This window comes from Leptosomus discolor, chromosome 1, assembly GCF_034619465.1.
Source record: "Leptosomus discolor isolate bLepDis1 chromosome 1, bLepDis1.hap2, whole genome shotgun sequence".
In the NCBI taxonomy this organism is placed as follows: domain Eukaryota; kingdom Metazoa; phylum Chordata; class Aves; order Leptosomiformes; family Leptosomidae; genus Leptosomus; species Leptosomus discolor.
In genome coordinates, this window is record NC_141391.1 from 133,615,753 (window position 1) to 133,686,021 (window position 70,269).

Below are 70,269 nucleotides of genomic sequence, written 5' to 3' on the forward strand. Positions count from 1 at the left end.
ATGGTATTTGTTGAAACAAGAACAGTGGTCTCCGAACATTTTTGATCGCACCCCCCCATCAGTAAAATATTTTTGAGCACACACCAACAGTATATGTATATTTAGTAATTGATAATTATATACATATAATACTGAAGTTCTAATGTTTTCTTCCCACACCCCAGAGGATTGTCTTGCACAGGAACACCATAAGCAAGGAGCCTGTCTCTGACTGTCGATTATAGGTACAAAGAGCAGAAGATGCAAAGAGCAGAAGATGCAAACCCCTTCCCCAGACACTCTCCTTGCCACCAGCAACTGGGCACTTGATGTTCCTAGCTCAGATGGGACATCTCTCAACCAGCTGCTCCCAGGCAGGAGAGACTTGGGCAGAGAGAATCCATAGTGCCTTCCACCACCAAGCTCTGTGAGATATACAAGGACTAGCCTCAGAAACTCCTCTGCTTTGTGCTCCCGGGAAGGTTTATCTCTGTCAGCCCACGGTCTCGCCAGGTTCCCCTTTCCCACGATCTCGCATCAGCCTGGACAAATGTATATTATCTCAGTCCAGTCATATTACAGTTGACTGAAAGACTTGAACTAGGAACATGGATTTCTAGAAATGCAAGCTGCCATTGCTTCTCCATTGATAATAACCAACACAGCTGCCCTCCAGTCACCAATCCTCCTCCTTTCCGTGCCCCTGGAGCCACCAGCATTCTGCTACAGCATCACTGCATTAAATGAGAGACTTGTTTGCAGCTGGAGATATATCCTCTGGAGTGTACTTGTTGAAAGACCCTGACAAAAAACCTTACAATGGGTCTGTGGAACATTCAGCAGCATTGAGAAGAAAGTAGGGATGTGTGTTCTTAAAGAAAGAAAGGAGGGGTGGGAAGAGGTGTTCCAATTTCACCCCGAATGCAAAGCAGTCTGTTCATCCTTCACAGCTCTCACTGAAAGGCCTGAACGGCTATTCTGAAGCAGCGCATCTGCTGGACGTACTCTGAGTTGTGCATCACAAACACCCCATTTGCCTTCATTTGAGATCAGTTTGCTCCATGAGCTGCCCTGCTGGCATGCACCCTGGAGTTCTGGGATTCATGGGAGCCTCTGGAACCATCAAGGCCTTAGGAACACAGGAACTATGACCCAGGACTTTTGCCATGAGCTCTGGCAGCAGCCTGGGAAGAGGTCAGTCGTGTTCTCTTGTTGACTTAAGCAAGTAGCATAGAGAGTCTCAGAGAGAGCTTTTTCTTCGAGGAGATTACCAGTCGTCCCCGTATGATGCCTTTCCTGCTGTTGAGAATAACTGATCAGTTAAAGATCAGAGTAGATTAAGTAAAACAAAAAAAGTCCCAAGATAAAGGCAGGTATGGTCGAGCTTCCCAACTCCGATGCCAAATTACTGGATTTTCCTGAAATTTGGGCAGATACTAAGCCAAATATTAAACCCTGTGAAAAGAAGGAAAACAAAGCTGTCCTTCATAGCCTAGGTGTTACCTAACAGGTTATTAGAGCTGTATCTCAGGAAAAATGTTGTTTTATAATACCTGATGGCAGCCTGCCTCTATGCCAATGGCATGTTTTGGACAAAGAAATTATACATCCACAGGGAGATCAAATTATACACTATCGTAGACTGGGAATTGTTCTTGCTCTGCTTGGTTAGATAGCTTTGGTAAATTTTGCCGTGCTTAGTCCTGCTACGGCTCTTTCCACAGGAAGCTTCTACTCCTTATTTGTTTCTCAGGAAAAAAACACGTTTCTAAGAAAACTGTGCACTGATACCAGTTTAAAGCCCAAGACAATTCATGCAGCTCCTTGGAGGGGTCCCTGGCTTTTAACTTGAAGGAAAATTTCCATCTGGATAGTGCCACTCTGTGTAGCAGCCCTCCAGGGCTCTCAAAAAATTGATCAAGAAATGGTGTAGAAAGATTATTCTTTGGTCTCTCATGCCACTTCAGCATCTCAAAGAGACATGACTTGTCTTTACAATCACTTGAGGTTATCCCATGTCTTTCAGGAGCTAGCATGATGAAGTTGGCAGCTGCTTGGAAAATGATTGTTCATCAAACACATTATGCTGTGGCAGACTCAGCATCATGACAGAAATTATCACTCTTTCGGAGAAGGATTTCAGAAGATCTCATTTTTTGTGTTCACGGTATTTTTGTTCACATACATTACATCCATAAACATCAAGGATGTTATGCTGAAATTCTTCTGTGGCAAAAATGAATCTCTATAGAACATTCCAAAGCTAAATGAAAGGCGTGGTTTGGCACTTAGGCTGATATTGTCATATACAACAGGTGAGAGAAATTAGGAAAGAGAAGTCTTTCAAAGAGGTGTGCTGCACATTTCCACATTTGAACTTTGAACTTGGGAGGTGCTGGAGGGCACAGAATAGTTTTTTCATATGCACTTATTGACATTACTTTTGAATAATTTTGTTTATGAAAACACTGTGTTCTATACGATAAAAAAAGCACACACGCCCATTACTCAAGAAAAGGAATTTGCTAAAATAAGCTTAACAAACTTAGCACTGAGAGGTTTTGGTTTTGCTTTTTCAAATAAATGCATAGTATCTTACAGTCCATTACCTGCAATATTCAGCTTCCGATAAAAACATGCATTTAAAAAAATGACACCACCAGCACAGAGGAATCTCAAAGGGGTTTGAGGGTTGCCCTCAAGAGGTGCTGCGTATAAGAATGAAACAGGTGAACAACTACACATCTTCCAAAGCCCAAGTGTATTTTTAAATTGAAGGCTGCCCTCTGAAATAATTTAAAATAGCTCTCTATCTTAGGAAACGATTATGATTAACTGATCTGTTATTTGTAGTTTCTACCAGTGGCTGTTAATGACCACATTTGGGTCTTCAAATTTTCCACTGTGTACCTTTTGTCTGGAGAAAACCTTGGATGAGAGATAAGGTCATTTTGAAAAATGTATTTCTAGCAGCTCACACTTCCAGTCCACCAGTCTGGGCCTGAGGCTGTGTCAAGATCATGAAATACATACTGTTTGTCACCTTTGTTGGTGTGGCTGGTGAGTATATTTTTTAATTCGATTTTTGTAATTTATAAGGAAGCTCATTTTCTGAGCAGATTTGCAAGGTAGTCTATTGCGGGAAAGTGAAGTCCAGTTTATACTTGCAAAAGTGTTAAGGCAGAGCACTGCAACTTCTCTTGACTGCTGTCTGTTCATAATCGCTTATGTCACAAAATGGGGAACGAATGCCTTTCTAGAGGTTTGTGACCCAGGAATACAGAAATGTGTCCATAGCTTTGAAAAAACCCACTGTCTCTCTCTTAAGGACTATGAGGTATAAAGGTAACACCTCTGGCCCAGGAGGTCCTAAAGCTGCTGTGAATTTTTGGACTGTGGGTGAGTGCTTGCCAACCACTGTTGCTGTGAGCTTTTATAGAAGTAGAGCCTACAAGTGGGATGTTTTGGCGTGAGATGTGTCACAGGGGCACAAGATTCCTTATGCCAGATGCTGACATATGCCTCTTCTTACCTCCCAGTTGCCTTCCCCATCAACGCTGACGATGATGATGACAAGATTGTGGGCGGCTACACCTGTGCAGCGAACTCTGTCCCCTATCAGGTGTTCCTGAATTCTGGGTTTTACTCTTGCGGAGGTTCCCTCATCAACAGCCAGTGGGTCCTGTCAGCAGCTCACTGCTACAAGCCGTGAGTGGATTCTTCCGCAACCTACTTCTTTCTTTCAGTTGTCTTTTAGCAGGAATTCTGAGCTGTGGGGTCCAAATATGCAAATGACTCCATGCTGACAGGAGACAACCAGGGAATGGGTGGCTCACTCAGGAAGCTGGGCTGAGGCAACATAAGGGGTTTTCCACTTCTGCAAATGTTTCTGTGATGCAGAGCACTTTCTGAAATGAGAATGTGATAATCTAGAAACAAGTTATGGCCTGTGAGTTCTTATAAATTACAGTAATCTTGCAAAAACTTAGTCACTGGAGGACAGGAAGAGGAATGAGGTCATGGTGATAGCAGTTTGCCTTTTTCCAGAATGTTTGTGTAAAGCACTGTTACATATTCAGTTTGTCCCAGCTCAACAGCATAAACCTGCAGGAATTCACCACCTGTACTGGAAGGGGGTAAGATCTCAGTGTGGATCCCCCGGACTTATTGCAGGACAGGGAAGATAACCTGCATGAAAACAGCTACTACAATAGCGATGTTTAAGCGAGTGTATACAGTAACGGGGGGGTTCCTCATAACCTGTCGGTGGCAGTAAAGTATACACCGTTCTTTCTCTTTTCCAGTCGATTCCAAGTGCAGCTTGGGAAGCATAACCTGGCAGTCACAGAATTGACAGAGCAGCTGATTAGTTCAGCTAAAGTCATCCGCTACCCTGGCTTCAGCTCCGCAACACTGAACAATGACATTATGCTCATCAAGCTTGCTGAACCAGCCCAGCTCAACCAAGCTGTCCAAACAGTTCCTCTGCCTACCAGTTGTGTGGCCACGGGCACCACGTGTCTAATCTCTGGCTGGGGCAACACACTCAGCAACGGCAGTGAGTACTCTGTGGGAATGTCCCCATCATGAGGACGTGGGAGCCACTCTAAGACCTCACAATTAACTCCAAACAGCACAGGCTAAAGCACAGGGAAGTGCTGTGGGACAGGCACTTTTTGAGTGATCACTCTGTGTGGGACAGGAACCATTTAACTGCTTTAAAGGCAAGCCTTTATAAAGTTCTTTCTCTGCTTCTGTGTTAAGAACATGGAATCACTTAAGTCATCCGTGTGCCATTCACCAGCATGTTCAGACTGCCATAAATTTTGTGGCCTGGCGCTATCAGCTGCACAGTGCCAAGCACTAGCAACTTAACTAATGTCAATAGAGTGGTCAGTTCTCTCAGAACAAGGCCAAAACCTGTGACTGTGGATCTAAAATTACTACAAGGGAGCTCCGTTCTCTTACAGCAACGGTCAGAGGTGTGGATGGTGACTGGTATCTAATCCACTGACGACAACTAAAGAGGAGAGGATGGTTTTCCTGAGACTCAGGTTTCCTCCATCATATGTGCTACAAGAGTAGCTCTTGGCTCCATGCTTGCCAGTTGATGATTTTCTAGGTATCAGAAACATTAATATGGCTGTAGTGTAGAACGGCGGACCCATGGGTAGAATCTGGTCCATCTAAACAAAAGGAATCCATGCCGTGATTACTGTTCAGAGGAAAAAATGACGACTGCTAAACCGGGATGTCCAGTGATACTTTTCTGCTAAGAAAAGATCTTTTCTAGGCTCTGAAATGAACAGAGATCTATCAACCATCTCTCCCTATTTTCTTGTAGAACTGTATTCAGATACCTTGCAGTGCCTGAAGGCTCCTGTACTCTCCTCAAGCGAGTGCACCAAAGCCTACCCTGGGCGAATTACCAAGAACATGATATGTGTAGGATTCATGGAGGGAGGGAAAGACTCTTGCCAGGTAAAACGTCTGCCTCTCCTTTCTCATGTGTTTCTGTCCTGCCTTTTGCCAGTAGAAGAGGCCTTTATATTGGAGAACTGGCTATAGTCAATGCACTGGCATGTCTGAATGTTGTTTTTGTGAACAACAGTGGAGACTTAGGGTGAAAGATGCTTATTGAGTGAGGCTAGTTTTTTTCCCACTCAGTTAGTCATTGTCCCTTTTTTGAGACAGCAAATACCTCTGCCATAAACCTCCACAAGCAGACTATGCTGCCTCCTGCACCTTAGGCTACTGAAAAAGGAGCAGTGCTGCACCAGAGAGTCAATAGTACTCACGGTGACTTTAGAGCTTAGGACGCAAATGTTAGGTTTGGACTCACCAAAAATGAAATAGCCAGTATGGCAAGATCCAGGCAATCTGGAAAACGAACACACCTGCCAATTGCTCTGTGTTTTACATGTGCCTAGCTCTGTGGAAATATTTGACAGAAAAATGTTTAAGACACACATATGCAAAGCGTCTGCCAAGGACTGCATCTGTCAAAAATAGGCAGCTTACTCATCCTTAGCTGTGATGCCCTTAGAGCTAAAGTAAGGCACAGTACACATCAGGTGTAGCACAGTAATCAGAAATGACCTTTGTAGAACTTCTGTGTAGAAAAAGCCCAGTGGAGCTCCCTCAAATGTCAGTGATTTCTGGCTCGTCACTTTCACTGATATCATTTCCTAAATATCGATATCCTTTATGTGCACAGGGGGATTCCGGAGGTCCAGTAGTCTGCAACGGGCAGCTCCAGGGCATTGTTTCCTGGGGTAGGGGATGCGCACAGAAAGGCTACCCTGGAGTTTACACTAAGGTTTGCAATTATGTCTCCTGGATTGAAGAAACTATATCTGCCAACTGAGACACTGGGGTTCTATGTGAGCTGCTTTTTCTCCTCGTCAATTTCCTCTGTTTTGGGACTGGATGTACAAAAATTATCAAAAAATAAAGCGTTTTAGGCACCTGTTCTTTGTGCAGCATTTCTCTCGGTACCTCCGTAGGCTATGATACGGGGGACAGACGCAGGGAATGTTACTCTGGGGAAAATAGTTAATATTTGTAGTACCTCAACTAGCAGGATTGTGGAACATTTTGCAGACTCATCTTCAGGAGTCTTTCACCCATTTCTGGAGCAGAACATCTTTTCTGCTTATCAGTCCATGCTCAGGTGCTACAAAACCGTCTGAAACAGCTGAGAGAGTGTGCTGAGTAACACAAGCAGCATACTCTTACTGCAGAAATCAGCAGGCAGCAGCAGAATCACTCCCCATCTCCCCCACTCCCACCCTCAACAATATGACTTAATGTTCCCTAGTGGATGCTCCCTGAAAGCTCTACTTGGGAAATGAAACCACCTCTTGCTAGGGCTTGTTCTCTTCATGTACCACTGTGCCACTGGGGCTGCTGTCTGTACCTTTTTGCTCAGCTAACTGATCATGATGGACTTGCTTAGTTTTCTCGGAAGAGTCAAAAGGACAGAGATGTTCCTGGGTTCTGGTTTTAACACCTCCTAACCCCAGCTGGCACTGGAATTGAAAGTCCGTGAAAAAGCTGCCAAAGTTGCCAGTGGGCTGTGTACCTATCTCCTGAAAGTGAAAAGGGAAATAGAGAGTTTGAGTAAAATATAAGGATAGAAACAAGCAGAGAATAGGTCAAATGGGGAGAAATTGAAAAGAAATTCAACACTGGAGGAAAGAGAGGGAGAGGACAAGAGCAGGGCACGAAGTAGCAAGAGCCATTTGCCTACAGACAGGTTTGTGCCTGGCTCTCTCAGATGCATTGTCACTGAGATAGAATCATAGAATAACAGTTTCAGTTGGAAGACACCTTCAAGATCATCAAGTCCAACCTTTGTCCTAGCTCTATCCACACCACTAAACAATGTCCCTAAGTACAACATCTACCTGTCTCTCAAACACTTCCAGGGATGGTGACTCCACCACCTCCCTGAGCAGGCTGTTCCAATGCCTGACAACCCTTTCAGTAATGACATTCTTCCTAATATCCAGCCTGAACCTCCCCTGGTGCAGCTTAAGGCCGTTTCCCCTTGTTCTATCACTAGTTACTAGGGAGAACAGATCGACGCCCGCCTCGCTACAACTTCCTTTCAGGTAGTTGTAGAGAGCAATAAGGTCTCCTCTCAGCCTTCTCTTCTCCAGGCTAAAGAGCCCCAGATCCCTCAGCCGTTCCCACATGAGACACGCTCCAAATCCTTTACTAGCTTGGCAGACCGCCTCTGTACCCTCTCCAGCACTTCAATGTCCTTCCTGTAGAGAGAGGCCCAAAACTGGACACAGTACTCGAGGTGCGGCCTGACCAAAGCTTAGTACAGGGGAATGATCACCTCCCTGCTCCTGCTGACAACACTATTCCTGATACAGGTCAGGATGGCATTGGCCTTCTTGGCCACCTGAGCACACTGATGGCTCCTGTTCAGCCATCTGGCAATCAGCACTCCCAGGTCCCTCTCTGCCTGGCAGCTCTCCAGCCTCTCCTCCCCAAGCCTGTAGCGCTGCTGGGGGTTGTTGTGGCCAAAGTGCAGGACCTGGCACTTGGCCTTATTGAAACTCATGGAACTGGCCTTGGCCCAGCGATTGATCCAGCCTATCTAGATCCCTCTGTAGAGCTTCCCTACCCTCAGGCGGATCGACACTTCCACCCAGCTTGGTGTCATCTGCAGACTTACTGAGGGTGCTCTCCATTCCCTCATCCAAATCACTGACAAAGACGTTAAACAGAAGTGGCCCCAGTACTGAGCCCTGGGGGACACCAGTCGTAACCGGCCGCCAACTGGATTTAACTCCATTGACCACAACTCTCTGGACTCGGCCATCCAACCATTTCTTCACCCAGCAAAGTGTGTGCCCATCCAAGCCAAGAGCGGTCAATTTCTCTAGGAGAACGCCGTGGGAAACAGTGTCAAATGCCTTACTGAAGTCGAGGTAGATGACATCCACAGCCTTTCCCTCATCCAACAAGCGGGTCACCCTGTCATAGAAGGAGATCAGGTTTGTTAGACAGGACCTGCCCTTCATAAACCCATGCTGACTGGGCCTGACCAGCCCGTTGTGCAGCATATGCAGCACAACGGAACTCAGGATGATCTGCTCCATCAGCTTCCCTGGCACTGATGTCAAACTGACAGGCCTGTAATTTCCCGGATCACCCTTCTGTCCCTCCTTATATATGGGTGTTATACTGGCTGACTTCCAATCTGCTGGGACCTCCCCAGTCAGCCAGGACTGCTGATAAATGATGGACAGTGTCTTGGTGAGCACCCCCGTCAGTTCTCCCAGCACTCTAGGATGTACCCCATCTGGCCCCATAGATTTATGCACATCGATGTGGAGCAGCAGGTCACTGACCATCTCCTCCTGGGTTGTGTGTGGGGACATTTTGCTCCTGGCCCCTGTCTCTTGGCTTGGGGAGGCTGACTTTCCCTGTTACAAGTGTTCCTACTACTAAAGACTGAGGCTAAGAAGGCATTAAGCACCGCAGCCTTATCCTCGTCTTTTATTACCGTATTTCCTCCTGGACCAAGTAGGGGACAGAGGGTCTCCCTGGTCTTTCTTTTATTGTTAATGTATTTATAGAAACTTTTCTTGTTGCCCTTTACCTCCAAAGCCAGATTAACTTCTAGCTGGCCTTTGGACCTTCTAATTATCTCCCTGCATAACCTAACAACATTCTTGTACTCATTATGAGGGATCTGTCCCTTCTTCCAGAGGCCGTAAACTCTCCTTTTTTCCCCGATTTTAAGCCAAATCTCCCTATTCAGCCGGGCTGGCCTTCTTTGCTGCTGGCTCGTTTACGGTACGTGGGGATGGCCTGTTCCTGTGCCTTTAAGATTTCCTTCTTAAAACGTGTCCAGCCTTCCTGGACTCCTATACCTGTCGAAACTGACTCCCAAGGGGTTCTATCAAGTAACCTCCTAAACAAGTCAAAGTCTGCCCTTCGAAAGTCCAAAGTGGACGTTTGCTGCGCCCCCTCCTAACATCTAGAGAACTTAATAATTTCATGATCACTGTTCCCTAGACTGCCTCCAAATGCTATATCCTCCACAAGACCTTCTCCGTTCACAAACAGGAGGTTCAGCAGGGTGTCTTCCCTGGTCGGTCCACTTACCAGCTGTGTGAGGAAGTGATCCTCCACAAATTCCTAGAACCTCCTGGATTGTTCCCTCTCTGCTGTGTTGTATTTCCAGCAGCTATGTGGGAAGTTGAAGTCCCCGACAAGAACAACGGCAAGTGACCGTGAGATTTCTCCCAAGAGCTTATAGAAAGTTTCGTCTTCCTCACTGCTCTGATTGGGAGGTCTATAGCAGACTCCCACAGCAATATCAGCGTTATTGGCCTTGCAACTTCACCTAATCCAAACACTCTCAACCCCATTGTCACTGTACTTAAATTCTGAGCATTCGTAACAGTCCCTAACACACAAGGCCACCCCACCACCTCTCCTTCCCTGTCTCTCCCTCCTGAAGAGCTTGTAGCCACCGATTGTGGCACTCCAGTTGAGACATCCCACCACGTTTCTGTGATAGCCACTACGTCACAGTTTTCCTGTTGCATCATGGCTTCAAGCTCCCCCTGTATGCTGTTGCTCATACAGTATAGAGGCACTTCAGATGAGCTAATGATCCCAACACCTTTTTGTGGGTGTGGGCCCCATTTCCTACCAGACCCTTCTCAGGTTTTTCCGTGACTTTTAAAACATCAACAACAGCCCTTGCCTCTTCATTCCTGATTATATGTTTATCCCTTGTCTCCACTGAGAAGGCAGAGCTAGGTGTCCTTGCTAGCACACCATCCTACGGGCCCTGCCATGCTTCCCATGGGCTTATTCATAACAGGCCTGGTTTATAACCCCTCCCCCCTTCAAAAGTAGTTATCTCCCTCTCACATTCCCTGATGCTCCTCAGCCTCTCTACCTCCTCCTTCAGCTCTGCTACCAGGCTGAACAGATCATTCACCTGATCTCATCGATCACAAGTGTTGTCTCCACCACCCTCTGGTACAAGTGACAGGCCAAAGCACCCCCTGCAGCCTTTGACCTGCACAGCTGCAAGCTTGCGTGGAACTCTGTCTGGGTCACCACATACCTCCTAGGAGAGTAATAGGTGCGTGCATTGAGATAGGCGCAACATATGAACAGGACCAGACCGTAGCTTCGTGTCCAATTGCTCTGGAAGCACTTGCTGAATTCCTTCTCAGCATCTGCCCTTTTCCAGAAAAAGCCCTGAGCTGTAACCTGGCATGCTTTCCTTCATTCTGCATTCACCAGGAGACAGAGTTCTTATCTAGGAGCAGCTGAAAGTCACAGCTCCGTGACCTGTGACTCCCTGATCCTGGTTCCCTCGCTAACCGCTGTGAGTCGAGGGTGGTTGATATCTTTGCTTGGTATGTTAGGGGAAAGGAGAAGCAAAAACTTGGAGGACAGAGGAGAGAACGCATTGAAAATATGATGAGATGAAAATGGGGGGGCGGGGGGGGAGGGAGAAATACTTCTATTATCAGGCAGAATGCATTCTCAAATATGACAGACAGGGATGTTGAGAAGTCCGGAAACAGTCCCAGTCCTCTGTTACTATCCCTCCCAATGTGTCAAGGTCTCCAGTGTCTAAAGAAGAAATTCCACTTTCCAGATGATAGGTCATTCTTGATTTTCAAATTGCTGGAATATCTTCATGGGACCTCCTCTCTTACATGGCTGGAGCATCACTAATGTCTGTGGTGGACAGTGCCACGAAGAGGTCACTGACAAAGTTGTTCCCTCCTTTATGCTGCCCAATAAGAGCAACAGATGTCTGCAAAGCACTGAGATGGGAGGACACTTTTTCTTTTTCTCTCTCTCTCTCTCTGCTGACATTTCCACATACTGCTTTCATCACACAGGTCTGCACAGCAGGAGTGAGAGGATTACAGAGCTGGGAGCCCTGATTGGAGCCTGAGGGTCGACAGCACGAAGTGCCCTGTACTCTCTCTATTCTTCTCAGGAAAAAGTCCACTGGGATCAAGTGCAATGTATTTGAGTGCATGTACAAAGGCATAAAAACCTTGCACCAACCTGGCAGGACAGGAGGAAAAGTAACCAAGTGGCAGCAGCACTTAACTAAAAGGCTCCAAAGGCCAGGCAGAGCTAAAACTCTCCGTCAGTCCAGCTTCTCTAAAGAGGCTCAATACTCGGAAGAAGCGTTAAGGATAGAACTGGGCAACAAATTATGCTGGTTTGTGTACAAGTCAACATGTCTCTTGGGGAAGGGTGGAGGGGAGGATCTGCGACTCAGCAGTGACACAGTAGAGTCTGAGATCCCACACAGATCTATTTATTCTGTGGACATATGTCTGTAGCTGGGAGACTTTACCCTGACAAAATAGCTTTGATATAATAGACTCACAAGACACCTCATTCTTGGGGCCAGCTGGCTTTGTGCTTGGATGACTGCAGCCTGTGTTACTGGGAAGGACTTCATGCACAGGCTATTACATAGCTGCACGATATGCAGAAAGACACCCCTAGCTGAACGGAATATTCTGGTCTCTCTTGAGACTCTTATGTGTGTAATGTTGAAGTTTTCTTCCTGTCTGTCTCCAGAAAAGCGGGAACAGTTACCTTCCTCTCAAAGATTGCTAACAGTTTCCTCAATCATGTGGTGCCCAACAAAAAAAAAGGAAACAGAGAAAGCGTTATGATGTACGTATGATGTATTGGCAATAGCAGCACAAACATAGGCAGCACAGAAATTGTCTGTGTGTCACTGCTGAGACGCATAGAGACACAAGAGTGCGTGAACCTGTTTTCTTTCCTCCAGTGAGCAGGTGAGGTGCTGGAAGAAGCTGGGTTCCTCCACCCTCATACAATTAACAGGCATGGATCTCTTTCTGCACCCTTCCCTGCCTTGAACTGGGTGAAGGACCGGATTCCCCGAAGCCTGCAAGGTGTCAGTGCTGACAATGAAACGACATTTGCGTCACGGTCAGCACGCTGAACTCTGACATGTCCTTCGCACCAAGTACAAGAGGTGGTTTGGGGCTGCATAGACCATCTTTCCCTCCAGCACCAGCTCTGTTTTACGGCCTCATGCACATCGGTGGGTTCTTTCCCACCACAGAACATCCTCAGCTTTTCCAATGGTTCCAGGAGGTGCAGCTGGCCTTGGGAAATCTGCAGGTCCTAGCTTCTTCACAGAGATAATACCTGATGCAGATCCCTGACAATCAGGCTCTCATTCACCTTTGGGAATAACCCTGTCTCATCACTCCCTACTCTGCTCTCTAGAGAAAAAAAAAAAAAAAAAAAAAAAAAAAGGCTGCATCTTGTGATGGTGTGAGGAAAACTATAGTTGAACCCATACCCTCCCAAACTGATTCTGCAGGGACCCCCAGCCTCAACTCTGTGGGCAATGGCCGCCTGACCATGCCAAAAGAGAGCAGAGGCAGAGTCTCGCCAGCCGTCAGATCGCTTTCTGTATAGAGCTTTGTGCTCAGCTTCCTGAGTATTTGAATCAATGCATATCTTAGCACAATAGGATGTGCCAGGGTCATTCACTGAGGTAAAATCTATTGAAAAGGCCACGTGATAGCAGTCTATACTCCCAGAGCTCTTGAAGTGATTCTGAAATCCATCCTCAAGCTCTGCCTTTTCCCTTTCCACTGAAAACACTACCAGCTGCAGCATGGTATCCTTTCTTTGAGACTGCTTACACCATGGCATGTAGGGGCATGTGGTTCCTATCTGGAAACAGCTGAGAGTCACAGCTCCTCGCTCTCTGATGACTGTTGAAGGGCCTACTCTGTCGGGCGGCGGAGTCGGGGGGGGGAGACGGGGAGGGGAAGGGAAGCAGCAGGAGGCTAGGCAGGATGTGAAATTTTTTGAGGAGGAAGGGGGTGGCAAAAATTCACAAAATCTAGAAGGGATAAGGGATAGGATGGTTTGGGATGGGTTTAAAAGCTATAAGCAAGTTTCTCATCTGTCTATGAATGACCAGCAGAAAAAGGTGGCAGAAAACGTGAATGTGTTAGAAACATTTCAAACGTGGAGGAAATCGGAAGAAAATAACAGTCAGTGATGGAAACCTGCCCATGGTGGCAGCACAGGCACAGAGACTGTGAGGAGGAAACTCTGAGGAAGGCAGAGATGCGTGACATTGACGATGGGCAGGGCAGTGTGAGAGCACCTGAAAGGTCAGAAAGTGGTTGGCTGGCTGGGATCAGTGGGAGATAACACTCACACGCAGTAGTGGGTGGTGTGAACCCTGCACAGCTGGCTTTATGTGTGCGTATGTGTGTGCGTGCAATCACAGGAGTGCGATGGGGCTGGACGGGAGCCTGAGTTCGAGGCAGGGCAGGGGGATGCTGTGGAGTTTTTCTTTCTTCCTTCCACATGAGCTAAGATCTCCAGAAAAGAGGTGTTACACAAAGAAGACAGAGACACAGAGCATGGGTTTTGCTTCTCTGTCCCACATCTGACACTCCATTCCAGACTCCCTGAAACTTCACAGGCCCTGACCACACAAACCATAGGGTGGAATTGTCTCTGCTCAGACCAATGCTGTCAGAGCAGGCTGCTGACATAATGGTCCTGGTGTGCATTGTAGCTTGACAGAGGGGAGTGGCACAAATGCTCCTTTCTCCTGCAAACAGAGATCTGAAGGGAGAAAAAAACCGCCCCTGGCCTTAGTTTGGGAGTGGAGATCCAGTGACCATGCCAAGAAAAACTCCCTGTGAAAATGATTATTTGGGGCTGAAGGTAGTGGGAAGAAGCTGGGCAGGAATTGCCCTTCAAGGACACAGAACAAGGTTAGATCTAGCCAACTCCTCCATGTGGGTTATTTGTGGCAGAACAGGAGACATTCTTTCCCTCACATGGATCGCATCCACTTCAAAACATCCAGTGCTCTTGATGGTACAGAACATAAAAAGCAGTGTGCTGTTGGAAAGACCTGTGTAGCTTGATATGGTCGGCATGTCCGTGAAGCCTTGTTATATCAAGACACAGCCACATCCATTCACCTGCATCCTTCCCAGATGACTCTGTCCTTGGGCTTATGCCTCCCTTTTCCCTAGAAGCTTTCTCATTCCTTTCAGACTCACATTTAACAATCTGGCTCAGAGCTCTGGAGGCACTGCGATATGCAGTTTTGCAAGCATAGTGCTCTATGGTTCTGTTCATGGGTGCAAGGACGAGGAGGAACTTGAAAGGAGCTAGTCAAAAGCTCTGTCACTTCTGGATTCTCATAGGTGAAAGACATGCTGGAGAAAGATGCGTGCACTGAGAGACTTCCCAGCTTGCATGGAAACACCTCCTGCATGCAAAGCACCATCTGGGCCAATGTACGGGACCTGTTACTGTGGGTTTTGATGCTCATACTTGCCTGTAGTTCTGTAGATGGCTGAAAGCAAATATGTGAGCTGGAGGAAAGAACTTGTGTCACTGGTCTCCATTTTGTCTCTGCTGGGAGGACAGACAATCCATGGCATTATATAAGGGAAGGGAGGGGAGCAGGGAGGGATGGAAGAGGGGAGAGGGTGGTGTTTGGTGAGCAGGTCAGAAGGAGGCAAGGCATTGAAGCAGAGACTTTGGATCTGCCATGTGGAAGAGTTGTTCCTTGCCTGGAGACTGACTGGGATGTTGTGTCCTCCACAGAAGGAGGCCTCACTGCCCCAAGTTCCATGTTCCTAGGGGTGGAGAACCTGCCTGGTTTGTTTCTTTTGCTGATATGCCTACTCTTGGTCACAGGGAGGGCTGGTGACCCCTGCGCTCCTCTTCATGGTATGTCACTGAGCCCAAAGTTATTTAGGAGCCTCCTCAGTGGCCTAGGAGCCTAGGGCTCAAGTCAGACATCTTGGGCTCCCAGAAAGTCACTTGGGAGAGCAGAGCTAACAACCTGCCCCATAACAGCAGCTTCTGTGCTAGTTGGGAGTTTACCCACCGAGTGTCTGAGAACTGCACCTCAGAGGGTGTCTGGCATTACTGCTTACCCCTGGAGTCCATTCACAAAGAGGGGATCCAAGGAGCTGTCTCGCTCAGTACAGGTGCACCAAATCCTAGGGATGGCTGAGTCCTGACTCCATGTATCCCTGGGGACTGACTCTGTGTGATCTGGTTCATATCATTCAGAGGGTGGGTCTGAGGAAAGGTCAACAACCTCTATGCCCTACGGAAGCATGAAGCACACCCCCTCTCCTCCCCATCACCTTTTCCATTGCATGGCAAGAGCTTCCACGGGGGGAGTCTGAAAACTTTCAGAACAATGGTGGAATTAGAAAGGTGACCGTGGGCAGCTAGCATGCAGCTGTGGCACCTCTCCTCTCCTTTGGTTGGGGGTGGGGGGTCGTGGTTGGAGACCTGCTTTGCTCCCTGTGTTCCTCTTCAGAGTTTCTGTGTTCTGTGAATTCAGATTTCACATTCTCTTCGTGCTGAGTAGCAAACAAACTTGACCCTTCCTTTGGATAGGGTCACGTAGTGGGGCTAGGGCCTCTCTACCAAGCCCAGGTGAAAACATACACAGGGCAGTGGTGGCGCTGGCTGGGGCGAGACTGTCTCTAGGGAATGTGCAATGAGTAATGAACCTGGCAGGGGAGGGCAGGACCAGGGTGGTGGAGATGGAGGTCTTCCTGAGGACCTCACTCTCTCCTCCTCTCAGGGCAGGGCTGGGCCCAAAGCTGAGGACTTGAGCCGCGGTGGGGGGGGCTTGAGACACAGTGGTGTATCCAGATCCCAGAAATATCCAAGAAAGTTTAATAGGAAGCCTGTGTTCTAGGGGTTTGGGTGTGGGGAGAGGTTGGTGGGAAGGGGCAAGGGTACCTGTTCTGCTTCAAAACCCCGGGGTGCTTCAGCGCTCTTGGCTAGCTCTCTCCTAAGACCACTGGGAACCTCTTAGATGAGATCCAAGGCAACAAGTTTTCCATCTGGTTGGGGCTTTAGGGCTGGGAGTCTGGATACCTGGGTTCCCTGAGATGTAGTCTTGTGCTGCCACTGGAGCTGTGGGCAGAAAAATTAACCCCTTATATCTGCTAAGCAAAATTGCCCAAAAAGGTTTAGACATCCTGAACCACCCCATTTGCAGCCGTGATTCTTCCTCAGGGGAAAATTTGGATGGTCTCTGTCTCAGGAATATTTCTGGCTTCTTTCTTGGTAGGGATTACGGGATCATTTCCCCTGGGATTATGAGATAAATAGAATTCCAGTTATGGGTTTAATCACATTGCAATTACTTGCTTAATACCCATGTGTAGTTTGGGAATAATCCCAAATGCGCTTTCAGGTTTTTTTCTGAAGAGGTTACAAGAGATTACAGGATTAATCCTCACAAAATTTATGGGACTTACCTCAGGAAGGTAATGGTATTAGTCATCCACGGCATTACAGAGTTATTTTCATTGGGATAATAGGATTAATCCCCAAAGAATTATGGAATTACTTCCCAGGGGGATTATGGGATAAATCCCCAAGTGGATTATGACCTCTCCTTCTCTGGGGAAGTTCTCTGCGCCCCATAACCTGGTGACCTGAGTGCAGAGCAGTCAGTTCCCAGGCTGGACCTGTGTGGGCAGAAGTTTGGGCTCGTGGCTGAACATTGGCCCCAGGCAGGGCTACAGAGTGGCCCTTGCTTCTAACTGGACAAAGCGTGGCATCTATTTGTCTTCCTAGGGCAAAGGCAGGTTTGACAGCCAGATCGTGGTCAACAATACTTTGAATGGCCAGGATGTAAGTGGCGTGTGAGTTGGTTCCGCCTCATGCACCAAGGGGCGTAGAGAAGGCACCCATCCCGTCCCAACAAAGGGACAAAGGGAAGCGGGGGCGGGGACAGCCAGGCTGGGTTGGTCTGGTGCAGAGAGGTCTACGTAGAGTGGAGTGCAGCACCAATGGCTGAAAGGGAGCCAAGCTCTTCTGTGTGATGGAGTAAGGAGCACTGGATGTAAGTCAAGGTTGGAGGACACTCATATTGAACAGATTCTGGGGCCATGATCTAGACTGGAATCCTCACTAGAATCTTTTTGAAATCACAGGGTTTTTTTAAAGAACCCCAGAGCTAGTTTCAGGTGTTCACCTGTAACACCAGAACCGTGAAATGGCCTGCATAGCGAAAAGGGACAGAGGGCATCTTCCTTCCATAAACAGGAACTTTCTCTCCCCTTCTTCCCGTAACCAGAGAGGATTAACACACATTTGTCTCTCTCAGGACTTTAATGGAGAACCAGCAGTCTGTGAGAGTAACACAAAGACTCTCTCATCCAAACATTCCCCCATTCTTCTTGAAAGCTGTAGTGCACCAAAGGCTCACAGAGGTATTTGTGGCAGTGGTATCTAAGGGTTTCCAGTCTGCCCTCTACTCACGTAAGGGTTGGTTCTGGAATTGGAGCAGGTCTCTCAGGGCCTGGACCAGAGCAGTTCGGAAAGTTTCCCCAGATGCAAACCACTCCTTCGAGTACCAGACCCTGTCCCAGGGCTGCCTCACTCCTCTGGCAAAGGATTTGTCCCTCTGCCTCAGCAGGATTACCCTGTCCCAGCTTGTGCCCATCACCTTTCAGTCTTTTCCTGGGCAACTCCAAGAAGAGTCTGTTTCCAGCCTGTCCACAGCTCCCTCCGGGGAATGAGAGGCTGCAACTAATGCTTGCCTGCCTTCTTTTCTTCTGGCCTCACAAACCCAGAACCCTCAATGTCTCCCCACCTGCCCTGTGTTACAGTGCTCATCATCTCCAAGACCCCTGATGGACACCTCCCTTGTCCTGGGGACACAAGGTGGTCCCAGTCCACAGCTGTGGCCTCCCCAGTGTGGAGCAGGAGGGGGCAGGAAATGACCCCCCTCCTGGCCCTGACAGCTCCATTCTGGCTAAACAGAGCCAAAGGTATGGTGGGTTACTGCCACAGAGCATCTTGCAGCTTGGGGCTCCTCACCTACAGGACCATCCTCCATCTCCGGATGTGATCGAGACCTGGGCTACATCGCATACATCAGTGAGTTCAGGTCACAGGTTAGAGACTCAGGGTCCCTGGCACACAGCAGCATGCCCATTTTCTAGAGATTGGTGGGGCTAAGGGACCAGCATGCACACAGGAGGACTCAGTGGCATGGTCCTGCTGGCATGGTCCTGCTGGCACTCCAGAACTTGGAGCCCCTCATGCACAGCAGCGTTCTGAGCCTCGGGTTACCAGCAAGGCACCTGTACTCTCAGAAACCACAGCATGAGCAATCCCAGGAGACCCTTGAAGGTCGTAGACACATGAGTACGGGAGTGCTCAGTTCTGAGATCCCTGCAAGATTCAACTGCAGGTTGGCCTTGGCTGTGCGAACTATTCCACATCCTGCTTACCCCTGTGTAACAGACTGAAAGGGAGAAGAAATGGAAGAGGATGTAGGAGATAGGAGAGGGACAGGTGTGAGAGAGGACAGAGAAGAAAGCAGGAGGGGTTAGAGAGAAAGAGATTAGAGGAGGAACGTGAGAGGCACTCTATGGGATGGAAGATAAATGAGGCAAGCAGTGAGTACAAGGAGAAGGAGGCTCAGAAGGTGATTCAGAGGTGGGAAAGAACAGGGAAGAAATTAGAGACCAGGCAGAGGACAGACAGACAATACAACTACTTTCCTTAAACAGACAGAGCTGGAGGGCAAGAGGAGAATATGGGGTATTGTCAAATACTGTGTGTGGCTGGGGGCAGATCCCTGTTTGCATGGAAAGGTTTGTGCTATGCTGCTCCAGCTTTTGAGTCACTGTGGGTCTTGCTCAGTACAGAAATATGTGCCTGAGTCATTGAGCAGGGCATGATCCTTCTCCATAGATAAGTGGTTTCCCTTAGTCCCCTTGGACTGGAAGTGGTTTCTGAATTCCTTCTCAATCTCTGCCATACCACCTTCTACTGAGTATACAACCAACTGCAGAGTGGCATACTTCCCCATGGGCAGCTTGTACCAGTACATGGTTGAGAATGGCTTCACCTCTTGGGAACAGTTCAGAGTCACAGAGTCTCCCACTCGGACAACTGTGTCTGGTGATTGCTGAAGGGCCTGGCCTGGAAAGAGAAGGGAAGAGATGTGAGGAGTAAAACACGTTGAGGGGGACACGGAAACACATTGTTGACGTATGACATGGCGTAAGGTGGCATAAGGATGTCAGCAAGCTATGGGACAATGTCCTGTTTTTCTAAGAGAGATGCATAAGAGAAAAAAAGCACAAAGCATCTTCAAATACAACAGCGTATCTGTTATGAAAAATGATGACTCAGTACTCTCAATTGAAGCATTAAAATGGGACAGGAAAAAATTTGTAGATCTGTAGAGCTTTTCGTGTTAAGATGCTGAGGAAAAGCTCACTTTGTTCATTGCCCTTCTTCCCCCTGGAAGCCTTGGGGAATGGGACACTGACAGCAACTGGGCACACAGCTGAGACAGCAGCACCGGCTCCACTGCGGCTGTTCAAGCGGAAGGAAAGTTCACTTACCCACAGGGGCCGCAATGGACAAAAGGAGCCAGTGCAGAACCATGGAGAAAGGCCACCTCCTTCCAGCAACCTGCCTTAATGGTAGCAGTGGCACAGATATGTGCGAAGAGGAAAGGCTAAGAGAGGAAGAGACACGTCTCCTTCCGGGTGGGCAGGGTGGTGAGAAGGAGCTCGAACCGTGAGAAGGCAGTTGGCTGGCTGGGAACACTGGGGAGCGACACCTGCGTTCAGACATGAGGTGCATGTACCCTTCTCCACTGACTTCCTGCTGTGTGTGACTATGTGTGTGTGTATATGTAGGCGGGAGATAAGCGTCATTACAGCAGCATGATGGGGCTGTGCGGCAGCCTGAGTGTGGGCACAAGCACAGGGATGCACAAAGAGGCACCAAATGAAGCGTAGAGCAAGAGCGCTCAGGAATGCATGTTTGTGTCTGTGCCCCTCAGCTGAGTCTCCTCTCTAGACACCCTCACACTCAGAGACTCCCAACACTGCAAGCTGCAATGTGGAATATTTTCTGCTTATCCCGGTGCTGCTTGTGATGTTGCCCAGGTATGGGAAAGGCTGCTGACCTGTCATCCTGATAGCTGTTGTAGCATGACAGAGAGGAGTTCTGTAACCATTCTTCTCTTCCTCCAAAGGGAGATCTCAAGGAGAGAAAAGGCTGCCTTTGGCTCTGCACTGGGACTGTGTCTTGGGAGAGTGCCCCAGGGAGCGATTTCTGAGGAGAAGGGTGTTCGTGGTGGGATATGCTGGTACAGACTTACCTTCTCCATGTCAGAGAAGAGCTGATAATCTCCTTTTTGTAGCATTCTGCAAAGGAGCAGCAGGACGAGGATGGACAGAGCTGGAGAAAACCCTGTCTTCTTCTCTACGCGGGGCACAGCCTTGTTCACCAACCCAAGGCTGTGGGAAACCACTGCAGGCAGGAAGTGAGGCTCACAGTTTGTGTACACTGGTGCATACTGTGTGTGTCAAAGGCCTGAGAGAGCCTCTGAACATCTGTGCCGTGCTGTGGGCCCAGCAATGCACAGCAGTGGAAGGTTGGCCCATACAAGAGAGCAAGTGATTCGGATGCTCAAGGCTGCCATGGGCTTTGCAGTGAAGATGTTCCCTTGTGTCCTTTTAGCAGATGGGTGCAGCAATGCCTCCAGCTCCCAGACCCTCTGTTACAGGTCCAAGTGTGCCCCATTGCGTTCATTTCCACAAACAGCCTACAGGAGATTCAGGAACAACCTTGGATTCTTCAAAAGAAAAGGGAGAAAAGAACCAAGGGTGGGCTAAATTGCGCAGGCAACAGGAAGAAACCCCCCACCCCCCACACACCCACAGCACTCCATCTGAGAGGAGGCTGTGCTTGATGTGTCCATGGAAAGGGTCTCCATTTTCCGTGGGGTTCCCTGGGGCATGCAGGTGGCAGGGCAGTGTACTGGGAGCCGTGCAGAACACACGGTGTTCAAGGAGTTAGTGATCTCAAATAGGCCATGCCTGCTCTGTTGGGCCTTGTGCTTAGGGCTTGAGAAGCCTGTATGTTAGCAGGAGAAGCTCAGCGTCGGAACCCGTTGAGTGCCCCATGCCAGCCTGTGCTGCCCACTGGTGTGTCTTATAACAGGCGTAACGCTCTAAGCTGTCAGGAAACTCTGTTAGCTGCACAGCTTGCTAACATAACTGTAATTTATATAATATCTTCGGGAAAGTTGAATTGTACGTGGATCAAGGGGTGGAAGGTACTGATCCTGACACAGAGACCACTGTACGTGGAGGAGTTAGTGATCCGCAGTTAACCTGAGTAGGGGCAGGACTGTGCTGTGCTGTGCTGTGCTGCACGTACCATGCGGCCTTTGGGCCTGTACTGTGCTGCACATATCCCTTGGCCACAGGACAACCTCAGACAGGTCCTTGTAACGGAGGAGCGTGTGGGCAGCTCCTGCTTGGCACTGGCTATCACACCACCTGCCTGGCCTTGCCTTTATCTAACCATGAACTTCTCACATGAACATCCTTTCTGTTTGACACCGAGAGTGGCAAGCAGGGTCGGCTGGAGTCAAATGAGAGGAAGCCTGTGGAGTGCAGATTGAAGAGAGACAGAAAGAAGGTGGTGGGGAGAGAAAGGAAGGCAGAGAGGGGAAGAAGGGCTGACGGACGTGAATCTGATGTAAATGAGAGTTAAACCAAGAGGGAGACAAGGAGGAGAGATGGCAAGGAGAGAAAGCAGACAAACTCACAGAGTCTAAGAGAAGTAAGGGAAGGCTAGGAAGCAGAGGAGGTGACAAGTGGAAAGGGATCATCCTGCCTTGTGCAGAACAAGGAGGAAAGCAGGTGCCTTTTGTTCAGGGGGAGGTTTGCGCTTAGCTCCTTCAGCAGCCTAGCCACTGTGTTCCACTCTCAGCACAGTAATACATGCCAGAGTCGTTGAGAAAGGCATGCTCTATCAAGAGGGTCATCCTGTCTCCTTGTATCTCACTGCTCTTGAAATGGCTTCGGAAATCCTTCTCAACATTTGCTCCACCACCTTCGAATGCAGAAGCCACTAGGATCAGCCTGGAGTCCTTCCCCAAAGGCAGCTTGTACCAGTACATAGCTGTGTTAGAGGATTGCTTCTTGGAACAGCTCAGATTCACAGACTGGCCTTCTTGTGTCGCTGTGTCTGGGGACTGTTCCAGAGCCAACACTGGAAGGGAAAAGGAAGAGTGTTGAAGAGGAGGGAAAAAAAAAAGGAAAAACGTAAACTAGGCAGTGTGGGTTGGTAGAGAAGAGGGTGAGAAGGAACAGGACAGGCTAGAGAGCAGCGGAAAGGATGGGACAGCTCTTCAGATCAGCAGGTGAGTTTATAATCTCTCTCTGATAGGCAAGAAACATTCCTGAGCAGTTTGTGTCCAAAAAAGGAACCATTTGGTGGTTGTGCACAAAAGAAAAAGTAGACAGCCATTGCAGGAGGTTCAGGGATTCCTGCCCACCTCATCCACAGTGCGTCCTCAGCACAGGAAGCCTTGGGGAATGCAGCACTGCCAGAAACTGGGTACGCAGCTGGGACAGCAGCACTGCAATTGACATAGGTGCTCAGGAGTAAGCTGTGTTCACTTACCTATAGGGGCCAGCATGGCCACAAAGAACCAGCAGGGAATCATGGGGGAAAAGCCCCTGGTCTTTCAGGGACCGGTTTTTGTAGCTGCCCAGAGATAAGTCAAGAGGAAGAACCGAGAGAGGGTGAGACTTACTGGGGTTGGGCAGGACATGTAAGAAAGGATTGGCTGACTGAGAACAATGAGGAATGATGAACACAACCACAGGAAAGTATAAAGCTCGCAGAGATTGGGGGGGGGGGGGGTGTCAGTGTGCAGGGCAGGGAGAGAAGGGGGCTGATGGAGAGAACTAGGCTGAGGTTGCACGGCAGTCTGAGTGTGTGCAAGGCAGAGGAATGTACCGAGTTCCCCTTTTCCTTCTGAAGTCCCTGAGAGACAGAGGAATGAGGCATGGAGGACACACATAGATCCCTTGGATTTTTCCTCTGTCCTGTAGCCATGGCTGCTTTTTTGTTGTTCTTTTGTTGGTGTTTTTTTTTTTTTTTCCTGGTTTGTTTCTTTGTTCTTTTACTGCTGGCTGTTTGAGGGCTCCTTTTCTCTGTGCAGTACTGTGAGCACATCAATTAACGTCAGTGAGAGGCAGGACCAAGAAAGACATCACAACAGCCCAAGCATTCTGCCTGCTGAGGGCTCTCATGGGCTTTGCAGTGGAGCTCTTCCCCCATCCCTTTCTCTGAAGAGCAAAATAGTCCCTGCAGCTTCCAGCTGCTCTCCTGCAAAGAACTGTGAATCGCACTGCAGTTAGTTTCTCTTACTCTTTGCAGCAGAGTTGGGAATGTTCCTGAATATCACAAAGGAAAGAGTGGGATAGGGGTCTCAGCTGCCCCACACTGTCCCTTTGCCCTCTCCAGCCAGTCTGGTCACACATGTGTTTCAGTATTGGAAGTGCTCCAGGCTGGTGCAGTGATCACTGTGATGGGGATGGGAGGTGTATGAGGGGTCACTGTAGGGGGGTGTGTGTGTGTGCGCGCATGGTGTGTGCACACACATGTGTATGTGTGCATGCATGTGTGTGTGCGTGCACACAGAGCTCCCGCCTGCCCTGGCCGGGCAGAGCTGGTAAGAGGGATAGGAGAGGGAGGTGAATGCCTGTGAAGAGCCCAGGAACAGTCAATGCACTAGCATAGGAAGGGAGAATCAAGTGTGGCCCAAAGGGTGAGGCATGAAGGAGAAGAGGTGCTGAGGATTTGGGCCAGGGTGGCCTCTCCCTCCACCTTCCTTGCTGACAGGCCAAGTTCCTCCAGAGTCAATTTCCCCCTGGGACCTGGGGCCTAGCTGGGGAGCCCTGCGTGTCTCAGCCTGGTGCCGTCTCTGGGGCAAGGGCTTCTGGCAGCTCTGCTTCAGGAGCATTCTTTGCCTGGCAAATTCAAGGAGTGCTCAAGGACTAACACTGTCTGTGTCATTGCCCCCTCTACCCTGTGAATCAACCTGTCCAAGGTGGTTTCCTTCTCTAACAGGAGTGAGCTTGTCCTACAGAGGGGGAGTGGGGGATGCTGCTGGGATGCAGCCAGTGAGACCACTAGGGTCTTGAAAGCAGCTGTACAGTGCAATTTTATTCAGTCATGCTCTGTGAGTGACACATCCCTGCTGATCTGCGCACAGCCTCGCCGGAGTCAGACCATTGGCATGCTCTCCACCGCGCCCTCAGGTGGTTCTGCTCAGAAGGACAGCCACATGGCCTCCTGAATGGGGCACACTCCACTCAGCATAGGCTACCTGGGGAACCCGATGTGCGCAGGGATGAACAGCTGATAGAGTGGCAAGGGTGAAAGGAACCTGGGCAACAAATGACAGAGAACTTTACCATGCTGAGCCCTGCTGGCACCACCTTTCCCTCCTCATAGGAACTCTCGTACCTTGTGCCTGGAGCTCTACCTGGCAACAAGGAAGGAGAAACAAGTGGAAATGTGCTAGGATCCCTGGTGGTACTTCCGCCTCATGATGCCAGGGAGGAGAAAGCTACTGGGGTGTCACCCAGCTCAGTATTTCTCTGAGGAAAGTTCAGTGAAAGGTACGAGGAAAACTGCACACAGGTGCTAAGCAGGAGACGCTGGATCAACAGGTGGAGACTGTGATGTTACACACTTCACTTGCGTGCTAGACAGTATCTCCTTCTCCCCACAGCTACAGTATGTGCTGGAGCACCCCTGACCAGGCCCTACGCCTCACCCTCCATAAAGAAAAGCAAAACCTTCCATTCCTCACACGTGGGTCTTTAATCCTGCAGTACAGCTTGGGCATCTGGGCTCCTCCCCCATTCCTTCACTTCTATTCCATGAAGCCCTGGAATCTCCCCATAGAAGGAAAGAGGGCCTCAGCATTCAGGCACTCAGTTCCCTCGGACCCCCTCTGCCTGAAGAGTGTGCATCGTGCCCCAGAGAGTGCCAGAAATGAGACCATCCTGTCTCCCTTGGGCATCCTTTGTGGCCATCTAGAGCTAGGCAGGTTCTCCTCCACGCTGCCCCTAGTAAGGCTATTTCCAGTGACACTGAGTCTCTGCACCTATCCTTCCACTGCCAGTTACCTGAGGTCTCTGGGGCTCCTGGTTTCCAGATAAATGAAGCTCAATCCCAGGCCCTGGACCTGTTGCAAATCACTCCCTGATATAGCAGGCCAGCGAGAAAAGAGTTTCAGGGAAATCATGTTTGGGGGTGGATGGGACATGGACAAATGGACATACACATATACACATCACTGTACATGCACGTTGTTGATTACACACCATGGCATGCAGACACACTCCTGTGTACTCACACAGTTTCACACACACTCATTCCATGTGTACACCCACAAACCGCGTTGAACACGCTCCCTGTACACACCTCGTCTGTTGTGAAAACACACTGTTATACACATACACACAGAGAGCTCTCGGTCACTGGAGAACATCGGGAAATTGGCTGCTGAGACAGCAGCAAAAATTAGGTTTCATCTTGGGATTCAGCACTCTCAGTGAACAGAAAGACCTGTAGACCTATATGCAAGAGTCATCCAGCAAAGCAGGACAACCCTTCTGACCTGCATGAGCAAATGCAAAGGGCATTGTTGATTGAGGAACACCGGCACTCAAAGGACAGTTTGGGGAACTCACAGGCAGAACATGGAAAGGCTGCAGAGCAGGAGTGAAATGTACATGGATCTCATGAACCTGGCAGTAGAGCAGGAGAAATGTGACCAGGTACACGCAACATACACTGATACTCACAGCCACTGCTCAGTGTGTTCCTTCACATTGAAAAAGGCACTCGGGACCCTCCTCGGCACGGGAGCCGGGCAGAGCTGTGGGTTGAATGTCAGCAGTGTAGTCCATGGTGGTTGCCAGCTTGATCCACATAATGTCATTATCAAGGCTTCTTGAATTGTATTTAGGTTGGTGGATGATTAATGCGTCACTCTTGACTAGTTCACTATCTTCCTTCACATCAGTGCTGTACTCTCCCATCCTCACTTGTATATGGCTGCAAAATGACCAGCAGAGAAGAGCAGCAGTTAACCATTGGGTAGAACAACTTGATGCCACGTGAGAGACACTTGGAACACAGTAAGGGAGTGTTGCCGTAATCAAAGGTATATGTGTCACAGAGTTCTAGGAGCTTTAAGATTTCATGAAAGACAGAGTCTGAAGAGCCTTGCTAGTTGGGTATCTTGTCCAGTGGACCCCCATCTAGCAACTGTGTCAATGGTGCGAGCGTAGACGGATCACTTTGGACACCTGGAACGATGCTTAGGGAAGGAAAATTACGTTTCCTGTTGTAGAGGAGCATGATCTTTGATCTGTCCTCTCTCTGCAGAGGTATGCCCTAAATTCAGGACAAGAAAGATCCATAGAAAAGATCTGGAGGGATGAAAAAGCGCAAAACAAAAGCAAGTCTCATGGACATGCAAATGAACACAGAAAATCAGGTTAGGATGCACAGAAAAGGATGCCAAGAGTGCAGGAATATTGGAAAGATCACGTAACACAGGGAGACAGAGGGTAATGTTTCTACTTCGGTTTCAGATACATTGCCACCTTGGATTCTCTTCTTTTGCTAGGCACCATATTCCGAATCTGGTGGCTTCGCAAGATTTGACTAGAATCCATACATTTCTAGCCCTGAGCAGCTGACCAGGACCCACTGGTTGTTGAGGAGTGAACTGCCACAGAAGCGATACCCAACATTCAAGGACACTGGTAGGGAACTGAATGCTCTGGGCAATTGTAGCCTCCCACGATCTTGTCATCATCAGCATCCCCAGGAAAAGCAACTGAGAGAAAGAGGATTGAGTTTCACAGCACCAGGTCTGAACCCGTTCTCTTAAAGTGTAGCAACAGCCAGTGAGCTACAGAGGAATTAGCAAGAGCTATAACAGTTTGAAATTTCAGACGTCTTCACAGCAACTCCTGAAATAGCCTCCTGAGTTCTTTCTGTGCTACTTTGAAACATGAGGCTTTGTCTTTACTGCCCTGAGTGAGGAAAAGAACAGGAGAGCGGAAAGCTGCCAAAGAACTTCACAAATGAGACGTGTGCAGCCTTCACACTGCCACCTTCACTTCCGTGGCACCTTTGAAACAGTTTTCAACAGCTGTGTCATGGTGGAAAGCACACGGTGCACATTTGTGTAGGTTGAGAAATGGAAAACAGCAAATGCACCTGAGAGTGCCAGCAGACTTCTAATTTGCTGGAGGAAGCCAGGGGCAAGGAGAGAGGAAGGCAGCCCTAGTAGCGAAGAAATCAGAGAGAACATGAAGGCTCTGCAGAGTCGGAGGCTGATGTTATAGCAGAATGTAAGAAAGAACATGTATGGTATTTGTTGAAACAAGAACAGTGGTCTCCGAACATTTTTGATCGCACCCCCCCATCAGTAAAATATTTTTGAGCACACACCAACAGTATATGTATATTTAGTAATTGATAATTATATACATATAATACTGAAGTTCTAATGTTTTCTTCCCACACCCCAGAGGATTGTCTTGCACAGGAACACCATAAGCAAGGAGCCTGTCTCTGACTGTCGATTATAGGTACAAAGAGCAGAAGATGCAAAGAGCAGAAGATGCAACCCCCTTCCCCAGACACTCTCCTTGCCACCAGCAACTGGGCACTTGATGTTCCTAGCTCAGATGGGACATCTCTCAACCAGCTGCTCCCAGGCAGGAGAGACTTGGGCAGAGAGAATCCATAGTGCCTTCCACCACCAAGCTCTGTGAGATATACAAGGACTAGCCTCAGAAACTCCTCTGCTTTGTGCTCCCGGGAAGGTTTATCTCTGTCAGCCCACGGTCTCGCCAGGTTCCCCTTTCCCACGATCTCGCATCAGCCTGGACAAATGTATATTATCTCAGTCCAGTCATATTACAGTTGACTGAAAGACTTGAACTAGGAACACGGATTTCTAGAAATGCAAGCTGCCATTGCTTCTCCATTGATAATAACCAACACAGCTGCCCTCCAGTCACCAATCCTCCTCCTTTCCGTGCCCCTGGAGCCACCAGCATTCTGCTGCAGCATCACTGCATTAAATGAGAGACTTGTTTGCAGCTGGAGATATATCCTCTGGAGTGTACTTGTTGAAAGACCCTGACAAAAAACCTTACAATGGGTCTGTGGAACATTCAGCAGCATTGAGAAGAAAGTAGGGATGTGTGTTCTTAAAGAAAGAAAGGAGGGGTGGGAAGAGGTGTTCCAATTTCACCCCGAATGCAAAGCAGTCTGTTCATCCTTCACAGCTCTCACTGAAAGGCCTGAACGGCTATTCTGAAGCAGCGCATCTGCTGGACGTACTCTGAGTTGTGCATCACAAACACCCCATTTGCCTTCATTTGAGATCAGTTTGCTCCATGAGCTGCCCTGCTGGCATGCACCCTGGAGTTCTGGGATTCATGGGAGCCTCTGGAACCATCAAGGCCTTAGGAACACAGGAACTATGACCCAGGACTTTCGCCATGAGCTCTGGCAGCAGCCTGGGAAGAGGTCAGTCGTGTTCTCTTGTTGACTTAAGCAAGTAGCATAGAGAGTCTCAGAGAGACCTTTTTCTTCGAGGAGATTACCAGTCGTCCCCGTATGATGCCTTTCCTGCTGTTGAGAATAACTGATCAGTTAAAGATCAGAGTAGATTAAGTAAAACAAAAAAAGTCCCAAGATAAAGGCAGGTATGGTCGAGCTTCCCAACTCCGATGCCAAATTACTGGATTTTCCTGAAATTTGGGCAGATACTAAGCCAAATATTAAACCCTGTGAAAAGAAGGAAAACAAAGCTGTCCTTCATAGCCTAGGTGTTACCTAACAGGTTATTAGAGCTGTATCTCAGGAAAAATGTTGTTTTATAATACCTGATGACAGCCTGCCTCTATGCCAATGGCATGTTTTGGACAACGAAATTATACATCCACAGGGAGATCAAATTATACACTATCGTAGACTGGGAATTGTTCTTGCTCTGCTTGGTTAGATAGCTTTGGTAAATTTTGCCGTGCTTAGTCCTGCTACGGCTCTTTCCCTTTTCCACAGGAAGCTTCTACTCCTTATTTGTTTCTCAGGAAAAAACACGTTTCTAAGAAAACTGTGCACTGATACCGGTTTAAAGCCCAAGACAATTCATGCAGCTCCTTGGAGGGGTCCCTGGCTTTTAACTTGAAGGAAAATTTCCATCTGGATAGTGCCACTCTGTGTAGCAGCCCTCCAGGGCTCTCAAAAAATTGATCAAGAAATGGTGTAGAAAGATTATTCTTTGGTCTCTCATGCCACTTCAGCATCTCAAAGAAACATGACTTGTCTTTACAATCACTTGAGGTTATCCCATGTCTTTCAGGAGCTAGCATGATGAAGTTGGCAGCTGCTTGGAAAATGATTGTTCATCAAACACATTATGCTGTGGCAGACTCAGCATCATGACAGAAATTATCACTCTTTCGGAGAAGGATTTCAGAAGATCTCATTTTTTGTGTTCACGGTATTTTTGTTCACATACATTACATCCATAAACATCAAGGATGTTATGCTGAAATTCTTCTGTGGCAAAAATGAATCTCTATAGAACATTCCAAAGCTAGATGAAAGGCATGGTTTGGCACTTAGGCTGATATTGTCATATACAACAGGTGAGAGAAATTAGGAAAGAGAAGTCTTTCAAAGAGGTGTGCTGCACATTTCCACATTTGAACTTTGAACTTGGGAGGTGCTGGAGGGCACAGAATAGTTTTTTCATATGTACTTATTGACATTACTTTTGAATAATTTTATTTATGAAAACACTGTGTTCTATACGATAAAAAAAGCACACACGCCCATTACTCAAGAAAAGGAATTTGCTAAAATAAGCTTAACAAACTTAGCACTGAGAGGTTTTGGTTTTGTTTTTTCAAATAAATGCATAGTATCTTACAGTCCATTACCTGCAATATTCAGCTTCCGATAAAAACATGCATTTAAAAAATGACACCACCAGCACAGAGGAATCTCAAAGGGGTTTGAGGGCTGCCCTCAAGAGGTGCTGTGTATAAGAATGAAACAGGTGAACAACTACACATCTTCCAAAGCCCAAGAGTATTTTTAAATTGAAGGCTGCCCTCTGAAATAATTTAAAATAGCTCTCTATCTTAGGAAACGATTATGATTAACTGATCTGTTATTTGTAGTTTCTACCAGTGGCTGTTAATGCCCACATTTGGGTCTTCAAATTTTCCACTGTGTACTTTTTGTCTGGAGAAAACCTTGGATGAGAGATAAGGCCATTTTGAAAAATGTATTTCTAGCAGCTCACACTTCCAGTCCACCAGTCTGGGCTTGAGGCTGTGTTAAGATCATGAAATACATACTGTTTGTCACCTTTGTTGGTGTGGCTGGTGAGTATATTTTTTAATTCGATTTTTGTAATTTATAAGGAAGCTCATTTTCTGAGCAGATTTGCAAGGTAGTCTATTGCGGGAAAGTGAAGTCCAGTTTATACTTGCAAAAGTGTTAAGGCAGAGCACTGCAACTTCTCTTGACTGCTGTCTGTTCATAATCGCTTATGTCACAAAATGGGGAACGAATGCCTTTCTAGAGGTTCATGACCCAGGAATACAGAAATGTGTCCATAGCTTTGAAAAAACCCACTGTCTCTCTCTTAAGGACTATGAGGTATAAAGGTAACACCTCTGGCCCAGGAGGTCCTAAAGCTGCTGTGAATTTTTGGACTGTGGGTGAGTGCTTGCCAACCACTGTTGCTGTGAGCTTTTATAGAAGTAGAGCCTACATGTGAGGTCTTTCGGTGTGAGGTGTGTCACAGGGGCACAAGATTCCTTATGCCAGATGCTGACATATGCCTCTTCTTACCTCCCAGTTGCCTTCCCCATCAACGCTGACGATGATGATGACAAGATTGTGGGCGGCTACACCTGTGCAGCGAACTCTGTCCCCTATCAGGTGTCCCTGAATTCTGGGTTTCACTTTTGTGGAGGTTCCCTCATCAACAGCCAGTGGGTCCTGTCAGCAGCTCACTGCTACAAGCCGTGAGTGGATTCTTCCGCAACCTACTTCTTTCTTTCAGTTGTCTTTTAGCAGGAATTCTGAGCTGTGGGGTCCAAATATGCAAATGACTCCATGCTGACAGGAGTCAACCAGGGAATGGGTGGCTCACTCAGGAAGCTGGGCTGAGGCAACATAAGGGGTTTTCCACTTCTGCAAATGTTTCTGTGATGCAGAGCACTTTCTGAAATGAGAATGTGATAATCAAGAAACAAGTTATGGCCTGTGAGTTCTTATAAATTACATTAATCTTGCAAAAACTTAGTCACTGGAGGACAGGAAGACGAATGAGGTCATGGTGATAGCAGTTTGCCTTTTTCCAGAATGTTTGTGTAAAGCACTGTTACATATTCAGTTTGTCCCAGCTCAACAGCATAAACCTGCAGGAATTCACCACCTGTACTGGAAGGGGGTAAGATCTCAGTGTGGATCCCCCGGACTTATTGCAGGACAGGGAAGATAACCTGCATGAAAACAGCTACTACAATAGCGATGTTTAAGCGAGTGTATACAGTAACGGGGGGGTTCCTCATAACCTGTCGGTGGCAGTAAAGTATACACCGTTCTTTCTCTTTTCCAGTCGATTCCAAGTGCAGCTTGGGAAGCATAACCTGGCAGTCACAGAATTGACAGAGCAGCTGATTAGTTCAGCTAAAGTCATCCGCCACCCTGGCTTCAGCTCCGCAACAGCGAACAATGACATTATGCTCATCAAGCTTGCTGAACCAGCCCAGCTCAACCAAGCTGTCCAACCAGTTCCTCTGCCTACCAGTTGTGTGGCCACGGGCACCACGTGTCTAATCTCTGGCTGGGGCAACACACTCAGCAACGGCAGTGAGTACTCTGTGGGAATGTCCCCATCATGAGGACGTGGGAGCCACTCTAAGACCTCACAATTAACTCCAAACAGCACAGGCTAAAGCACAGGGAAGTGCTGTGGGACAGGCACTTTTTGAGTGATCACTCTGTGTGGGACAGGAACCATTTAACTGCTTTAAAGGCAAGCCTTTATAAGGTTCTTTCTCTGCTTCTGTGTTAAGAACATGGAATCACTTAAGTCATCCGTGTGCCATTCACCAGCATGTTCAGACTGCCATAAATTTTGTGGCCTGGCGCTATCAGCTGCACAGTGCCAAGCACTAGCAACTTAACTAATGTCAATAGAGTGGTCAGTTCTCTCAGAACAAGGTCAAAACCTGTGACTGTGGATCTAAAATTACTACAAGGGAGCTCCGTTCTCTTACAGCAAAGGTCAGAGGTGTGGATGGTGACTGGTGTCTAATCCACTGACGACAGCTAAAGAGGAGAGGATGGTTTTCCTGAGACCCAGGTTTCCTCCATCATATGTGCTACAAGAGTAGCTCTTGGCTCCACGCTTGCCAGTTGATGATTTTCTAGGTATCAGAAACATTAATATGGCTGTAGTGTAGAACGGCGGACCCATGGGTAGAATCTGGTCCATCTAAACAAAAGGAATCCATGCCGTGATTACTGTTCAGAGGAAAAAATGACGACTGCTAAACCGGGATGTCCAGTGATACTTTTCTGCTAAGAAAAGATCTTCTCTAGGCTCTGAAATGAACAGAGATCTATCAATTATCTCTCCCTATTTTCTTGTAGAACTGTATCCAGATACCTTGCAGTGCCTGAAGGCTCCTGTACTCTCCTCAAGCGAGTGCACCAAAGCCTACCCTGGGCAAATTACCAAGAACATGATATGTGTAGGATTCATGGAGGGAGGGAAAGACGCTTGCCAGGTAAAACGTCTGCCTCTCCTTTCTCATATGTTTCTGTCCTGCCTTTTGCCAGTAGAAGAGGCCTTTATATTGGAGAACTGGCTATACTCAATGCACTGGCATGTCTGAATGTTGTTTTTGTGAACAACAGTGGAGACTTAGGGTGAAAGATGCTCATTGAGTGAGGCTAGTTTTTTTCCCACTCAGTTAGTCATTGTCCCTTTTTTGAGACAGCAAATACCTCTGCCATAAACCTCCACACGCAGACTATGCTGCCTCCTGCACCTTAGGCTACTGAAAAAGGAGCAGTGCTGCACCAGAGAGTCAATAGTACTCACGGTGACTTTAGAGCTTAGGACGCAAATGTTAGGTTTGGACTCACCAAAAATGAAATAGCCAGTATGGCAAGATCCAGGCAATCTGGAAAACGAACACACCTGCCAATTGCTCTGTGTTTTACATGTGCCTAGCTCCGTGGAAATATTTGACAGAAAAATGTTTAAGACACACGTATGCTGAGTGTCTGCCAAGGACTGCATCTGTCAAAAATAGGCAGCTTACTCATCCTTAGCTGTGATGCCCTTAGAGCTAAAGTAAGGCACAGTACACATCAGGTGTAGCACAGTAATCAGAAATGACCTTTGTAGAACTTCTGTGTAGAAAAAGCCCAGTGGAGCTCCCTCAAATGTCAGTGATTTCTGGCTCGTCACTTTCACTGATATAATTTCCTAAATATCGATATCCTTTATGTGCACAGGAGGATTCCGGAGGTCCAGTAGTCTGCAACGGGCAGCTCCAGGGCATTGTTTCCTGGGGTAGGGGATGCGCACAGAAAGGCTACCCTGGAGTTTACACTAAGGTTTGCAATTATGTCTCCTGGATCAAAGAAACTATATCTGCCAACTGAGACACTCGGGTTCTATATGAGCTGCATTTCTCCTCGTCAATTTCCTCTGTTTTGGGACTGGTTGTACAAAAATTATCAAAAAATAAAGCGTTTTAGGCACCTCTTCTTTGTGCAGCATTTCTCTGGGTACTTCCATAGGTTATGATACGGAGGACAGAGGCAGGGAATGTTACTCTGGGGAAAATAGTTAATATTTGTAGTACCTCAACTAGCAGGATTGTGGAACATTTTGCAGATTCATCTTCAGGAGTCTTTCACCCATTTCTGGAGCAGAACATCTTTTCTGCTTATCAGCCCATGCTCAGGTGCTACAAAACTGTCTGAAACAGCTGAGAGAGTGTGCTGAGTAACACAAGCAGCATACTCTTACTGCAGAAATCAGCAGGCAGCAGCACAAACACTCCCCATCTCCCCCACTCCCACCCTCAACAATATGACTTAATGTTCCCTAGTGGATGCTCCCTGAAAGCTCTACTTGGGAAATGAAACCACCTCTTGCTAGGGCTTGTTCTCTTCATGTACCACTGTGCCACTGGGGCTGCTGTCTGTACCTTTTTGCTCAGCTAACTGATCATGCTGGACTTGCTTAGTTTTCTCGGAAGAGTCAAAAGGACAGAGATGTTCCTGGGTTCTGGTTTTAACACCTCCTAACCCCAGCTGGCACTGGAATTGAAAGTCCGTGAAAAAGCTGCCAAAGTTGCCAGTGGGCTGTGTACCTATCTCCTGAAAGTTAAAAGGGAAATAGAGAGTTTGAGTAAAATATAAGGATAGAAACAAGCAGAGAATAGGTCAAATGGGGAGAAATTGAAAAGAAATTCAACGCTGGAGGAAAGAGAGGGAGAGGACAAGAGCAGGGCACGAAGGAGCAAGAGCCATTTGCCTACAGACAGGTTTGTGCCTGGCTCTCTCAGATGCATTGTCACTGAGATAGAATCATAGAATAACAGTTTCAGTTGGAAGACACCTTCAAGATCATCAAGTCCAACCTTTGTCCTAGCTCTATCCACACCACTAAACCGTGTCCCTAAGTACAACATCTACCTGTCTCTCAAACACTTCCAGGGATGGTGACTCCACCACCTCCCTGAGCAGGCTGTTCCAATGCCTGACAACCCTTTCAGTAATGACATTCTTCCTAATATCCAGCCTGAACCTCCCCTGGTGCAGCTTAAGGCCGTTTCCCCTTGTTCTATCACTAGTTACTAGGGAGAACAGATCGACCCCCGCCTCACTACAACTTCCTTTCAGGTAGTTGTAGAGAGCAATAAGGTCTCCCCTCAGCCTTCTCTTCTCCAGGCTAAAAAGCCCCAGATCCCTCAGCCGTTCCCACATGAGACACGCTCCAAATCCTTTACTAGCTTGGCAGACCGCCTCTGTACCCTCTCCAGCACCTCAATGTCCTTCCTGTAGAGAGAGGCCCAAAACTGGACACAGTACTCGAGGTGCGGCCTGACCAAAGCTTAGTACAGGGGAATGATCACCTCCCTGCTCCTGCTGACAACAGTATTCCCGATACAGGTCAGGATGGCATTGGCCTTCTTGGCCACCTGAGCACACTGCTGGCTCCTGTTCAGCCATCTGGCAATCAACACTCCCAGGTCCCTCTCTGCCTGGCAGCTCTCCAGCCTCTCCTCCCCAAGCCTGTAGCGCTGCTGGGGGTTGTTGTGGCCAAAGTGCAGGACCTGGCACTTGGCCTTATTGAAACTCATGGAACTGGCCTTGGCTCAGCGATTGATCCAGCCTATCTAGATCCCTCTGTAGAGCTTCCCTACCCTCAGGCGGATCGACACTTCCACCCAGCTTGGTGTCATCTGCAGACTTACTGAGGGTGCTCTCCATTCCCTCATCCAAATCACTGACAAAGACGTTAAACAGGAGTGGCCCCAGTACTGAGCCCTGGGGGACACCAGTCGTAACCGGCCGCCAACTGGATTTAACTCCATTGACCACAACTCTCTGGACTCGGCCATCCAACCATTTCTTCACCCAGCAAAGTGTGTGCCCATCCAAGCCAAGAGCGGTCAATTTCTCTAGGAGAACGCTGTGGGAAACATTGTCAAATGCCTTACTGAAGTCGAGGTAGATGACATCCACAGCCTTTTCCTCATCCAACAAGCGGGTCACCCTGTCATAGAAGGAGATCAGGTTTGTTAGACAGGACCTGCCCTTCATAAACCCATGCTGACTGGGCCTGACCAGCCCGTTGTGCAGCACATGCAGCACAACGGAACTCAGGATGATCTGCTCCATCAGCTTCCCTGGCACTGATGTCAAACTGACAGGCCTGTAATTTCCCGGATCACCCTTCTGTCCCTCCTTATATATGGGTGTTATACTGGCTGACTTCCAATCTGCTGGGACCTCCCCAGTCAGCCAGGACTGCTGATAAATGATGGACAGTGTCTTGGTGAGCACCCCCGTCAGTTCTCCCAGCACTCTAGGATGTACCCCATCTGGCCCCATAGATTTGTGCACATCGATGTGGAGCAGCAGGTCACTGACCATCTCCTCCTGGGTTGTGTGTGGGGACATTTTGCTCCTGGCCCCTGTCTCTTGGCTTGGGGAGGCTGACTTTCCCTGTTACAAGTGTTCCTACTACTAAAGACTGAGGCTAAGAAGGCATTAAGCACCGCAGCCTTATCCTCGTCTTTTATTACCGTATTTCCTCCTGGACCAAGTAGGGGACAGAGGGTCTCCCTGGTCTTTCTTTTATTGTTAATGTATTTATAGAAACTTTTCTTGTTGCCCTTTACCTCCAAAGCCAGATTAACTTCTAGCTGGCCTTTGGACCTTCTAATTATCTCCCTGCATAACCTAACAACATTCTTGTACTCATTATGAGGGATCTGTCCCTTCTTCCAGAGGCCGTAAACTCTCCTTTTTTCCCCGATTTTAAGCCAAATCTCCCTATTCAGCCGGGCTGGCCTTCTTTGCTGCTGGCTCGTTTACGGTACGTGGGGATGGCCTGTTCCTGTGCCTTTAAGATTTCCTTCTTAAAACGTGTCCAGCCTTCCTGGACTCCTATACCTGTCGAAACTGACTCCCAAGGGGTTCTATCAAGTAACCTCCTAAACAAGTCAAAGTCTGCCCTTCGAAAGTCCAAAGTGGACGTTTTGCTGCGCCCCCTCCTAACATCTAGAGAACTTAATAATTTCATGATCACTGTTCCCTAGACTGCCTCCAAATGCTATATCCTCCACAAGACCTTCTCCGTTCACAAACAGGAGGTTCAGCAGGGCGTCTTCCCTGGTCGGTTCACTTACCAGCTGTGTGAGGAAGTGATCCTCCACAAATTCCTAGAACCTCCTGGATTGTTCCCTCTCTGCTGTGTTGTATTTCCAGCAGCTATGTGGGAAGTTGAAGTCCCCAACAAGAACAACGGCTAGTGACCGTGAGATTTCTCCCAAATGCTTATAGAAAGTTTCGTCTTCCTCACTGCTCTGATTGAGAGGTCTATAGCAGACTCCCACAGCAATATCAGCGTTATTGGCCTTGCAACTTCACCTAATCCAAACACTCTCAACCCCATTGTCACTGTACTTAAATTCTGAGCATTCGTAACAGTCCCTAACACACAGGGCCACCCCACCACCTCTCCTTCCCTGTCTCTCCCTCCTGAAGAGCCTGTAGCCACCGATTGTGGCACTCCAGTTGAGACATCCCACCACGTTTCTGTGATAGCCACTACGTCACAGTTTTCCTGTTGCATCATGGCTTCAAGCTCCCCCTGTATGCTGTTGCTCATACAGTATAGAGGCACTTCAGATGAGCTAATGATCCCAACACCTTTTTGTGGGTGTGGGCCCCATTTCCTACCAGACCCTTCTCAGGTTTTTCCGTGACTTTTAAAACATCAACAACAGCCCTTGCCTCTTCATTCCTGATTATATGTTTATCCCTTGTCTCCACTGAGAAGGCAGAGCTAGGTGTCCTTGCTAGCACACCATCCTACGGGCCCTGCCATGCTTCCCATGGGCTTATTCATAACAGGCCTGGTTTATAACCCCTCCCCCCTTCAAAAGTAGTTATCTCCCTCTCACACTCCCTGATGCTCCTCAGCCTCTCTACCTCCTCCTTCAGCTCTGCTACCAGGCTGAACAGATCATTCACCTGATCTCATCGATCACAAGTGTTGTCTCCACCACCCTCTGGTACAAGTGACAGGCCAAAGCACCCCCTGCAGCCTTTGACCTGCACAGCTGCAAGCTTGCGTGGAACTCTGTCTGGGTCACCACATACCTCCTAGGAGAGTAATAGGTGCGTGCATTGAGATAGGCGCAACATATGAACAGGACCAGACCGTAGCTTCGTGTCCAATTGCTCTGGAAGCACTTGCTGAATTCCTTCTCAGCATCTGCCCTTTTCCAGAAAAAGCCCTGAGCTGTAACCTGGCATGCTTTCCTTCATTCTGCGTTCACCAGGAGACAGAGTTCTTATCTAGGAGCAGCTGAAAGTCACAGCTCCGTGACCTGTGACTCCCTGATCCTGGTTCCCTCGCTAACCGCTGTAAGCGGAGGGTGGTTGATATCTTTGCTTGGTATGTTAGGGGAAAGGAGAAGCAAAAACTTGGAGGACAGAGGAGAGAATGCATTGAAAATATGATGAGATGAAAATGGGGGGGCGGGGGGGGAGGGAGAAATACTTCTATTATCAGGCAGAATGCATTCTCAAATATGACAGACAGGGATGTTGAGAAGTCCGGAAACAGTCCCAGTCCTCTGTTACTATCCCCCCCAATGTGTCAAGGTCTCCAGTGTCTAAAGAAGAAATTCCACTTTCCAGATGATAGGTCATTCTTGATTTTCAAATTGCTGGAATATCTTCATGGGACCTCCTCTCTTACATGGCTGGAGCATCACTAATGATCAAGTGCAATGTATTTGAGTGCATGTACGAAGGCATAAAAACCTTGCACCAACCTGGCAGGACAGGAGGAAAAGTAACCAAGTGGCAGCAGCACTTAACTAAAAGGCTCCAAAGGCCAGGCAGAGCTAAAACTCTCCGTCAGTCCAGCTTCTCTAAAGAGGCTCAATACTCGGAAGAAGCGTTAAGGATAGAACTGGGCAACAAATTATGCTGGTTTGTGTACAAGTCAACATGTCTCTTGGGGAAGGGTGGAGGGGAGGATCTGCGACTCAGCAGTGACACAGTAGAGTCTGAGATCCCACACAGATCTATTTATTCTGTGGACATATGTCTGTAGCTGGGAGACTTTACCCTGACAAAATAGCTTTGATATAATAGACTCACGAGACACCTCATTCTTGGGGCCAGCTGGCTTTGTGCTTGGATGACTGCAGCCTGTGTTACTGGGAAGGACTTCATGCACAGGCTATTACATAGCTGCACGATATGCAGAAAGACACCCCTAGCTGAACGGAATATTCTGGTCTCTCCTGAGACTCTTATGTGTGTAATGTTGAAGTTTTCTTCCTGTCTGTCTCCAGAAAAGCGGGAACAGTTACCTTCCTCTCAAAGATTGCTAACAGTTTCCTCAATCATGTGGTGCCCAACAAAAAAAAAGGAAACAGAGAAAGCGTTATGATGTACGTATGATGTATTGGCAATAGCAGCACAAACATAGGCAGCACAGAAATTGTCTGTGTGTCACTGCTGAGACGCATAGAGACACAAGAGTGCGTGAACCTGTTTTCTTTCCTCCAGTGAGCAGGTGAGGTGCTGGAAGAAGCTGGGTTCCTCCACCCTCATACAATTAACAGGCATGGATCTCTTTCTGCACCCTTCCCTGCCTTGAACTGGGTGAAGGACCGGATTCCCTGAAGCCTGCAAGGTGTCAGTGCTGACAATGAAACGACATTTGCGTCACGGTCAGCACGCTGAACTCTGACATGTCCTTCGCACCAAGTACAAGAGGTGGTTTGGGGCTGCATAGACCATCTTTCCCTCCAGCACCAGCTCTGTTTTACGGCCTCATGCACATCGGTGGGTTCTTTCCCACCACAGAACATCCTCAGCTTTTCCAATGGTTCCAGGAGGTGCAGCTGGCCTTGGGAAATCTGCAGGTCCTAGCTTCTTCACAGAGATAATACCTGATGCAGATCCCTGACAATCAGGCTCTCATTCACCTTTGGGAATAACCCTGTCTCATCACTCCCTACTCTGCTCTCTAGAGAAAAAAAAAAAAAAAAAAAAAAAAAAAAAGGCTGCATCTTGTGATGGTGTGAGGAAAACTCTAGTTGAACCCATACCCTCCCAAACTGATTCTGCAGGGACCCCCAGCCTCAACTCTGTGGGCAATGGCCGCCTGACCATGCCAAAAGAGAGCAGAGGCAGAGTCTCGCCAGCCGTCAGATCGCTTTCTGTATAGAGCTTTGTGCTCAGCTTCCTGAGCATTTAAATCAATGCATATCTTAGCACAATAGGATGTGCCAGGGTCATTCACTGAGGTAAAATCTATTGAAAAGGCCACGTGATAGCAGTCTATACTCCCAGAGCTCTTGAAGTGATTCTGAAATCCATCCTCAAGCTCTGCCTTTTCCCTTTCCACTGAAAACACTACCAGCTGCAGCATGGTATCCTTTCTTTGAGACTGCTTACACCATGGCATGTAGGGGCATGTGGTTCCTATCTGGAAACAGCTGAGAGTCACAGCTCCTCGCTCTCTGATGACTGTTGAAGGGCCTACTCTGTCGGGCGGCGGAGTCGGGGGGGGGAGACGGGGAGGGGAAGGGAAGCAGCAGGAGGCTAGGCAGGATGTGAAATTTTTTGAGGAGGAAGGGGGTGGCAAAAATTCACAAAATCTAGAAGGGATAAGGGATAGGATGGTTTGGGATGGGTTTAAAAGCTATAAGCAAGTTTCTCATCTGTCTATGAATGACCAGCAGAAAAAGGTGGCAGAAAACGTGAATGTGTTAGAAACATTTCAAACGTGGAGGAAATCGGAAGAAAATAACAGTCAGTGATGGAAACCTGCCCATGGTGGCAGCACAGGCACAGAGACTGTGAGGAGGAAACTCTGAGGAAGGCAGAGATGCGTGACATTGACGATGGGCAGGGCAGTGTGAGAGCACCTGAAAGGTCAGAAAGTGGTTGGCTGGCTGGGATCAGTGGGAGATAACACTCACACGCAGTAGTGGGTGGTGTGAACCCTGCACAGCTGGCTTTATGTGTGCGTATGTGTGTGCGTGCAATCACAGGAGTGCGATGGGGCTGGACGGGAGCCTGAGTTCGAGGCAGGGCAGGGGGATGCTGTGGAGTTTTTCTTTCTTCCTTCCACATGAGCTAAGATCTCCAGAAAAGAGGTGTTACGCAAAGAAGACAGAGACACAGAGCATGGGTTTTGCTTCTCTGTCCCACATCTGACACTCCATTCCAGACTCCCTGAAACTTCACAGGCCCTGACCACACAAACCATAGGGTGGAATTGTCTCTGCTCAGACCAATGCTGTCAGAGCAGGCTGCTGACATAATGGTCCTGGTGTGCATTGTAGCTTGACAGAGGGGAGTGGCACAAATGCTCCTTTCTCCTGCAAACAGAGATCTGAAGGGAGAAAAAAACCGCCCCTGGCCTTAGTTTGGGAGTGGAGATCCAGTGACCATGCCAAGAAAAACTCCCTGTGAAAATGATTATTTGGGGCTGAAGGTAGTGGGAAGAAGCTGGGCAGGAATTGCCCTTCAAGGACACAGAACAAGGTTAGATCTAGCCAACTCCTCCATGTGGGTTATTTGTGGCAGAACAGGAGACATTCTTTCCCTCACATGGATCGCATCCACTTCAAAACATCCAGTGCTCTTGATGGTACAGAACATAAAAAGCAGTGTGCTGTTGGAAAGACCTGTGTAGCTTGATATGGTCGGCATGTCCGTGAAGCCTTGTTATATCAAGACACAGCCACATCCATTCACCTGCATCCTTCCCAGATGACTCTGTCCTTGGGCTTATGCCTCCCTTTTCCCTAGAAGCTTTCTCATTCCTTTCAGACTCACATTTAACAATCTGGCTCAGAGCTCTGGAGGCACTGCGATATGCAGTTTTGCAAGCATAGTGCTCTATGGTTCTGTTCATGGGTGCAAGGACGAGGAGGAACTTGAAAGGAGCTAGTCAAAAGCTCTGTCACTTCTGGATTCTCATAGGTGAAAGACATGCTGGAGAAAGATGCGTGCACTGAGAGACTTCCCAGCTTGCATGGAAACACCTCCTGCATGCAAAGCACCATCTGGGCCAATGTACGGGACCTGTTACTGTGGGTTTTGATGCTCATACTTGCCTGTAGTTCTGTAGATGGCTGAAAGCAAATATGTGAGCTGGAGGAAAGAACTTGTGTCACTGGTCTCCATTTTGTCTCTGCTGGGAGGACAGACAATCCATGGCATTATATAAGGGAAGGGAGGGGAGCAGGGAGGGATGGAAGAGGGGAGAGGGTGGTGTTTGGTGAGCAGGTCAGAAGGAGGCAAGGCATTGAAGCAGAGACTTTGGATCTGCCATGTGGAAGAGTTGTTCCTTGCCTGGAGACTGACTGGGATGTTGTGTCCTCCACAGAAGGAGGCCTCACTGCCCCAAGTTCCATGTTCCTAGGGGTGGAGAACCTGCCTGGTTTGTTTCTTTTGCTGATATGCCTACTCTTGGTCACAGGGAGGGCTGGTGACCCCTGCGCTCCTCTTCATGGTATGTCACTGAGCCCAAAGTTATTTAGGAGCCTCCTCAGTGGCCTAGGAGCCTAGGGCTCAAGTCAGGCATCTTGGGCTCCCAGAAAGTCACTTGGGAGAGCAGAGCTAACAACCTGCCCCATAACAGCAGCTTCTGTGCTAGTTGGGAGTTTACCCACCGAGTGTCTGAGAACTGCACCTCAGAGGGTGTCTGGCATTACTGCTTACCCCTGGAGTCCATCCACAAAGAGGGGATCCAAGGAGCTGTCTCGCTCAGTACAGGTGCACCAAATCCTAGGGATGGCTGAGTCCTGACTCCATGTATCCCTGGGGACTGACTCTGTGTGATCTGGTTCATATCATTCAGAGGGTGGGTCTGAGGAAAGGTCAACAACCTCTATGCCCTACGGAAGCATGAAGCACACCCCCTCTCCTCCCCATCACCCTTTCCATTGCATGGCAAGAGCTTCCACGGGGGGAGTCTGAAAACTTTCAGAACAATGGTGGAATTAGAAAGGTGACCGTGGGCAGCTAGCATGCAGCTGTGGCACCTCTCCTCTCCTTTGGTTGGGGGTGGGGGGTCGTGGTTGGAGACCTGCTTTGCTCCCTGTGTTCCTCTTCAGAGTTTCTGTGTTCTGTGAATTCAGATTTCACATTCTCTTCGTGCTGAGTAGCAAACAAACTTGACCCTTCCTTTGGATAGGGTCACGTAGTGGGGCTAGGGCCTCTCTACCAAGCCCAGGTGAAAACATACACAGGGCAGTGGTGGCGCTGGCTGGGGCGAGACTGTCTCTAGGGAATGTGCAATGAGTAATGAACCTGGCAGGGGAGGGCAGGACCAGGGTGGTGGAGATGGAGGTCTTCCTGAGGACCTCACTCTCTCCTCCTCTCAGGGCAGGGCTGGGCCCAAAGCTGAGGACTTGAGCCGCGGTGGGGGGGGCTTGAGACACAGTGGTGTATCCAGATCCCAGAAATATCCAAGAAAGTTTAATAGGAAGCCTGTGTTCTAGGGGTTTGGGTGTGGGGAGAGGTTGGTGGGAAGGGGCAAGGGTACCTGTTCTGCTTCAAAACCCCGGGGTGCTTCAGCGCTCTTGGCTAGCTCTCTCCTAAGACCACTGGGAACCTCTTAGATGAGATCCAAGGCAACAAGTTTTCCATCTGGTTGGGGCTTTAGGGCTGGGAGTCTGGATACCTGGGTTCCCTGAGATGTAGTCTTGTGCTGCCACTGGAGCTGTGGGCAGAAAAATTAACCCCTTATATCTGCTATGCAGAATTGCCCAAAAAGGTTTAGACATCCTGAACCACCCCATTTGCAGCCGTGATTCTTCCTCAGGGGAAAATTTGGATGGTCTCTGTCTCAGGAATATTTCTGGCTTCTTTCTTGGTAGGGATTACGGGATCATTTCCCCTGGGATTATGAGATAAATAGAATTCCAGTTATGGGTTTAATCACATTGCAATTACTTGCTTAATACCCATGTGTAGTTTGGGAATAATCCCAAATGCGCTTTCAGGTTTTTTCTGAAGAGGTTACAAGAGATTACAGGATTAATCCTCACAAAGTTTATGGGACTTACCTCAGGAAGGTAATGGTATTAGTCATCCACGGCATTACAGAGTTATTTTCATTGGGATAATAGGATTAATCCCCAAAGAATTATGGAATTACTTCCCAGGGGGATTATGGGATAAATCCCCAAGTGGATTATGACCTCTCCTTCTCTGGGGAAGTTCTCTGCGCCCCATAACCTGGTGACCTGAGTGCAGAGCAGTCAGTTCCCAGGCTGGACCTGTGTGGGCAGAAGTTTGGGCTCGTGGCTGAACATTGGCCTCAGGCAGGGCTACAGAGTGGCCCTTGCTTCTAACTGGACAAAGCGTGGCATCTATTTGTCTTCCTAGGGCAAAGGCAGGTTTGACAGCCAGATCGTGGTCAACAATACTTTGAATGGCCAGGATGTAAGTGGCGTGTGAGTTGGTTCCGCCTCATGCACCAAGGGGCGTAGAGAAGGCACCCATCCCGTCCCAACAAAGGGACAAAGGGAAGCGGGGGCGGGGACAGCCAGGCTGGGTTGGTCTGGTGCAGAGAGGTCTACGTAGAGTGGAGTGCAGCACCAATGGCTGAAAGGGAGCCAAGCTCTTCTGTGTGATGGAGTAAGGAGCACTGGATGTAAGTCAAGGTTGGAGGACACTCATATTGAACAGATTCTGGGGCCATGATCTAGACTGGAATCCCCACTAGAATCTTTTTGAAATCACAGGGTTTTTTTAAAGAACCCCAGAGCTAGTTTCAGGTGTTCACCTGTAACACCAGAACCGTGAAATGGCCTGCATAGCGAAAAGGGACAGAGGGCATCTTCCTTCCATAAACAGGAACTTTCTCTCCCCTTCTTCCCGTAACCAGAGAGGATTAACACACATTTGTCTCTCTCAGGACTTTAATGGAGAACCAGCAGTCTGTGAGAGTAACACAAAGACTCTCTCATCCAAACATTCCCCCATTCTTCTTGAAAGCTGTAGTGCACCAAAGGCTCACAGAGGTATTTGTGGCAGTGGTATCTAAGGGTTTCCAGTCTGCCCTCTACTCACGTAAGGGTTGGTTCTGGAATTGGAGCAGGTCTCTCAGGGCCTGGACCAGAGCAGTTCGGAAAGTTTCCCCAGATGCAAACCACTCCTTCGAGTACCAGACCCTGTCCCAGGGCTGCCTCACTCCTCTGGCAAAGGATTTGTCCCTCTGCCTCAGCAGGATTACCCTGTCCCAGCTTGTGCCCATCACCTTTCAGTCTTTTCCTGGGCAACTCCAAGAAGAGTCTGTTTCCAGCCTGTCCACAGCTCCCTCCGGGGAATGAGAGGCTGCAACTAATGCTTGCCTGCCTTCTTTTCTTCTGGCCTCACAAACCCAGAACCCTCAATGTCTCCCCACCTGCCCTGTGTTACAGTGCTCATCATCTCCAAGACCCCTGATGGACACCTCCCTTGTCCTGGGGACACAAGGTGGTCCCAGTCCACAGCTGTGGCCTCCCCAGTGTGGAGCAGGAGGGGGCAGGAAATGACCCCCCTCCTGGCCCTGACAGCTCCATTCTGGCTAAACAGAGCCAAAGGTATGGTGGGTTACTGCCACAGAGCATCTTGCAGCTTGGGGCTCCTCACCTACAGGACCATCCTCCATCTCCGGATGTGATCGAGACCTGGGCTACATCGCATACATCAGTGAGTTCAGGTCACAGGTTAGAGACTCAGGGTCCCTGGCACACAGCAGCATGCCCATTTTCTAGAGATTGGTGGGGCTAAGGGACCAGCATGCACACAGGAGGACTCAGTGGCATGGTCCTGCTGGCATGGTCCTGCTGGCACTCCAGAACTTGGAGCCCCTCATGCACAGCAGCGTTCTGAGCCTCGGGTTACCAGCAAGGCACCTGTACTCTCAGAAACCACAGCATGAGCAATCCCAGGAGACCCTTGAAGGTCGTAGACACATGAGTACGGGAGTGCTCAGTTCTGAGATCCCTGCAAGATTCAACTGCAGGTTGGCCTTGGCTGTGCGAACTATTCCACATCCTGCTTACCCCTGTGTAACAGACTGAAAGGGAGAAGAAATGGAAGAGGATGTAGGAGATAGGAGAGGGACAGGTGTGAGAGAGGACAGAGAAGAAAGCAGGAGGGGTTAGAGAGAAAGATTAGAGGAGGAACGTGAGAGGCACTCTATGGGATGGAAGATAAATGAGGCAAGCAGTGAGTACAAGGAGAAGAAGACTCAGAAGGTGATTCAGAGGTGGGAAAGAACAGGGAAGAAATTAGAGACCAGGCAGAGGACAGACAGACAATACAACTACTTTCCTTAAATAGACAGAGCTGGAGGGCAAGAGGAGAATATGGGGTATTGTCAAATACTGTGTGTGGCTGGGGGGCAGATCCCTGTTTGCATGGAAAGGTTTGTGCTATGCTGCTCCAGCTTTTGAGTCACTGTGGGTCTTGCTCAGCACAGAAATATGTGCCTGAGTCATTGAGCAGGGCATGATCTATCTCCATAGATAAGTGGTTTCCCTTAGTCCCCTTGGACTGGAAGTGGTTTCTGAATTCCTTCTCAATCTCTGCCATACCACCTTCCACTGAGTATACAACCAACTGCAGAGTGGCATACTTCCCCATGGGCAGCTTGTACCAGTACATGGTTGAGAATGGCTTCACCTCTTGGGAACAGTTCAGAGTCACAGAGTCTCCCACTCGGACAACTGTGTCTGGTGATTGCTGAAGGGCCTGGCCTGGAAAGAGAAGGGAAGAGATGTGAGGAGTAAAACACGTTGAGGGGGACACGGAAACACATTGTTGACGTATGACGTGGCGTAAGGTGGCATAAGGATGTCAGCAAGCTATGGGACAATGTCCTGTTTTTCTAAGAGAGATGCATAAGAGAAAAAAAGCACAAAGCAGCTTCAAATACAACAGCGTATCTGTTATGAAAAATAATGACTCAGTACTCTCAATTGAAGCATTAAAATGGGACAGGAAAAAATTTGTAGATCTGTAGAGCTTTTCGTGTTAAGATGCTGAGGAAAAGCTCACTTTGTTCATTGCCCTTCTTCCCCCTGGAAGCCTTGGGGAATGGGACACTGACAGCAACTGGGCACACAGCTGAGACAGCAGCACCGGCTCCACTGCGGCTGTTCAAGCGGAAGGAAAGTTCACTTACCCACAGGGGCCGCAATGGACAAAAGGAGCCAGTGCAGAACCATGGAGAAAGGCCACCTCCTTCCAGCAACCTGCCTTAATGGTAGCAGTGGCACAGATATGTGCGAAGAGGAAAGGCTAAGAGAGGAAGAGACACGTCTCCTTCCGGGTGGGCAGGGTGGTGAGAAGGAGCTCGAACCGTGAGAAGGCAGTTGGCTGGCTGGGAACACTGGGGAGCGACACCTGCGTTCAGACATGAGGTGCATGTACCCTTCTCCACTGACTTCCTGCTGTGTGTGACTATGTGTGTGTGTATATGTAGGCGGGAGATAAGCGTCATTACAGCAGCATGATGGGGCTGTGCGGCAGCCTGAGTGTGGGCACAAGCACAGGGATGCACAAAGAGGCACCAAATGAAGCGTAGAGGAAGAGCGCTCAGGAATGCATGTTTGTGTCTGTGCCCCTCAGCTGAGTCTCCTCTCTAGACACCCTCACACTCAGAGACTCCCAACACTGCAAGCTGCAATGTGGAATATTTTCTGCTTATCCCGGTGCTGCTTGTGATGTTGCCCAGGTATGGGAAAGGCTGCTGACCTGTCATCCTGATAGCTGTTGTAGCATGACAGAGAGGAGTTCTGTAACCATTCTTCTCTTCCTCCAAAGGGAGATCTCAAGGAGAGAAAAGGCTGCCTTTGGCTCTGCACTGGGACTGTGTCTTGGGAGAGTGCCCCAGGGAGCGATTTCTGAGGAGAAGGGTGTTCGTGGTGGGATATGCTGGTACAGACTTACCTTCTCCATGTCAGAGAAGAGCTGATAATCTCCTTTTTGTAGCATTCTGCAAAGGAGCAGCAGGACGAGGATGGACAGAGCTGGAGAAAACCCTGTCTTCTTCTCTACGCGGGGCACAGCCTTGTTCACCAACCCAAGGCTGTGGGAAACCACTGCAGGCAGGAAGTGAGGCTCACAGTTTGTGTACACTGGTGCATACTGTGTGTGTCAAAGGCCTGAGAGAGCCTCTGAACATCTGTGCCATGCTGTGGGCCCAGCAATGCACAGCAGTGGAAGGTTGGCCCATACAAGAGAGCAAGTGATTCGGATGCTCAAGGCTGCCATGGGCTTTGCAGTGAAGATGTTCCCTTGTGTCCTTTTAGCAGATGGGTGCAGCAATGCCTCCAGCTCCCAGACCCTCTGTTACAGGTCCAAGTGTGCCCCATTGCGTTCATTTCCACAAACAGCCTACAGGAGATTCAGGAACAACCTTGGATTCTTCAAAAGAAAAGGGAGAAAAGAACCAAGGGTGGGCTAAATTGCGCAGGCAGCAGGAAGAAACCCCCCACCCCCCACACACCCACAGCACTCCATCTGAGAGGAGGTTGTGCTTGATGTGTCCATGGAAAGGGTCTCCATTTTCCGTGGGGTTCCCTGGGGCATGCAGGTGGCAGGGCAGTGTACTGGGAGCCGTGCAGAACACACGGTGTTCAAGGAGTTAGTGATCTCAAATAGGCCATGCCTGCTCTGTTGGGCCTTGTGCTTAGGGCTTGAGAAGCCTGTATGTTAGCAGGAGAAGCTCAGCGTCGGAACCCGTTGAGTGCCCCATGCCAGCCTGTGCTGCCCACTGGTGTGTCTTATAACAGGCGTAACGCTCTAAGCTGTCAGGAAACTCTGTTAGCTGCACAGCTTGCTAACATAACTGTACTTTATATAATATCTTCGGGAAAGTTGAATTGTACGTGGATCAAGGGGTGGAAGGTACTGATCCTGACACAGAGACCACTGTACGTGGAGGAGTTAGTGATCCGCAGTTAACCTGAGTAGGGGCAGGACTGTGCTGTGCTGTGCTGTGCTGCACGTACCATGCGGCCTTTGGGCCTGTACTGTGCTGCACATATCCCTTGGCCACAGGACAACCTCAGACAGGTCCTTGTAACGGAGGAGCGTGTGGGCAGCTCCTGCTTGGCACTGGCTATCACACCACCTGCCTGGCCTTGCCTTTATCTAACCATGAACTTCTCACATGAACATCCTTTCTGTTTGACACCGAGAGTGGCAAGCAGGGTCGGCTGGAGTCAAATGAGAGGAAGCCTGTGGAGTGCAGATTGAAGAGAGACAGAAAGAAGGTGGTGGGGAGAGAAAGGAAGGCAGAGAGGGGAAGAAGGGCTGACGGACGTGAATCTGATGTAAATGAGAGTTAAACCAAGAGGGAGACAAGGAGGAGAGATGGCAAGGAGAGAAAGCAGACAAACTCACAGAGTCTAAGAGAAGTAAGGGAAGGCTAGGAAGCAGAGGAGGTGACAAGTGGAAAGGGATCATCCTGCCTTGTGCAGAACAAGGAGGAAAGCAGGTGCCTTTTGTTCAGGGGGAGGTTTGCGCTTAGCTCCTTCAGCAGCCTAGCCACTGTGTTCCACTCTCAGCACAGTAATACATGCCAGAGTCGTTGAGAAAGGCATGCTCTATCAAGAGGGTCATCCTGTCTCCTTGTATCTCACTGCTCTTGAAATGGCTTCGGAAATCCTTCTCAACATTTGCTCCACCACCTTCGAATGCAGAAGCCACTAGGATCAGCCTGGAGTCCTTCCCCAAAGGCAGCTTGTACCAGTACATAGCTGTGTTAGAGGATTGCTTCTTGGAACAGCTCAGATTCACAGACTGGCCTTCTTGTGTCGCTGTGTCTGGGGACTGTTCCAGAGCCAACACTGGAAGGGAAAAGGAAGAGTGTTGAAGAGGAGGGAAAAAAAAAAGGAAAAACGTAAACTAGGCAGTGTGGGTTGGTAGAGAAGAGGGTGAGAAGGAACAGGACAGGCTAGAGAGCAGCGGAAAGGATGGGACAGCTCTTCAGATCAGCAGGTGAGTTTATAATCTCTCTCTGATAGGCAAGAAACATTCCTGAGCAGTTTGTGTCCAAAAAAGGAACCATTTGGTGGTTGTGCACAAAAGAAAAAGTAGACAGCCATTGCAGGAGGTTCAGGGATTCCTGCCCACCTCATCCACAGTGCGTCCTCAGCACAGGAAGCCTTGGGGAATGCAGCACTGCCAGAAACTGGGTACGCAGCTGGGACAGCAGCACTGCAATTGACATAGGTGCTCAGGAGTAAGCTGTGTTCACTTACCTATAGGGGCCAGCATGGCCACAAAGAACCAGCAGGGAATCATGGGGGAAAAGCCCCTGGTCTTTCAGGGACCGGTTTTTGTAGCTGCCCAGAGATAAGTCAAGAGGAAGAACCGAGAGAGGGTGAGACTTACTGGGGTTGGGCAGGACATGTAAGAAAGGATTGGCTGACTGAGAACAATGAGGAATGATGAACACAACCACAGGAAAGTATAAAGCTCGCAGAGATTGGGGGGGGGGAGGGTGTCAGTGTGCAGGGCAGGGAGAGAAGGGGGCTGATGGAGAGAACTAGGCTGAGGTTGCACGGCAGTCTGAGTGTGTGCAAGGCAGAGGAATGTACCGAGTTCCCCTTTTCCTTCTGAAGTCCCTGAGAGACAGAGGAATGAGGCATGGAGGACACACATAGATCCCTTGGATTTTTCCTCTGTCCTGTAGCCATGGCTGCTTTTTTGTTGTTCTTTTGTTGGTGTTTTTTTTTTTTTTTCCTGGTTTGTTTCTTTGTTCTTTTACTGCTGGCTGTTTGAGGGCTCCTTTTCTCTGTGCAGTACTGTGAGCACATCAATTAACGTCAGTGAGAGGCAGGACCAAGAAAGACATCACAACAGCCCAAGCATTCTGCCTGCTGAGGGCTCTCATGGGCTTTGCAGTGGAGCTCTTCCCCCATCCCTTTCTCTGAAGAGCAAAATAGTCCCTGCAGCTTCCAGCTGCTCTCCTGCAAAGAACTGTGAATCGCACTGCAGTTAGTTTCTCTTACTCTTTGCAGCAGAGTTGGGAATGTTCCTGAATATCACAAAGGAAAGAGTGGGATAGGGGTCTCAGCTGCCCCACACTGTCCCTTTGCCCTCTCCAGCCAGTCTGGTCACACATGTGTTTCAGTATTGGAAGTGCTCCAGGCTGGTGCAGTGATCACTGTGATGGGGATGGGAGGTGTATGAGGGGTCACTGTAGGGGGGTGTGTGTGTGTGCGCGCATGGTGTGTGCACACACATGTGTATGTGTGCATGCATGTGTGTGTGCGTGCACACAGAGCTCCCGCCTGCCCTGGCCGGGCAGAGCTGGTAAGAGGGATAGGAGAGGGAGGTGAATGCCTGTGAAGAGCCCAGGAACAGTCAATGCACTAGCATAGGAAGGGAGAATCAAGTGTGGCCCAAAGGGTGAGGCATGAAGGAGAAGAGGTGCTGAGGATTTGGGCCAGGGTGGCCTCTCCCTCCACCTTCCTTGCTGACAGGCCAAGTTCCTCCAGAGTCAATTTCCCCCTGGGACCTGGGGCCTAGCTGGGGAGCCCTGCGTGTCTCAGCCTGGTGCCGTCTCTGGGGCAAGGGCTTCTGGCAGCTCTGCTTCAGGAGCATTCTTTGCCTGGCAAATTCAAGGAGTGCTCAAGGACTAACACTGTCTGTGTCATTGCCCCCTCTACCCTGTGAATCAACCTGTCCAAGGTGGTTTCCTTCTCTAACAGGAGTGAGCTTGTCCTACAGAGGGGGAGTGGGGGATGCTGCTGGGATGCAGCCAGTGAGACCACTAGGGTCTTGAAAGCAGCTGTACAGTGCAATTTTATTCAGTCATGCTCTGTGAGTGACACATCCCTGCTGATCTGCGCACAGCCTCGCCGGAGTCAGACCATTGGCATGCTCTCCACCGCGCCCTCAGGTGGTTCTGCTCAGAAGGACAGCCACATGGCCTCCTGAATGGGGCACACTCCACTCAGCATAGGCTACCTGGGGAACCCGATGTGCGCAGGGATGAACAGCTGATAGAGTGGCAAGGGTGAAAGGAACCTGGGCAACAAATGACAGAGAACTTTACCATGCTGAGCCCTGCTGGCACCACCTTTCCCTCCTCATAGGAACTCTCGTACCTTGTGCCTGGAGCTCTACCTGGCAACAAGGAAGGAGAAACAAGTGGAAATGTGCTAGGATCCCTGGTGGTACTTCCGCCTCATGATGCCAGGGAGGAGAAAGCTACTGGGGTGTCACCCAGCTCAGTATTTCTCTGAGGAAAGTTCAGTGAAAGGTACGAGGAAAACTGCACACAGGTGCTAAGCAGGAGACGCTGGATCAACAGGTGGAGACTGTGATGTTACACACTTCACTTGCGTGCTAGACAGTATCTCCTTCTCCCCACAGCTACAGTATGTGCTGGAGCACCCCTGACCAGGCCCTACGCCTCACCCTCCATAAAGAAAAGCAAAACCTTCCATTCCTCACACGTGGGTCTTTAATCCTGCAGTACAGCTTGGGCATCTGGGCTCCTCCCCCATTCCTTCACTTCTATTCCATGAAGCCCTGGAATCTCCCCATAGAAGGAAAGAGGGCCTCAGCATTCAGGCACTCAGTTCCCTCGGACCCCCTCTGCCTGAAGAGTGTGCATCGTGCCCCAGAGAGTGCCAGAAATGAGACCATCCTGTCTCCCTTGGGCATCCTTTGTGGCCATCTAGAGCTAGGCAGGTTCTCCTCCACGCTGCCCCTAGTAAGGCTATTTCCAGTGACACTGAGTCTCTGCACCTATCCTTCCACTGCCAGTTACCTGAGGTCTCTGGGGCTCCTGGTTTCCAGATAAATGAAGCTCAATCCCAGGCCCTGGACCTGTTGCAAATCACTCCCTGATATAGCAGGCCAGCGAGAAAAGAGTTTCAGGGAAATCATGTTTGGGGGTGGATGGGACATGGACAAATGGACATACACATATACACATCACTGTACATGCACGTTGTTGATTACACACCATGGCATGCAGACACACTCCTGTGTACTCACACAGTTTCACACACACTCATTCCATGTGTACACCCACAAACCGCGTTGAACACGCTCCCTGTACACACCTCGTCTGTTGTGAAAACACACTGTTATACACATACACACAGAGAGCTCTCGGTCACTGGAGAACATCGGGAAATTGGCTGCTGAGACAGCAGCAAAAATTAGGTTTCATCTTGGGATTCAGCACTCTCAGTGAACAGAAAGACCTGTAGACCTATATGCAAGAGTCATCCAGCAAAGCAGGACAACCCTTCTGACCTGCATGAGCAAATGCAAAGGGCATTGTTGATTGAGGAACACCGGCACTCAAAGGACAGTTTGGGGAACTCACAGGCAGAACATGGAAAGGCTGCAGAGCAGGAGTGAAATGTACATGGATCTCATGAACCTGGCAGTAGAGCAGGAGAAATGTGACCAGGTACACGCAACATACACTGATACTCACAGCCACTGCTCAGTGTGTTCCTTCACATTGAAAAAGGCACTCGGGACCCTCCTCGGCACGGGAGCCGGGCAGAGCTGTGGGTTGAATGTCAGCAGTGTAGTCCATGGTGGTTGCCAGCTTGATCCACATAATGTCATTATCAAGGCTTCTTGAATTGTATTTAGGTTGGTGGATGATTAATGCGTCACTCTTGACTAGTTCACTGTCTTCCTTCACATCAGTGCTGTACTCTCCCATCCTCACTTGTATATGGCTGCAAAATGACCAGCAGAGAAGAGCAGCAGTTAACCATTGGGTAGAACAACTTGATGCCACGTGAGAGACACTTGGAACACAGTAAGGGAGTGTTGCCGTAATCAAAGGTGTATGTGTCACAGAGTTCTAGGAGCTTTAAGATTTCATGAAAGACAGAGTCTGAAGAGCCTTGCTAGTTGGGTATCTTGTCCAGTGGACCCCCATCTAGCAACTGTGTCAATGGTGCGAGCGTAGACGGATCACTTTGGACACCTGGAACGATGCTTAGGGAAGGAAAATTACGTTTCCTGTTGTAGAGGAGCATGATCTTTGATCTGTCCTCTCTCTGCAGAGGTATGCCCTAAATTCAGGACAAGAAAGATCCATAGAAAAGATCTGGAGGGATGAAAAAGCGCAAAACAAAAGCAAGTCTCATGGACATGCAAATGAACACAGAAAATCAGGTTAGGATGCACAGAAAAGGATGCCAAGAGTGCAGGAATATTGGAAAGATCACGTAACACAGGGAGACAGAGGGTAATGTTTCTACTTCGGTTTCAGATACATTGCCACCTTGGATTCTCTTCTTTTGCTAGGCACCATATTCCGAATCTGGTGGCTTCGCAAGATTTGACTAGAATCCATACATTTCTAGCCCTGAGCAGCTGACCAGGACCCACTGGTTGTTGAGGAGTGAACTGCCACAGAAGCGATACCCAACATTCAAGGACACTGGTAGGGAACTGAATGCTCTGGGCAATTGTAGCCTCCCACGATCTTGTCATCATCAGCATCCCCAGGAAAAGCAACTGAGAGAAAGAGGATTGAGTTTCACAGCACCAGGTCTGAACCCGTTCTCTTAAAGTGTAGCAACAGCCAGTGAGCTACAGAGGAATTAGCAAGAGCTATAACAGTTTGAAATTTCAGACGTCTTCACAGCAACTCCTGAAATAGCCTCCTGAGTTCTTTCTGTGCTACTTTGAAACATGAGGCTTTGTCTTTACTGCCCTGAGTGAGGAAAAGAACAGGAGAGCGGAAAGCTGCCAAAGAACTTCACAAATGAAACGTGTGCAGCCTTCACACTGCCACCTTCACTTCCATGGCACCTTTGAAACAGTTTTCAACAGCTGTGTCATGGTGGAAAGCACACGGTGCACATTTGTGTAGGTTGAGAAATGGAAAACAGCAAATGCACCTGAGAGTGCCAGCAGACTTCTAATTTGCTGGAGGAAGCCAGGGGCAAGGAGAGAGGAAGGCAGCCCTAGTAGCGAAGAAATCAGAGAGAACATGAAGGCTCTGCAGAGTCGGAGGCTGATGTTATAGCAGAATGTAAGAAAGAACATGTATGGTATTTGTTGAAACAAGAACAGTGGTCTCCGAACATTTTTGATCGCACCCCCCCATCAGTAAAATATTTTTGAGCACACACCAACAGTATATGTATATTTAGTAATTGATAATTATATACATATAATACTGAAGTTCTAATGTTTTCTTCCCACACCCCAGAGGATTGTCTTGCACAGGAACACCATAAGCAAGGAGCCTGTCTCTGACTGTCGATTATAGGTACAAAGAGCAGAAGATGCAAAGAGCAGAAGATGCAACCCCCTTCCCCAGACACTCTCCTTGCCACCAGCAACTGGGCACTTGATGTTCCTAGCTCAGATGGGACATCTCTCAACCAGCTGCTCCCAGGCAGGAGAGACTTGGGCAGAGAGAATCCATAGTGCCTTCCACCACCAAGCTCTGTGAGATATACAAGGACTAGCCTCAGAAACTCCTCTGCTTTGTGCTCCCGGGAAGGTTTATCTCTGTCAGCCCACGGTCTCGCCAGGTTCCCCTTTCCCACGATCTCGCATCAGCCTGGACAAATGTATATTATCTCAGTCCAGTCATATTACAGTTGACTGAAAGACTTGAACTAGGAACACGGATTTCTAGAAATGCAAGCTGCCATTGCTTCTCCATTGATAATAACCAACACAGCTGCCCTCCAGTCACCAATCCTCCTCCTTTCCGTGCCCCTGGAGCCACCAGCATTCTGCTGCAGCATCACTGCATTAAATGAGAGACTTGTTTGCAGCTGGAGATATATCCTCTGGAGTGTACTTGTTGAAAGACCCTGACAAAAAACCTTACAATGGGTCTGTGGAACATTCAGCAGCATTGAGAAGAAAGTAGGGATGTGTGTTCTTAAAGAAAGAAAGGAGGGGTGGGAAGAGGTGTTCCAATTTCACCCCGAATGCAAAGCAGTCTGTTCATCCTTCACAGCTCTCACTGAAAGGCCTGAACGGCTATTCTGAAGCAGCGCATCTGCTGGACGTACTCTGAGTTGTGCATCACAAACACCCCATTTGCCTTCATTTGAGATCAGTTTGCTCCATGAGCTGCCCTGCTGGCATGCACCCTGGAGTTCTGGGATTCATGGGAGCCTCTGGAACCATCAAGGCCTTAGGAACACAGGAACTATGACCCAGGACTTTCGCCATGAGCTCTGGCAGCAGCCTGGGAAGAGGTCAGTCGTGTTCTCTTGTTGACTTAAGCAAGTAGCATAGAGAGTCTCAGAGAGACCTTTTTCTTCGAGGAGATTACCAGTCGTCCCCGTATGATGCCTTTCCTGCTGTTGAGAATAACTGATCAGTTAAAGATCAGAGTAGATTAAGTAAAACAAAAAAAGTCCCAAGATAAAGGCAGGTATGGTCGAGCTTCCCAACTCCGATGCCAAATTACTGGATTTTCCTGAAATTTGGGCAGATACTAAGCCAAATATTAAACCCTGTGAAAAGAAGGAAAACAAAGCTGTCCTTCATAGCCTAGGTGTTACCTAACAGGTTATTAGAGCTGTATCTCAGGAAAAATGTTGTTTTATAACACCTGATGACAGCCTGCCTCTATGCCAATGGCATGTTTTGGACAAAGAAATTATACATCCACAGGGAGATCAAATTATACACTATCGTAGACTGGGAATTGTTCTCGCTCTGCTTGGTTAGATAGCTTTGGTAAATTTTGCCGTGCTTAGTCCTGCTACGGCTCTTTCCCTTTTCCACAGGAAGCTTCTACTCCTTATTTGTTTCTCAGGAAAAAACACGTTTCTAAGAAAACTGTGCACTGATACCGGTTTAAAGCCCAAGACAATTCATGCAGCTCCTTGGAGGGGTCCCTGGCTTTTAACTTGAAGGAAAATTTCCATCTGGATAGTGCCACTCTGTGTAGCAGCCCTCCAGGGCTCTCAAAAAATTGATCAAGAAATGGTGTAGAAAGATTATTCTTTGGTCTCTCATGCCACTTCAGCATCTCAAAGAAACATGACTTGTCTTTACAATCACTTGAGGTTATCCCGTGTCTTTCAGGAGCTAGCATGATGAAGTTGGCAGCTGCTTGGAAAATGATTGTTCATCAAACACATTATGCTGTGGCAGACTCAGCATCATGACAGAAATTATCACTCTTTCGGAGAAGGATTTCAGAAGATCTCATTTTTTGTGTTCACGGTATTTTTGTTCACATACATTACATCCATAAACATCAAGGATGTTATGCTGAAATTCTTCTGTGGCAAAAATGAATCTCTATAGAACATTCCAAAGCTAGATGAAAGGCATGGTTTGGCACTTAGGCTGATATTGTCATATACAACAGGTGAGAGAAATTAGGAAAGAGAAGTCTTTCAAAGAGGTGTGCTGCACATTTCCACATTTGAACTTTGAACTTGGGAGGTGCTGGAGGGCACAGAATAGTTTTTTCATATGCACTTATTGACATTACTTTTGAATAATTTTATTTATGAAAACACTGTGTTCTATACGATAAAAAAAGCACACACGCCCATTACTCAAGAAAAGGAATTTGCTAAAATAAGCTTAACAAACTTAGCACTGAGAGGTTTTGGTTTTGCTTTTTCAAATAAATGCATAGTATCTTACAGTCCATTACCTGCAATATTCAGCTTCCGATAAAAACATGCATTTAAAAAATGACACCACCAGCACAGAGGAATCTCAAAGGGGTTTGAGGGCTGCCCTCAAGAGGTGCTGCGTATAAGAATGAAACAGGTGAACAACTACACATCTTCCAAAGCCCAAGAGTATTTTTAAATTGAAGGCTGCCCTCTGAAATAATTTAAAATAGCTCTCTATCTTAGGAAACGATTATGATTAACTGATCTGTTATTTGTAGTTTCTACCAGTGGCTGTTAATGCCCACATTTGGGTCTTCAAATTTTCCACTGTGTACTTTTTGTCTGGAGAAAACCTTGGATGAGAGATAAGGCCATTTTGAAAAATGTATTTCTAGCAGCTCACACTTCCAGTCCACCAGTCTGGGCTTGAGGCTGTGTTAAGATCATGAAATACATACTGTTTGTCACCTTTGTTGGTGTGGCTGGTGAGTATATTTTTTAATTCGATTTTTGTAATTTATAAGGAAGCTCATTTTCTGAGCAGATTTGCAAGGTAGTCTATTGCGGGAAAGTGAAGTCCAGTTTATACTTGCAAAAGTGTTAAGGCAGAGCACTGCAACTTCTCTTGACTGCTGTCTGTTCATAATCGCTTATGTCACAAAATGGGGAACGAATGCCTTTCTAGAGGTTCATGACCCAGGAATACAGAAATGTGTCCATAGCTTTGAAAAAACCCACTGTCTCTCTCTTAAGGACTATGAGGTATAAAGGTAACACCTCTGGCCCAGGAGGTCCTAAAGCTGCTGTGAATTTTTGGACTGTGGGTGAGTGCTTGCCAACCACTGTTGCTGTGAGCTTTTATAGAAGTAGAGCCTACATGTGAGGTCTTTCGGTGTGAGGTGTGTCACAGGGGCACAAGATTCCTTATGCCAGATGCTGACATATGCCTCTTCTTACCTCCCAGTTGCCTTCCCCATCAACGCTGACGATGATGATGACAAGATTGTGGGCGGCTACACCTGTGCAGCAAACTCTGTCCCCTATCAGGTGTCCCTGAATTCTGGGTTTCACTTTTGTGGAGGTTCCCTCATCAACAGCCAGTGGGTCCTGTCAGCGGCTCACTGCTACAAGTCGTGAGTGGATTCTTCTGCAACCTACTTCTTTCTTTCAGTTGTCTTCTAGCAGGAATTCTGAGCTGTGGGGTCCAAATATGCAAATGACTCCATGCTGACAGGAGACAACCAGGGAATGGGTGGCTCACTCAGGAAGACGGGCTGAGGCAACATAAGGGGTTTTCCACTTCTGCAAATGTTTCTGTGATGCAGAGCACTTTCTGAAATGAGAATGTGATAATCTAGAAACAAGTTATGGCCTGTGAGTTCTTATAAATTACATTAATCTTGCTAAAACTTAGTCACTGGAGGACAGGAAGAGGAATGAGGTCATGGTGATAGCAGTTTGCCTTTTTCTAGAATGTTTGTGTAAAGCACTGTTACATATTCAGTTTGTCCCAGCTCAACAACATAAACCTACAGGAATTCACCACCTGTACTGGAAGGGGGTAAGATCTCAGTGTGGATCCCCCGGACTTATTGCAGGACAGGGAAGATAACCTGCATGAAAACAGCTACTACAATAGCGATGTTTAAGCGAGTGTATACAGTAATGGGGGGGTTCCTCATAACCTGTCGGTGGCAGTAAAGTATACACCGTTCTTTCTCTTTTCCAGTCGCATTCAAGTGCAGCTTGGGAAGCATAACCTGGCAGTCACAGAATTGACAGAGCAGCTGATTAGTTCAGCTAAAGTCATCCGCTACCCTGGCTACAACTCCGCAACACTGAACAATGACATTATGCTCATCAAGCTTGCTGAACCAGCCCAGCTCAACCAAGCTGTCCAAACAGTTCCTCTGCCTACCAGTTGTGTGGCCACGGGCACCACGTGTCTAATCTCTGGCTGGGGCAACACACTCGGCAACGGCAGTGAGTACTCTGTGGGAATGTCCTCATCATGAGGACGTGGGAGCCACTCTAAGACCTCACAATTAACTCCAAACAGCACAGGCTAAAGCACAGGGAAGTGCTGTGGGACAGGCACTTTTTGAGTGATCACTCTGTGTGGGACAGGAACCATTTAACTGCTTTAAAGGCAAGCCTTTATAAGGTTCTTTCTCTGCTTCTGTGTTAAGAACATGGAATCACTTAAGTCATCCGTGTGCCATTCACCAGCATGTTCAGACTGCCATAAATTTTCTGGCCTGGCGCTATCAGCTGCACAGTGCCAAGCACTAGCAACTTAACTAATGTCAATAGAGTGGTCAGTTCTCTCAGAACAAGGTCAAAACCTGTGACTGTGGATCTAAAATTACTACAAGGGAGCTCCGTTCTCTTACAGCAATGGTCAGAGGTGTGGATGGTGACTGGTGTCTAATCCACTGACGACAACTAAAGAGGAGAGGACGGTTTTCCTGAGACTCAGGTTTCCTCCATCATATGTGCTACAAGAGTAGCTCTTGGCTCCACGCTTGCCAGTTGATGATTTTCTAGGTATCAGAAACATTAATATGGCTGTAGTGTAGAATGGCGGACCCATGGGTAGAATCTGTTCCATCTAAACAAAAGGATTCCATGCCGTGATTACTGTTCAGAGGAAAAAATGACGACTGCTAAACCGGGATGTCCAGTGATACTTTTCTGCTAAGAAAAGATCTTCTCTAGGCTCTGAAATGAACAGAGATCTATCAACCATCTCTCCCTATTTTCTTGTAGTACTGTATCCAGATACCTTGCAGTGCCTGAAGGCTCCTGTACTCTCCTCAAGCGAGTGCACCAAAGCCTACCCTGGGCAAATTACCAAGAACATGATATGTGTAGGATTCATGGAGGGAGGGAAAGACTCTTGCCAGGTAAAACATCTGCCTCTCCTTTCTCATGTGTTTCTGTCCTGCCTTTTGCCAGTAGAAGAGGCCTTTATATTGGAGAACTGGCTATACTCAATGCACTGGCATGTCTGAATGTTGTTTTTGTGAACAACAGTGGAGACTTAGGGTGAAAGATGCTCATTGAGTGAGGCTAGTTTTTTCCCACTCAGTTAGTCATTGTCCCTTTTTTGAGACAGCAAATACCTCTGCCATAAACCTCCACAAGCAGACTATGCTGCCTCCTGCACCTTAGGCTACTGAAAAAGGAGCAGTGCTGCACCAGAGAGTCAATAGTACTCACGGTGACTTTAGAGCTTAGGACGCAAATGTTAGGTTTGGACTCACCAAATATGAAATAGCCAGTATGGCAAGATCCAGGCAATCTGGAAAACGAACACACCTGCCAATTGCTCTGTGTTTTACATGTGCCTAGCTCCGTGGAAATATTTGACAGAAAAATGTTTAAGACACACATATGCAAAGCGTCTGCCAAGGACTGCATCTGTCAAAAATAGGCAGCTTACTCATCCTTAGCTGTGATGCCCTTAGAGCTAAAGTAAGGCACAGTACACATCAGGTGTAGCACAGTAATCAGAAATGATCTTTGTAGAACTTCTGTGTAGAAAAAGCCCAGTGGAGCTCCCTCAAATGTCAGTGATTTCTGGCTCGTCACTTTCACTGATATCATTTCTTAAATATCGATATCCTTTATGTGCACAGGGGGATTCCGGAGGTCCAGTAGTCTGCAACGGGCAGCTCCAGGGCATTGTTTCCTGGGGTAGGGGATGCGCACAGAAAGGCTACCCTGGAGTTTACACTAAGGTTTGCAATTATGTCTCCTGGATTGAAGAAACTATATCTGCCAAATGAGACACTCGGGTTCTATGTGAGCTGCTTTTTCTCCTCGTCAATTTCCTCTGTTTTGGGACTGGTTGTACAAAAATTATCAAAAAATAAAGCGTTTTAGGCACCTCTTCTTTGTGCAACATTTCTCTGGGTACTTCCGTAGGCTATGATATGGAGGACAGAGGCAGGGAATGTCACTCTGGGGAAAATAGTTAATATTTGTAGTACCTCAACTAGCAGGATTGTGGAACATTTTGCAGACTCATCTTCAGGAGTCTTTCACCCATTTCTGGAGCAGAACATCTTTTCTGCTTATCAGCCCATGCTCAGGTGCTACAAAACCATCTGAAACAGCTGAGAGAGTGTGCTGAGTAACACAAGCAGCATACTCTTACTGCAGAAATCAGCAGGCAGCAGCACAAACACTCCCCATCTCCCCCAGTCCCACCCTCAACAATATGACTTAATGTTCCCTAGTGGATGCTCCCTGAAAGCTCTACTTGGGAAATGAAACCACCTCTTGCTAGGGCTTGTTCTCTTCATGTACCACTGTGCCACTGGGGCTGCTGTCTGTACCTTTTTGCTCAGCTAACTGATCATGCTGGACTTGCTTAGTTTTCTCAGAAGAGTCAAAAGGACAGAGATGTTCCTGGGTTCTGGTTTTAACACCTCCTAACCCCAGCTGGCACTGGAATTGAAAGTCCGTGAAAAAGCTGCCAAAGCTGCCAGTGGGCTGTGTACCTATCTCCTAAAAGTTAAAAGGGAAATAGAGAGTTTGAGTAAAATATAAGGATAGAAACAAGCAGAGAATAGGTCAAATGGGGAGAAATTGAAGAGAAATTCAACAGGGGAATGATCACCTCCCTGCTCCTGCTGACAACACTATTCCTGATACAGGTCAGGATGCCATTGGCCTTCTTGGTCACCTAAGCACACTGCTGGCTCCTGTTCAGACGGCTGTCAGTCAATAGTCCCAGGTTCCTCTCTGCCTTGCAGCTCTCCAGCCTCTCCTCCCCAAGCCTGTAGCGCTGCTGGGGGTTGTTGTGGCCAAAGTGCAGGACCTGGCACTTGGCCTTATTGAAACTCGTGGGAAAGGCCTTGGCCCAGCGATTGATCCAGCCAATGTAGATCCCTCTGTAGAGCTTCCCTACCCTCAGGCGGATCGACACTTCCACCCCGCTTGGTGTCATCTGCAGACTTACTGAGGGTGCTCTCTATTCCCACGATTTGGCTTAGGGTTTGGTTTTAGGTTTAGTGTTTAGAGTTAGCATAAGGTTTTAAATTAAGATATGGGGTTTAGGGTAAAGTTTTAAATTAAGGGTTAGGGTTTAAGGTAAAGTTTTAAATTAAGGATTAGGGTTAAGGTTAGGGTTAGGAGTTAGGGTTAGGCTTATGTTTAGGGTAGGTTAGAGTCAGGATTAAAGTTAGAGTTAGGGTTTAGGGTTAGGCTTTAGGGTTAGGGTAGGGTTAGAGTTAGGGTTAGGTTTTAGCATTAGGGTTAGAGTTGCACTATGGGTCTGGGTTAGAGTTAGGCTTCATCTTTGGACTTAGGGTTAGGGTTACGGTTAGGTTTGCATGGAAAGCCATTGCTACCCTCGCTTGCCCCTGACAGACCTTCCACTACACCACCAATGCTGGGCCTCCATTCATCTTTTACTCATGGAAATGAGCACATGATCTATCCTGCTCCGGGAAGGGCCCAGCTTGACATTTAAAATGCCCAGGGATATCTCCCACTGGAAAAGTCCCAGCATGGAAGGTTTTGTTGCCCCTGCTTGCCAATGTCAGACATTTGACTGCACCACCAGCGCTGGAGCTACATTTGTCCTTAACTTGCCAAAATGAGCACATGCTGTATCTCGCTCCAGGGATGACCAAGCTCAAAATTTCCAGTGCCCAGGTATATCTTCCACAGGGAAATTGCCAGCATGGAAAACTAGTGATGCCTTTCTTTATCCTACAGAGACCTTCCACTGCGCCACCAAAACCGGGACTCCATTCGTCCTTAGATCATTAAAATAGGCACACGCTCTATCTCGCACTGGGTATGAACCAGCTCAAAATTTACAATGGCAAGGGATATATCCCACTGGCAAAGTCCAGCATGGAAAGCTATTGCTGCCCTTGGCAGACTTTCCACTGCACTACCAACACTGGGGTCCATTCATCCTTTATTCGCCAAATTGAGCACTTGCTCTATGGCATCATTGGAATTCGCCAGTATGAAATTTCCAACCCCCAGGGATATCTCCGACTGCGAATGTCCCAAAATGGAAAGCTATTGCTACCCTTGCTTGCCTTTACTAGACCTTCCACTGCAGCAAAAATACTGTGGCTCCATTCATCCTTAACTCTACAAAAGGAGAACATGCTCTGTCTCGCTCTGGTAAGGGCGCAGCTCCAACTGTCCAGTGCAAGGGGTATCTCCCAATGGAAAAGTCACCACATGGAAATATATATGTTAGGGATAAAGACGGTTTAAGCTCCTGAGCATTCATGTCATGTCCCTTCAAGTCTCGACTCTCACTGTCTCACCCATTAAGGTCCAAGCTGTACTGTCTCGAGCATTAATAGCTCGTTCCTTAATGTGTCGTCCCTTAAATTCCTGAGTCCCACTGTCTCATCCCTTCAGACTCAGCCTTTATTATCTCAAGCCTTAATAGTTCCTTCCTTAATGTCCCAAGCAAGGGTGTCTCATTGCGAGCCTTAATAGATTGTCCCTTAATGCCTCGTTCTATAATGTCACAAGCCTTAGTGTCTCGTCTCGAGCCTTAATAGCTCGTTCCTTAATGTGTCGTCCCTTAAAGTCTCGAGTCTTGTTGCACCATCCCTTAAGTTCCAAGCCTTACTGCCTCGAGCCTTAATAGCCAGTTCCCTAATGTCTCGAGCCTTAATCTCTCATCCCGTAAAGGCTCGGGTCTCAATGTCTCGTCTCTTAAGGTCCAAGCCTTAATGTCTCGAGCCTTACTTTCTCAACCCGAGCCTTCATACGTCGTTCCGTAATGTCTCGTTCTTAATGTCGCGAGCCTTCATGTCTTGAGATTTAACTTCTCAAGCCTTAATGTCTTATTTCCGAAGTCTCGATTCTCAATGTCTCATCCTTTGAGGTCCAATCTTTATTGTCTCGAACCTTAATAGATCGTACCTTAATGTCTCGTTCCTTAATCTCTTGAGCCTTAATGTCTTGAGATTTAAATTCTCAAGCCTTATTGTCTCATTTCTGAAGTCTCGATTCTCAATGTCTCATCCCTTAAGGTCTAAGCTTTACTGTCTTGCGCCTTAATAGCTCGTTCCTTATTGTCCTGAGCCTTATTGTCTCGAGGCTTAGTGTCTCATCTCGAGCCTTAATATGTCTTTCCTTAATCGCTCTTCCCTTCAATTCTCGCGTCTCAATGTCAGTGTAAAAAGTGATGCCACTTGACTAGTATCATACTGGTTTTATGGTATTACCAGTGCATAATAGTGCACTAGAATAAGGTAAATTACAAGCTGTATTAATTCAGTGTGCCTATTCTGATTTTTCGACATAATTCTAAATTGCAAAAAAATACTCAGTTCTTATGCTAGAAATTAAATGAAGATACATTAATCTGGGCTGAATTCTGTGTATGTGTTTTGTGTTTGTGTATATGCACACCTCCTTCAACACATAATATATACTTGCGTATGGAGTGGTGTTAAAATGAATACAGTATGATACAATTCAGATCAAATCAGTGCTTTCTTGAAATGAAATATAATTGTACATATGTTTATATTGATTTTTTTTCTGAAGTTGTGTCCAAAGCAGTTATTTTGGATAAAAAGTCACTGTGGGCTCTCATCAAGCAATAATGGACAATGCTGGTAAGGAAATACATCTTTCTATGTCTTTCTAAGACACTGTTCAAACGTCGGTGGTTAAAGGGAAATCTCAAATTCCAAAAGAAATGTATGCTTGGGTTTTTTTGTGCTTGGTTTCTTCGTTTTTGTTTTGGTTTTATGTTTTGTTTTCCTTTTGAATAGTTTATTGACTAAGTTTATGAGTGAATTTCACATTCCTTAGCAGTGGGATGGAAAGGTTATAGTACAAACAAATAGCAGTGCGTTGTTCTAGAATTTCAAACTTAAATTTGAGTTTCTGTGCTTTTTATTTTAATTGGGTGTATTGTTGGTTATGTTTTTATGTACTACAGTTGAAGTTTTCATTTTAAACATTCAGTAAAATATTTAAATAAACTAAAGCAGCATCCATCTAAATGTATTAGAGTTCAAATATTTGTTCAAACAGATGTTAGATATTTAAATATCTGTTTAAAAATATTTAGTTGAGTTAAAACTATATAGTGATTCATGTTTGGCCACTGATGCTTTAACTGCGATTTTATGTGAAAAAATACCATATTGTTTTAGTTTAGTTTTTTTCTTTTTATATTTTTAATATTTATTACGATGACAGCTTATTTAATGTTTTTATTTTAATATACAGTATCTGAAGGAAATACAAAAGCTGTCATCATAAACCGCTCGTTCAAAAAATATTTTGGGAATTTTTTTTTTTAAATGGATGTGCATGTTTCCGAGGATAAATGAAAGATGTGCACGTACTTAAGCCTGCTGGAAACTAACTTCCTTTAGAAGTCAAATATGGTCTGACAGATTTTTTTATTATTATTTGTTTACTTTTGAAATAAAAGTTGATTTCTATGGGTGACTTTTCCTATGGTTTTCAATAGACACAGAAACTTGTGACCATATTGCAAGTCACTGGAAAATGAAGGGTTGCAATATGAGTTTTTATAGCACTCTTAACTAATTCTGCCTGTATAATTTAATATTTTGTCTAATATAAAACTGGGCTTTTTTAAAGCAAAGTCTTAAAGGAATGTTTTTTCTAGAAATGCTGATTTTTAGGTAAAGCAAAAGAAGATTTTTAAATAAAGTTTGCTTTAAAGTAAAGCTTTAAATTAACTGTACCTGTTATATTTTTATGATACAAGAAAGTTTTCCTACCTGACTTCTTCCATCTTATTTTTCACAACTTTGTACACATGAAAAGCATGAATAGTTCTGTGTCTGAATAAGGTTTAATGCACATTGTACTTGAATATCACTAGTGCATATTTGTTGCCAAAATGTCAAATGCCAAAAAGCCAAAAATTCTGTTCTCCATACTCATTTATTGCAAGCTTGTGTTTCTCCAGCACACAACTTTTCCTTGAAACTTTTCATAATAGAAGTACCTTGAGAGCTACTGAATGACAAATATTTTTAGCCTGTAATGTCTTTTGTTTTGTAAATAATATAACCCCTAGTTAGGGTGGGGTTTTTAGAAAAAAAATGTGTTATATTTAAATAAAAGTGTAAGTAGCTATGTATTTTCCTTAAAAATAATAAAGAACAAGAAGTATGAAATGTTAACAATTTTTTTTTTTAAAAAATAAGGCTTGGGGTACAAGTCTAGAAACATTTCTGTTGTTGACAGTGTCAAAATAAGGTTTACTGTAAGCTTGGATGTTACTCTATGCCTCACTGACTCTTTTGAAACCTCTTCTGTGCATGTTCAAGGACTACTAAGAAAAAGAGGAGAGATTATGATATAAGAAGTAAACGTAGAAGCTGCTTTGGAAAGAGAATTGATGAAGGTAGGAGCAAAACATAAAAAATTGCAGAGACACACAGTGTCGTGTGTGAAGATGATGTTTTCTGGGGTCTTGAGGAATGAATTGAAGACTTCCCTATTAGGTAAATTCTACAGATTTTGCTTGAATAACACACTGTTTCATTAGCAGCATGGCTGAAACTTCAAAACATGATTGTGAAGTCCACACCAATGGAAAACTTCAGAGCTGAAATACTTTCTCTCTGAAACTGATGGGAAGGTTGGTTGGCTTGGAGGGGCGTTGTGTTTGGTTTAGTTTTTAATGTTGGTGAACAAAGGTGTTTATCAGTGTGTTTGCATTTCTTAACCTAGAGAAGCAAAAGAAGGCAAGAGGATTAAAGAGGCGTAAAGTCATGCTTTTTGAATCTAATTGGCAAAAAAATAAAAGGGAACTGCATAAAAGATATAAAAGCCTTTGACACATTTCTTGAAGTGGATTCCTGCTAGTTAGGGACAGTTTGAGTTACAGATGTTAAGCTTGTTTTCTTGTGTTTACTTTGCCTTGATCATGTGTGTTTCCTTTGATTTGTAAATGGTAACTCAATTCTAGCATCAGTGCAGGTGATCAACAGAAGCGTGTGTTACAGTTGGGCATGCCACTCTGCAAAATCGTACAGCTATTGATTTTTTTGCTTTTAGCACAAGGTCATGGACATGAGGATTAAGAAGGAAGGTGTTGCACGAATTTATCAGATCACTCCTAGTCAATCCATAAGAGTATCCAGATGCTGAAGGATGGAGTTCTCAAGCTTTGGGTTGATGACACATGGCAATGGCTGAATCAACTTTTAGAGGGATAGGGTTTTGGTAGCTGGTTTAAATTGCTTATTAAGTTGCTGTTCGTCTGCCTGCTTACCTTCCTATGTATCCTTATCTGTATACCATATCTCTTGCAATGTATTAAGTGTTTAATATATGACTCTGTCAGAGCTGTCTTAGTTCTAAACAAAGAAGGAGGAGATGTAGGAGTTGAGTCAGAAATGACCTTTGGAAGCCAGTCAAGCATTATTGCTTTGGTTGGCAAGAAGCTGTGGGAATATAACAGTTATGAGGACTCGCCAGATGGTATAAATAAGTTTGTTACTAAATAAAGTATCTCAGCTGGGTATAAATAGGTTGCTGCTAAATATAGTATCTCAGCTGGGTATAAGTAAGTGTGCCTGCCTAATAAAGGTTTCTCAGCTTTCACCACAGCTGGAGTCCATACCTTCAATCTCCACAGAGTTTGTTTCCGTGCTTCAACACAGAAAGTCGGTTAAGCACTTACCTTTGTTTTTGCAGGTGCTGTCTGTGCCTCCTCTGGAATTGGATGAGCGTTTAAGGTGAGCTGGGTATCGACAAGGAAGGTGATGGGGCTGGTGATTTCTAGCAAGTGCAACAGTAATTTTGTTTCTTGATATCTCAGGTGCCATGAGCGATGACTGTTGCAGCGCCTGGCTTTGGAACCGATTGCGGAGCAGGCAAGGAGTGGAACACCATGGCCCTTTTTATGGGGGTGAGTGTGTTGCAGGAGAGGTTGGTATTGATGGGAGCAGTGCTGTCTATCAGCACCATTTTGTTTGTTTTGTTTGGATTTTGTAGATGACAAAGAGGAATTTGGAGACTGCGGGATCATCCCATTTAGCAGAAGTTTTTGCTTAGAGGATGTATCCAGACCCCTGACCCTCTGAAAGCTAAATTGTGGGACTGGTGCTGTGGGTAGGGGATGTGGGGTGGGGGAGATAAGGTGGTGAATTTTGGGGAGGGGATGTTAAAGTTAGCACAGGGCAGAGGGCTGCCCAGAGACAGGTCCCATTGGGCAGGTAAAGGGAGCTGCGTTACTTTTCTGCACAAAAGTGGCGTGTGCCAGGCAAGGTAGTTGCAGCCTGTCTCTGTGTTGTTGTGTGGTTTATCTAGTCAATCTTCTGTGTCCTGGCTGTTTTTTGATTTTTGAGGTTCTCGTTTCTCTTTGTGCTCAAGGAGCAAGGCAGACATCTCAGGTGCCATTCTTGGGGTCTCAAATGCCTGTCCTCATCAGCATAGGGTCAGTCAGGCACTTCTTTTCTTGCGTAACAAGCATGAAGCGTGGATCAGTCTAGTATCAGTCGAATTTCTGGGCATTCCTTGTTTGCAGCATCCTTCCGTGTTGTGTTGGCAGCTCTGTCTGTGGACTGAGACTTCTTCCTTGCACCCTTAGGTTCATAGGTCTCAAAGTCAAGCTTCTCATGCATTGGTCATCTCTGTTTTGACCATAAATTCTTGTCACGGGCCCCTACATTTGACTCTTCTCTGTGATGACTGCAGAGCATTTCCTCCCTTGAGGCTCATAGGGCTTTTCTGCCTGCAGCATCTTCCTCGTTGGAGTCACATGTGATTGTGGTTTTATTGCGTCTTGTGATCATGTTTCTCATGGTGTTTGTGTGCATTGCTCATCTTCATGTCAGGTTTGGAGCTTCCTTGCCTGGGGATGTAGCGATACTAAAGGCAGGGCAGCATAACTCTATTGTCATGTTTTGATAAGTTGATCCGCCTGCATTATTTTGACAAAGACCGAACAGTCCATCTCTGGGCAAGTAGCCATAGACTGCTGCCACAGTGACTATCAGAGAGTTTTTCAGGTGTCTGATTTGGAGTCTCACTTTCTGGGAGAAGCAGTTTGTGGTAGTCAACACACATGGGGCTCAATAACTGGTGGGGTTTTAGCTGTAGTTAAAAGGCACAGGCGAAAAGAAAATAGGCCACGGGTCTCATCGAGGTATTGGTCAGCATCCAGGCGAGGGCTTTTAAGGGTTTGTTTGGGTCACTTTTTCAGATGCGGAGCAACGAACCCCACACAAAAGGGTGAGAGAAGAGGCGAGCCAAGTGCCAGATGAAAGTGGGCAGGTGTCTGTCAGAGGACCGGCGTGACTGTTGGTGGTTCTGACTAGCTTACGCCGTTTTGTTTTTACTTTCTATGTGCGAATCAATGTGTCAAGTGAGAGATCCACGCTAGAGCTAATTCTGGCAATGACCGCTGTGC

At 47.4% G+C, this 70,269-nt stretch overlaps 3 protein-coding genes across 5 annotated transcripts; all 3 read left to right on the plus strand.

The window, feature by feature from the left end:
- Positions 1–2,999: 2,999 nt before the first annotated feature.
- On the plus strand, positions 3,000–6,346 carry LOC147416293 (trypsin I-P1-like). Of its 2 annotated transcripts, none has more exons than XM_086465053.1 (5): positions 3,000–3,039; positions 3,519–3,687; positions 4,284–4,537; positions 5,324–5,460; positions 6,197–6,346. In XM_086465053.1, exons 1-5 carry the CDS (start codon positions 3,000–3,002, stop codon positions 6,344–6,346), a joined length of 750 nt encoding a protein of 249 aa, XP_086321179.1. The 2 variants fall into 2 exon arrangements, with proteins under 2 accessions (XP_086321179.1, XP_086321185.1); XM_086465059.1 differs by lacking the exon at positions 3,000–3,039 and adding an exon at positions 4,009–4,010 and having other exon boundaries at positions 3,548–3,727.
- A 24,450-nt stretch (positions 6,347–30,796) lies between these two features.
- On the plus strand, positions 30,797–34,143 carry LOC147416294 (trypsin I-P1-like). 2 transcript variants are annotated; one of them, XM_086465069.1, is made up of 5 exons: positions 30,797–30,836; positions 31,316–31,484; positions 32,081–32,334; positions 33,121–33,257; positions 33,994–34,143. In XM_086465069.1, exons 1-5 carry the CDS (start codon positions 30,797–30,799, stop codon positions 34,141–34,143), a joined length of 750 nt encoding a protein of 249 aa, XP_086321195.1. The 2 variants fall into 2 exon arrangements, with proteins under 2 accessions (XP_086321195.1, XP_086321202.1); XM_086465076.1 differs by lacking the exon at positions 30,797–30,836 and adding an exon at positions 31,806–31,807 and having other exon boundaries at positions 31,345–31,524.
- Positions 34,144–58,308: 24,165 nt separating this feature from the next.
- On the plus strand, positions 58,309–61,654 carry LOC147416295 (trypsin I-P1-like). Its single transcript, XM_086460802.1, has 5 exons — positions 58,309–58,348; positions 58,828–58,996; positions 59,593–59,846; positions 60,633–60,769; positions 61,505–61,654. The coding sequence occupies exons 1-5, from the start codon at positions 58,309–58,311 to the stop codon at positions 61,652–61,654; spliced, it is 750 nt and encodes a 249-aa protein (XP_086316928.1).
- The last annotated feature ends 8,615 nt before the right edge of the window (positions 61,655–70,269 follow it).

Bases quoted from the DNA above. Each gene is read 5' to 3' on its own strand.
- LOC147416295 (XM_086460802.1), top strand. From the start codon at position 58,309: ATGAAATACATACTGTTTGTCACCTTTGTTGGTGTGGCTG. The intron at 58,997-59,592 runs GTGAGTGGATTC...TCTCTTTTCCAG, and splicing joins GCGGCTCACTGCTACAAGTC to TCGCATTCAAGTGCAGCTTG. The intron at 59,847-60,632 runs GTGAGTACTCTG...ATTTTCTTGTAG, and splicing joins CAACACACTCGGCAACGGCA to TACTGTATCCAGATACCTTG.
- LOC147416293 (XM_086465053.1), top strand. From the start codon at position 3,000: ATGAAATACATACTGTTTGTCACCTTTGTTGGTGTGGCTG. The intron at 3,040-3,518 runs GTGAGTATATTT...CTTACCTCCCAG, and splicing joins CACCTTTGTTGGTGTGGCTG to TTGCCTTCCCCATCAACGCT. The intron at 5,461-6,196 runs GTAAAACGTCTG...TTATGTGCACAG, and splicing joins GAGGGAAAGACTCTTGCCAG to GGGGATTCCGGAGGTCCAGT.
- LOC147416294 (XM_086465069.1), top strand. From the start codon at position 30,797: ATGAAATACATACTGTTTGTCACCTTTGTTGGTGTGGCTG. The intron at 30,837-31,315 runs GTGAGTATATTT...CTTACCTCCCAG, and splicing joins CACCTTTGTTGGTGTGGCTG to TTGCCTTCCCCATCAACGCT. The intron at 32,335-33,120 runs GTGAGTACTCTG...ATTTTCTTGTAG, and splicing joins CAACACACTCAGCAACGGCA to AACTGTATCCAGATACCTTG.